This window comes from Diospyros lotus, chromosome 15 (genome assembly GCF_014633365.1).
Source record: "Diospyros lotus cultivar Yz01 chromosome 15, ASM1463336v1, whole genome shotgun sequence".
NCBI lineage: Eukaryota > Viridiplantae > Streptophyta > Magnoliopsida > Ericales > Ebenaceae > Diospyros > Diospyros lotus.
Genome location: NC_068352.1, coordinates 7,422,139 through 7,478,932, shown reverse-complemented (window position 1 = coordinate 7,478,932; position 56,794 = coordinate 7,422,139). Strand labels below are relative to the sequence as shown.

The window sequence follows — 56,794 nt, the reverse complement described above, 5'->3', positions numbered from 1 at the left end:
AAATAATTCAACTCAAAATGTGGTAAGCAAATAAGATTTGTATAATTTGAATTTTGGATTTAGGATTGTTCTTCATTAGTAGTTGCATATTTGATTTTCAAATAGTGATGATGATGGATGGGACCCATTATCCTTTGTAATACCCTAAGTCATTATAAATAAATAATATATTTAGTTTAAATAAATTATGTTTATACGATACATAATTAATTTATTTGGCTTAATTAAGGTAAGATGATACCAGAAATAATATAAGTATGTGACCCTAAAGAAATTATAGAATTTTAAGATAAATAATTATTTTATTTAGTGGTTAAATGGGATTTTTGTATGTATATATATATAATTTAGTATATGTATATAGCTTGTTGTGTATACAATTTAGTATATATGTATGGACGTATATAGCTATATATGTAAATATATAATTTAGTATGTATGTATATATAATATATATATGTGTATATATATAAAAAAAATCCAGAAAATTTAGATTTTGCATAGCAGCGCGCAGCCAGAGCATGGCCGCGCCTGCAATCGGTTCTTAGGCAGGGGGGCATTAATGGCCGAGGTGACCGGCGGAGTGGCTTCCCGACCACGTGGGTGTCTCGATGGGACACTCGCGGCAGGGTTTTCGACTATAAATAGCCAAACTTGGACAGCCCCCTTCATCCGAAAGTTTTCCTCTTAAAACAGTCGATTGGGGCAGTGTTGAGAGGTTTTGGGAGTAGGGTTTTGATCATCGTTTCGTGGGCAACGTTTCTGTTAAGTTTGGTGACCAACGGAATAGAGGAAGAGGCGAATCGAAGCTTCGCCGAAAATTGCGCAACTTGCCGGAGCCGCGCCCTTAATCGACGAATCAAGGTATTTTTAATGTTTTTTTGTTTTTTTAAGGTTGTATTTGGAATCAGGGGTCGGATATGAGGGGAGTAGGTGTTTTTTTTTAAGCTCGGGGTAGCTGAGGGGTCGCCGGCGGCGAAGTAGCTGCCGGAGAAGACGCCCATAGTCGGGCGCGTGGTGGCACGCGCCCGCGAGTAGGAAGAAGGCGCGTGCCTTCCACGCGCCCGCAAGAAAAAAATAAAAGAAAAAAAATAAAAGAAATAAAAGAAAAATAAAATTAAAAGAATAAAATTTTTGCAAAAATTTTATTTAAATCTGGAATGTTGTTTATGACTTATTTTGTGGAAAAAAAAATTGGAAAATGCTAATTTTATTAATTATTTAAGTAATTTTTCTATTATGGAAATAAAAGAAAATAGGATTTTAATTTGGAAAATTCCAAGAAAAATTTTAGAATGGTAGAAGTATTAATTAAGAAATATTAGTGAAGGGAAATTGAATAATATGAAATCCTAGATAATTATTATGTAATAGTTATTTATTTAAGGAATTTGGTTATTATGGAAATAAGGGAAAAATAGGAATTTAAGTTAGAAAATTTCAAGTGGAAATATTTGTTAAGGAATTTCAGTGAAGAGAAATTAGACTTTATGGAAGTCTAAATGATTTTTATGAAATTTGTGGAGAAATAAGGCTTAATATATATATATATATACTATGGAAAATAGTAAACTGATATTCAAAAAAATAAATTGATGTTTTAGGAGTTTGAGGGCAAGAAAATTCAGAAAATAGCCACTCGGCACGATTATCGAGACCGACACGTCTTTCGAGGCAACTTAGCTGTAAATGTACCGTTTCAAACTTAGTACGGTTATAAATGTTTACCTTTGAATGGCTACATCATATTGACATACTATGATATGTACCCCACACGTGAACTGCATCCATGACATGATTATGAAATGCATAAATACACGTCGATGCCATTGATCACTCGCATATGAGGCCGTAAGGAGTACGAACTGGCACCGCTGCCTTACCAAGGGTGCACCCATACACCCCGGCTTCGATAGAGGTGACCGCTAAAATGGTAGGTAGCTTGAGGGTGCAGTTGACACTTACGAGGTAAGACATTACATACACACATGACATGACATTATGTACCCTTACTTAGATGGTTCATCATCTAACTTGGGTTCGCCCCTGAAAACATTCAACGTTCCAGTCGGGACTTGCAGTGATGATATCGAGATTGGAGATATGTAGTGACGCGAGACGTCAAGAAACGAGTAAATGTACTATGTTATGTTGTAATATGAATAGTTTAAGAACTATGTACATTGTATTTATCTTCAGGCGCTTATGTATTAACTTTGTAATAAATGCCATATCCAATTATTATTATATGCATTGTCATGAGCAGGTTCGATTTAGCTTCCCCTTTGTATTTATTTTCTAGTGTAAACATCTCGTCTAGCACTAGATAAGGTTTTAGGGAATTTCGGATAAAAAAAAAAAAAAAGACCAAATTTCCTAAGACATAACACACCCTGAAAAGGTGGGCTGTTACATCCTTGATATAAGCACTTGCAACAAGAGGTGGGATTAAGTTTTCCAAAATAGTCACGCTCAATTTAGTAAGGAATAACAACTAGCATGTACGAGTGCTTATAAGTGAAATGGTTTACCTACAAGGGTATTGGCCATTATAGGGGCAGTTGTAGCCAAGATACTTAAAGAGTTATCTCTCAGTTTCTCAAGCTTGGTTATCTTATGTTAGCGAAGAATTTATTGGGATAGATTGAGATAACAACAAATCTCTTAGACAGGCGTTAGATCCTCCAAGATTGAGATCTAGAGTTGAATTTTTTTGATAAATCACTTAGATAAAAGAACACATGGTGATACTATATTAATTAGGATGGAGACACACGACAAGTTGTGGTTCATTACTCCTAGGGGTAGTTTGCTAGTTTCACCCTTTCAAGTGCTCCCTCATCACTTAACATTTTTTGATAATCCTGACCTATCCTCCAAGAGTTACATTTTTGCAACTCACACACTTTCTTAGTGTTTTTTATTTTTTTTTAAGTTCTAATAGTGCCTTCTTTAGGACAACCTAAAATAAGAATGGTCACCACCTATATAAGACCTTACTTTGTCAAAAGTGCTCAATTGCTTAATCACTACAAAAAAAATTAATTTTTTGCAACAATTTTTTTGCAGGGATTTTAAAAATCGCCGCAAAACACAATATTTTGCGACAGTTTACAAACTGCCGCAAAATACGTTTTTTGTGGCGATTTTTTTAACATTTTACGATAGTTTCCCAAAATCGTCGCTAAATTTATTAAAAATTTTAATTTTGCGACAGTTTTTTACAGTTTTTAAAAAATCGTCGCTAAATTTAAAAAATAATTTAATAATTAAAAATTAAAATTAAATAACATTTGCGGTGATTTTAAAAAATCGTCGTAAAATTCATTAAAAAATTTAATTTAGTGACGGTTTTTTTGAAAACTGTCGCTAAATTTAAAAAATAATTTGATAATTAAAAATTAAAATTAAATAATATTTGCGATAATTTTGAAAAAACATCGCAAAATTCATTTAATAATTAAAAAATAAATTTAGAAAATAATTTAATAATTAAAATTTTTAATTTTGCGACGATTTTAAAAAAATCGTCATTAAATTTAGAAAAAAATTAAATAATTTACAAATAAAATTAAATAACAATTACAGCGATTTTGAAAAATTGTCGAAAAATTTATTAAAACATTTAATTTTAAGAAAATAAAAAGAAATTTAACAAAATTTTAATATATAAAATTTAATAATTGTAAAAAATATATAAAATCTTCTTTTTATTTTTTAATCAATTAATTTATTTAATTTAATTCAATTAATTTATTTTTATTTTATTCCATTATTATTTTAAAAAATAATCAATTAATTTATTTTTTTCAATTTATAGTAAAAAAATATAAATTATAATTCTGAAAAATAGTGATTGTATATTAGTATATAATTTATATGCGTGAAGATTTAATAATAAGGCTTTGCAACTCAGTTGGTTTTGCTTGCGTATGCACACAAGGGAGGTTCTGGGATTGAGTTTGGGGAAGGCGAGCATCACCATATGGCGCGCAAATATGCGGCCACGTGGCACAGGGGCCAAGCGTGCTTGTGAGCACGCAAGCCTAGGCTAGTGGGCGGGATAGGCGCACGGACTGGCCCCGCGCGCGAGGTTGCATAAATTCAAATTTGTTTGAATTTCAAAATTTTCAAATTATTTGCAACAGTTTTGAAATCGCCGCTAAATCACTTATTTTGCGATAGTTTTGAAACAGTCGCAAAAAATATGACTTAGCGGCGGTTATTCCAGCGGTTTAACCGCCGCTAAATACAAAAAAAAAAAAAAAAACACTGCTAAATGTCATTTTTTTTGTAGTGAACATGCAACAACTTTCATGCAACTCGGGTTCATTTTCCCTAGTTGCTCAATCAGTATCTTCTTCCTATCTCTTGTTAGACCATTAGCTTTTCTCTTATTGGACTGGTATGTTTTCCTCCATTACCGATTCCTGAAACCCTTTCTCTAGATTAGAATGTGTACCAGCTTGAACACTTTGTCCAACTCTACTTCTAATTCTTTCATTTGTCCTTTAAAAAGGCCAAGGGTGGGCAACACAGTACATGAAATGTCTTCCCACTTGATCAAGTTGGGAGCCACTACCCCTAAGCTCGGTGGGTCAAACCTAGTACCATGTATTTAGTATCTAAATTGGCTATTTTATTAAAGGATATAACTAAGTAGGACATCATGGCTTTGGTGAAGAAATACCACCCTCCTTGGAAGGGTTACTAGTACTTAACTCTAGGGGAATTAAGGCTATGTTTGGTTAGGTTGAATGGAGGGTGACATAAAGGGAATTGGAAACAACATGGGAATAAAATGGTTATTTCACTACAAGAAAAATCGTATTTAGCGACAGAATTTAGAGACAGAATTATTCCGTCGCTAATTAGGGACGGATAGCAACGGAATTTTCGTTGCTAAGTTTTTTAATTTAGCGACGGAATTAACGATAGAATACTCGTCGCTAAATTTTATTTTTTTTATTTAACCTTTTTTTATTTTTTAGCGACGGGGATGACCCTGTCACTAAATTTTAATTTTTTTTATTTTTTAGCGACGGGAGTAACTCCGTTGCTAAATTTTAATTTTTTATTTATTTTTTTATTTTTTAACGAATTTAAATTTTTTTATTTAATTTTTTTTATTTTTTAGTGACGGGGTTAACCCCTCACTAAATTTAAATTTTTTATTTAATTTTTTTTATTTTTAGCTAAATTTTAATTTTTTTTTTATGTTTTAGCGATGGGTTGACCCGTCGCTAAATTTTAATTTAATTTTATTTTTTAGCAACGAGGATGACCCTGTTACTAAATTTTAATTTTTTATTTTTTAGCGACAAGAGTGACTCCCGTCGCTAAAAAAAAAATTAAATATAAAATTAAAATTTAGCGACGGGAGACTCCTGTCGCTAAAAATTAAAGAAAAATAAAAATAAAAAATTAAAATTTAGCGATGGGGCTAAAAAATAAAAAAATCTAAATAAAAAATTTAAATTTAGCCCCAAGGCTAAAAATTGAAAGAAAAATTAAATAAAAAAAATTTTAATTTCCCATCGTTAAAATATAAAAAAATTAAATAAAAAAATTAAAATTTAGCAAAGGATCAACCCGTAGCTAAAATAAAAAATAAAAATAAAAAATTAAAATTTAGCCTATCGCTAAAAAATAAAAAAAATTAAATAAATAATTAAAATTTAGCGACGGGTCAACCCGTCACTAAAAATTAAAAACAATTAAATAAAAAATTAAGAATTTTACATTTAAACATATCACAATAATGTTTACTAACATTAATGTTAGTAAAAATTAAACTAATAATTTTTTAAATATATTAAAATTAAAATCAAAATCAAAACATAATTTTTCACTGCTAATATAATAATTAATAAAATTTTATTTAAATTAATAATGAAATAAAATTAAAATTAATATTCATTTCCCTTTACTAACATTAAATATTAAAATTAATATCATTAAATAAGTTTAAAAAATTTTGGTATATAAATATAATTCTAAAATATTTGAAAAAGAATTGTATAAATATATTTTATATAAATCAATGAACAAGAAGGCTTCCAGATCGATTGGCTCGCACGCGAAATTTGGTTATAAGAGGTTGGGGATTCGAATCTTGTTGAGAGCATGAGATAATTATTGAGAGTATTATCCCAGCGCTGCCACGTAATGAGTAGAGGAGCGGTCACGTGGCGCACATGAGGGGGTGGCTGCGACCTAGCGCGCGTTGAATTTTTAATTTTGGGGTCGAATTTATCGACGGAATTAGTGATGGAGTCAATCTCATCGCTAAAAAATAAAAAATTAATTAATTAATTAATTAAAATTTAGCGACGGGTCAACCCCGTAGCTAAAAAATTAAAAAATGTAAATAAAAAATTCAAATTTAGTGACGGGGTCAACCCAATCTCTAAAAAATTAAAAAATAAATAAAAAAAATTCAAATTTAGCGACGGGGTCAACCCCATCGCTAAAAAATTAAAAAAATAAAATAAAAAAAAATTCAAATTTAGCGATGGGTCAAATCCGTCACTAAAAAATAAAAAAATTTAATTTAGCGACGGGGTCAACCACGTCGCTAATTCCGTCGCTGATTAGCGATAGGTATAACTCCCGTCGCTGATTCCGTCGCTAAAATACTCTCGTCGCTAACCCTGTCACTAAATTTTAGTGACACCATTTTTAGCGACGGAATTTTCAGTCGCTAAAATGTTGATTTTTTATAATGCCCCTTAGAAAGTTTGCATAGATCCATCAGAATAAGTTGTTCAGATCTTTTCTATCATAAAGATGCATCAACACACGACATGTAGCATAAAGATTCATTATACATATTCATACATGTTTTATGAGACATATTCACATAAAATATTCATAAGTCAAGCATCTTACTATTTCTTGACTAACATAACGCATATAAAACGTTTCAAATATGTTCCTCAACAAAGCACATCATTATGTTCCTCAGCAAAGCACATCATTAACACAAAGATACTCTAACTTGATCATTATGATAACTTATTTATATATCAAAACATAGCACACATAAGTTAAAACACAACATATCAAGATACTCTAATTCTAGCATCATGATTTATCAATTATTCTCAAGAACACATATACACAAAGCATGCATGATTTCTTAATCTATAAGCCCCGGCCATATATACATCTAATGCATAATTTGAGCGATATTTGAAATATGAAAATTTTAAAGATCTATTACTCAAATGCATTTATCATAAACATGAGCAATACTAGAAAATATTACTTGGAGCATTTAAATTCATTCAAGAAATGTTCTAACTATATCTAGATGTTTCAAGATAGCATCATTTAAATGCATCTTCATACTTATTCAAGTGATTAACCATCACTCGACTATCAACCTAAGAAGATGAACTTTCGATAGCTTTACCAAATGTTGCATGAAATTAACAGTCCTATGGATATTTGAATGATTTGCTTATCAAACAACATGCATTCAATATTATAAGTTCTTCTAATATTCTTTCATTAAATTTCATAACATTGAGAACCTTAAGAATTTGATACTAAATATCAAATAGACAACTTGACTTGATGTGTAACACTTAAACATTAGACAACATAACTAGAATACATTACTCTTATCCTTTGACTAATGCCGCCACACATCATGAGCTCCACAAGCTACTTATGCAATATCTTTATGATGATCCCAAAGAGAGGCATATACAAACATATCAATACATTACAAAAAAAAATTGATATTTTGCGACGATTTTTAAAATTGTCACAAAATATGGTATTTGAGCGGTTTATAAATTATGGCAAAATACGTTTTTTATTGTGGTTTCTTCAACATTTAGCAATAATTTTAAAAAATTGTCACAAAATTTAATAATTTTAAATTTTAAAATTAAATTTTAAGATAATTTTAAAAAAATCACAATTAAATTTAGAAAATAATTTGAAGCGCTATGCCCGTCGCTGGTGTTGTTGGCAGAATAAGCACCGCTGGGCGGTGCTGGAGAGGTCGTTGGGCGGCTTCCAATCGAAGGGCATGCCGCTGCCTAAGGCATGCGTGCGTGCAACGCGAGCTGAGCCCACATCCGTTGTGTGCGGTGTGCTCACGCACATTGCGGGCTGGGCCACGTGCGTGCGCACGCCACGGATCGGGCCGCGCTTCATGCGCGCCCGTTTTGGGTCGGGCTACGGCTTATCCGCGGGCCCTGCTTAGGAAGAATGAGTGGGCTTGGCCACTGTGTGAAGCCTCACCCACTCGCGCACGCGGCCCACACCCACGCGTGCGTGGCAGCCGCTATCTCCCTTCTTACTTGATTTGTCGATTTTTCCAACACTGTTTTCAATTTAAAACGAAAAAAATCTTTTGTTTTTCAAAACATCAAGGTTTGTTGATAGTTAATCTCCCATTTCTTTAAATCTTGCATTTTGTTGTTTCTTAGCCGGTGTGCCAGAAAACTCGCAAGATAGCTAACGATTCTATTAGATTGATATTTGCAATTTGAGTTTGGTTTAATGAATTTAAAAATAGTGAGGAGTTAAAATAGTGAATGTAGATGGCATAGCTGAACTACTTTAAAATTTTCTTGTTTATTACGTTTTTATATTTTCTCAAAATGTTTCATTATATTGCACCTCATTTACAAATATTTCAACATTCTTTTAATTATTGTTTAAAAAAAACTATTCAAAATAGTAGTATTTTTTAAAATACTCAATTCACTCTTGCTCTTGGTGTGTGACGCTATATAAGCAAATGTTATCTAACAATAATGATTCTTGACATGAATCCCACTAATCAGAATCAGTTACATAACTTCTAAGAAATATTACAAAGTTATGTTCACACATCTTTATTATAAGAAAGTACCTTGCATAAGGCCCTCTAGGAGACCTTTCGAGTTCTCTCCAAGGCCTTAGTGCTATGGCTTTCTAAGAGTCTCTCAAGGATCCTCTTCCCAAGAGGATCTCTTAAAGTTTTCTCTCGTGACCTACTATTTTCTTGACTCTCATGAGCTTCATTAATGGTGGGTTTATCTTTTGAGCTCGGCCTTTGTGGGCTTTGTTAATGAGCTTAGCCCCCTCTAAATATCAATGTACTACAATTTAATTGATTAAAATATTTAAGCTATAAATAATTACTATTGTCCAAATTGAATTTTCTTTTTGCAACTACAAGGTGAAAAATTTACCTCTAATGAATTATATATTACTTTTATTAATTATTCTTTTAAAAGTTAGAATACATGTTCTTGTTTTTGCTGGGAAAAAGTTAGAACACAGGTTTCATATATGATAAACATTTTTTCTCTTTTTATTATTTATTAATTTTTTATATAGTATTAAGAGAACTAGAATGCAATAACGTAAAGAAATAATTTGATGAGATTATATTGACTTCAATTTTAAAGTCAAATAACTTAAATAACTAAAACAAAAAACTTAAGATTGACATAAAAAATAAAGTTCAAGAGACAATTTGATCATTTACTTCACAAAATATATATTTGCACTGCGAGTACAACTTGGAGCTTGTAGTTTAGACTTTGCTTAACCATGCAATGTAGTTAGAATTGTCCAAATTCAATAAAGTATCCAAGTTGAATGAAGGTTCCGATAATCTTTAAAGGATAGATATTAAGTTGAATATCAAATCTAGTACAAGAACACAAAACAAGAACAAATAAAGATAGCTAAAAAGGTCGATTTTGTTGTGATAGAGCCTGGCATATTACCTTTATCCTTTCGGAGGAAAAGAACTTGGTATAGTGGCAAATTAATGACAACAAGAAGGCTACATAGTAGAATCTGCAAAACCATGGTCTTACAAAGCATAAGCCCATCCTTTGTGAGTAACACTTTGTTGACTACCCAGATCAACGAGAATAAGTTGAGTAGAGCTAGTGTTGCCAAAATGGTAAACATGGGAACAGAGGTTCCGAACTCCATCACCTCTTGCTCATATCTCTGGGACACATTTGGATCAAACACTTTATTTGTGACCACAAAAGATGTCGTTGAAAGACCAAGTAACCCTAAGATGACATCAATAGAGGCATATAGATAGGAGGTCATTCTCTTATAGAGCCACATTCTCTGTTCGTTCCACCATCCTAAGATTGTGCCTTGACACCATAGAAACTCAACCACGCTGTATATGTTTATGCAATTTATCACGTACGCAAATGGTAGTAACCATGGGCTTGAGACCTAAATTTTAAGCTTGTTAGTAAAAGCAAAGGGTAAACAAGTAAACCAACCAAACAAAATAAGCTAACATTGGTATGCATTGCAAATCAAAATCAATATGTATGTAACAAATAAAACGAATGAGAAATAAGAAAACCAAAAGGAATCTATACATATTGCGTATTGATGAGGAGTACGCCCTTGGTCCCATAATTATGCCAAGACGGATACCTAGTGGCGGTCAAAAGATACATAGCAGACAAGCATCGCCACGTCAATTGGATAAGCACTCAGTAAAGAAATCCCCGAGACCTCAGGAGTAGGCTAACCCACCGAAGATCACGGAGGCAACAGTTATCCCGAACTCCTCGGAGACGGATACTATCGCGAAATCCTTATCGGGAAAGTTCCGAAGAAGGCGGAAGGGAGATCCCGAAGCTCCCTCCATGATCCCTATCCCAAGAAAAGGTAAGAGAAAAAGGTGGGAGATTCTTCTTATCCTTTTCTGAGAAACATAGTTTAAAAGGGACAATGAATCCTAGATGAAAAACTAACTTAATCATCGGAGATCGACCGGGGGAACGAGCCCCGTCTCCATTGCAGGTACTTTTAGAGAGGCAAGAAGGGAACGTGCGGCTACCACCTCAGAATATCTATCATCAATTGGCGCCCACCGTGGGGCTGACATTCTTCTCTTCTGACTCTCCAGTGCAGCATACAATCTTGCCTTTTTCTCAACCGTGAATGGCAACCAGAAGATAGCCGTCTAGGGCCATGGGGAGCAACCCCGTTCCGGAACCGAGTCAGCAAAATCCTCCCCGAAGTCCGCCGGGGAGAGCTCGGAGTCCGGAGGGCCCTCCGCCTCCCCCCGATCAGATAGCACTCCTGGAGGGTCAAGTGCAACGATTGACGGAGTTACTCATGGGTTTTCTAGATGGCCAGCATCAGCAAGCCCAGCATTCTCGGGCGGAAGAAAGGCGCGAGCCCCCAAGAGAAGAGGAATCCTATCGACGGGATGAGAATCCGCAGAGGCCGGGACAAGATAATGGCGAGGCGGCCGAGTCTCTTGACTTGTCGTTTGTGCAGCAGCGGCAGGAAAGAAGATTGCAGCAGTTGGAGGAGGAGATGGCCGCCCTAAAGCCGAAGACCGGGGAGGCTTAGGGACCAAGGATAAATCAGCCCCTTAGCCCAGAGATCATGGCGGCCATACCACCTGAACGTCTCCGTATCCCAGCCATTAAGCCTTACGCAGGGACCTCTGACCCGATGGATCACCTTGATCTCTTTACCTCGCATATGATGGTACAGGACGCCTCAGACGCGATGTGGTGTAGAGTTTTCTTGGCCACCCTGGAGGGGCACGCACGGGCGTGGTATTCAAATTTGGCTCATCATTCCATCGTAAGTTTTGCGCAACTCCGGGACAGCTTTCTGGCGCACTTTGCACCTCTCCGAAGACACCGAAGGTCCACCATGGCCTTGGTGAGTATGAAGCAGAACCAAGGAGAGCCCTTGAAGGATTTCGTTTCACGATTTAATATGGAAGCCTTGAGCATTGAGAACTTTGACCACAATGTTGCTATGGTGGCATTCCAGAACGCCCTGAGGCCCGGCCCTTTCGCCCAATCATTAGCCAAAACGCCTCCGAGTGCGTTCACGGACATATTGGGCCGGGCCACGAAGTACATAAATGCCGAAGAGGTCATGCAGGCTAAGAGGGCGGAGCATGTGGAAAAGAAGGATAAAAAGAAGCATCCCGAGGAAAGGAGGAGTGACGACCGAAGGGAAAAACATCGCCCTCGGTGGGATTCGGGGGGTTTCACTCCTCTGAACGCCCCGAGGGCAGAAATCCTGGCTACTATTGAGGGAAAAGATTATTTGAAAAAGCCTCGACCGATGAAGGCACCATCTGACAAAAGGAATAGAAGTAAATATTGCCGATTCCATCGAGATCATGGTCATGACACTGAGGAGTGTCACCAATTAAAGGAGGAGATTCAGGAACTTATCAATCGGGGTTTCCTGAGGAGCTACGTGGCTGAAACAGGTGATTCTCAGGGGAGAAAGGATCGACGGTCGCGATCAAGAAGCCCCCTCAAGAGAGACCGCACGGAGGATCGAAACCGGGCCCAGCGAGAGAGATCACATCGAAGAGAAGATGATCATCCTCAGCCTCCGATATTCCACACACTCGCGGCAGGGGAAGTCCCAGTCATGAAGGACGAAAAAAGTAATGCGACTCGGCTGAAAAGATCGAGGAATGTGGATCCAATCTCTTTTTCAGATAGCGACCTCCCGGGATACCCGACTCGAAATGACCCACTGGTGATAACAACTGAGCTTGGGAAGTGGGAACTTCGGCGGATCCTTGTGGATCCAGGAAGCTCTTCAGAAATCTTGTATCGGCAAGCCTTCTTAGGCATGGGGTATGAAATGACACAGTTGAGGGCAGCGAGGGTCCCTTTGGTGGGATTTGATGGTGAAGCCGTATATTCAGAAGGGATTATTCAACTCCCATTGACGGTAGGGAGAGGTTCCCGAACTTCTCGTGTCATGCTAGACATCCTGGTAGCGGACGTGCCTTCGGCTTACAACATGATTCTGGGAAGATTGGGTCTCAATGCCCTTCGAGCCATCCCAAGCACATATCATATGATGATGAAGTTTCCCACGGATAGGGGGACGGGCGAAGTACGGGGAGATTTGTGCGTAGCCCGTGAATGTTACATGGCCTCTATAGGCATGGCGAAGAGTAAAGAAGCAGGGTTGCAGAAGGATGCTGACCCCCCGAAGGAGGTCAGTTTTCTACTAGAAGGACCCGAAGATCCCAAAACGGCAGAGCCGGTGGATGAATTGGAAGAAGTATCTTTGGAAGAAAATTGCCCAAGTCGATGCGTAAGAGTGAGTATGGAGTTAAAAGATCCGCTAAGGAGTCAAATAATATCACTCCTTAGACAGTATGCGGATATCTTCGCTTGGACAGCCCGGGATATGCCAAGAGTAAATCCAGAAGTAATGACACACAGGCTGGGGGTCCGATCAGGTTTTCGGCCTGTCAGGCAGAAGAAACGAAGCTTTGCCCCAGATAGGGCATGGGCAATCGAGGAGGAGATCGCAAAGTTAGCAGATGCGCGCCACATTCGGGAGGTGGATTATCCAGATTGGTTAGCAAATGTCGTGCTGGTTCCCAAGGGGCAGAGCAAGTAGAGACTTTGTATCGATTTCACCGATCTTAACAAAGCTTGCCCAAAGGATAGTTACCCACTCCCGAGGATTGACGCCCTAATTGATGGAACTGCTGGATGTTCGCTCATGAGTTTCCTAGATGCTTTTCAGGGATATCACCAGATTCCATTGCACCCGGAGGACCAGGAGAAGACAACATTCATCACTAACAAGGCAACCTACTACTACACCGTAATGCCTTTCGGTTTGAAGAACGCAGGAGCCACTTACCAACGCTTGGTAAATAAGCTTTTTCACCAACAGCTCGGGAGAAATATGGAGGCATATGTCGACGACATGCTGGTGAAAAGCATAGTAGCCGAATGTCATCCGGAGGATCTGGAGGAATGCTTCAAAACCCTTCGTAAGTTCCATATGAAACTTAATCCTGTCAAATGTGCTTTCGGCGTTTCTGCAGGAAAGTTCCTAGGCTACATAGTACACCATCGAGGGATCGAGGTAAACCCCGCGAAGGTCAAAGCTATCATGGATATGCCGGCCCCGAGGAATGTGAAGGAGGTACAGAGCCTTACGGGCAGGATGACAGCCCTTGGCAGATTCCTTTCTCGTTTGGCAGAAAAAGGTCTTCCTTTCTACAAGGTCTTATCGAAGGCAAATAACTTCGAATGGAATTCTGAATGCCAGCGAGCTTTCGAAAAGCTGAAGGAGCACCTAGCCACGCCTCCGGTTCTTACCAAGCCGAAGCCCGGAGAACCATTGTACATATATCTAGCGGTGGCCAATGAGGCCGTAAGCTCGGTATTGATACGAGAAGAAAATAAGATCCAGAGGCCCGTTTATTATGCGAGTAAACGATTATTGGGAGCCGAGGTTCGGTATCTTCCTATGGAGAAACTGGTGTTTGCCTTAATAACATCGGCGAGGAAACTCCGACCCTACTTTCAAGCTCATACGATTATATGCTCACTAATCAACCTTTGAAGCAGGTTCTCAGCAAGCCGGAGCTTTCAGGCCGGATGTTGAAGTGAGCAGTGGACCTCACCGCCTTCGACATTGAGTATAGGCCTGCGACTGGCCATTAAGGCGCAGTCGTTAGCGGACTTCATCGCCGAAGGGATAGGAGCTCCTGAAGGCCCTGAAGAAAATCAGAGACCATGGTTGGTTGCGGTAGACGGAAGCTCGACCTCGGGTGGTGGTGGAGCAGGATTAATGATAAAAAGTCCCGAAGGGCAAATATGGCCTTATACGCTACATTTTGAATTCCGAGCATCTAACAATGAAGCAGAATATGAGGCCTTATTGGCTGGACTGAGGTTGGCGGAGCAATTGGGAGCTTAAAACGTCGAGGTGAGTTCAGATTCTAACTTAGTGGTGCAGTAGGTGAATGGAGAATATGAAGCCCGAGAAAGTCACATGGCGCGATACTTGACCATAGTCAAAGAGCTGATGGCGCGTTTCCAACACGTAAAGGTGGAATACGTCCCTCGGGCTATGAATACAGAGGCGAACTTGCTGTCCCGAATCGCCTCTTCCTCTTTCCTTACGAGCTCTCGGGAAATTTGGATCGAATCTCTTCCACAAAAGAGTATCGAAGAAGTCGCGGACCAATTATGTATCGATGATGAGCCTAGCTGGACGGACCCCCTGTTGTCATATTTGAGAGAGGAAAAGCTCCCCGAAGACGACTCGGAGGCACGGGAGGTCAAACGAAAAGCCCGAAATTACGTGTTAGTCGGCGGAGAACTGTACAGAAGGTCTTTTTCACAACCACTGCTCAAATGCATACGACCGCGCGAAGCAGATTATATCCTACGGGAGATTCATGAAGGAATATGTGGAAACCACATCGGGGCTCAGGCGCTTAGTCAAAAGGCCCTGCGGCAGGGGTATTATTGGCCAACGATGGTACGAGATTCCGAGCAGCTAGTCAGGACTTGCGATCGGTGCCAGAGAACGTCTAATTTGGTCCATGTGCCGGCGGTCGCACTAACTCATCTCGCTACACCATGCCCCTTCACTCAATGGGGTATAGACATCCTGGGGCCTTTCCCCCCAGCAGCTGGACAAGTCAAGTATATCATGGCTGCTATCGATTACTTTACAAAGTGGGTAGAAGCTGAAGCAGTGGCCTCTATTACTTCTCGCCGGGTGAAACAATTTCTATGGAAGAATGTAGTCTGTCGCTTCGGAGTCCCTCGGGTGCTGATCTCAGACAACGGCACTCAATTTTCTGATCGGTCTGTTCGAGAATGGTGCCAGGAGTTGGGAATCAGGCAACAATTCACCTCTGTAGCTCACCCACAAGCTAATGGCCAAATTGAACTCGCTAACAGAACTCTGTTGCGCGGTTTAAAAACAAGAGTAGATAAGGCGAAGGGTAGCTGGGTGGAAGAACTATCGAGTATTCCGTGGTCCTACCGAACCACGGCGAAGGTCTCCACGGGAGAAACTTCTTTCAGTCTATGCTACGGCTCAGAAGCGTTAATCCCAGTTGAAATTGGAGTGCCTACGCTACGAGTAGAGCTGTTCGACCCTGAATCCAATGAGCAGAGTTTAAGGGACAACCTAGACCTCCTTGATGAATTTCGTGATCAGGCGAGGATTCGACAAGCTGCTTATAATCAGCGCATAGAGAGATACTACAATCGACGAGTAAGAGCACGAAATTTTCTACCAGAAGATTTAGTATTAAGGAGAGCAGACGTTCAGGGAGCTCGAGAAACAGATAAGTTAACACCAAATTGGGAAGGTCCTTACAAAGTAGCAGAGGTTCTCAGCCCGAGGGCATACAAACTACAGACCCTCGAGGGTGCAACGGTGAAAAACGCATGGAACGTGCAGAACTTGAGGAAGTTCTATCAGTGATAACTCTTTATTATCTTCGTATGATCTGTCAGTAATAATTTTACATTATATGTCTTGGCATTTTTTCTTTTTGCTGCTTTGCATATGCTATCTAGGAATAAATTCATTTTTTCTCCTATGCGTAAAAACTCATCATTTCCAAAGATCTGGGAAGGCACATCAGAGCAAAGGGAAAGAATTGACATACCCTCAACGGGGCTAGACCCCTCAGCAAAAACAAGGGATCAGATATGATCCCCGGGGGGCCCGAACCCTCGACAAAAACAAGGGATCAGATATGATCCTCGGGGGGCCCGAACCCCCGACAAAAACAAAGGATCAGATATGATCCCCGGGGGGCCCGAACCCCTGACAAAAACAAAGGATCAGACATGATCCCCGGGGGGCCCGAACCCCCGACAAAAAGCAAAGGATCAGATGTGATCCTCGGAGGGTCCGAACCCCCGAAAAAGGCAAGGAATCAGATATGGTCCTCGAAAGGCTTAAGATTACGAGGATCAGGTGTGATCCTTGGGGGGCCGGAGTCGAGCCCTTTTGAGCAAGCGACAGCAAGCGACGAAGAAAACAAGAAAACAAAAAGGCAGTAGCGAAAGAAAATTGTGTGAAATATCTAACACTTTTTATTACGACAAAAGGTTTTAATACAAAAATGTCTACTCTAAAGAGGACAAGGCGGCGACAACATCGAAGGGGATGGAGTCTACATCCAGGTTCGGGAAGCGTTCTTTGATGAGTTTTCTCATATGCTCAAACCCACCCCGAAGAACTCCTTCTAATTCCGCGGCATAAGCTTCGGAACTTCAGAAATCCTCGCGACCATTTTGAAAAGCCACTTGGGCATCCTTAAGGGCGGATTGGAGTTGGACATGAGCAGTACGAAGGTCTTCTTTACACCGGGAATAAGACTCCAACGCTTCGACCTGTCCCTTCTTGGCTTCCTTCAGCTCTAGAGTAAGTCTTTTTATATCCTCCTGAAGCTGGTGATTAGCAACCTTAGTGGAGTCCAGCTCCTCCCCAAGTCGGGAATTGGCCTGATTAGCCTCAAGCATGTTTTTCTGGACCAACTCCAAATCCTCGTGCACTTGAGCTTCGGCTTAGTTGGCAAGTCGAGCATCTTCTTGCGCCAGCTCCACAGACTTAGTTAAAATATGAACACGGTGCTCGAGACTCGATAGTTGGGAGGAAAGAGATTCAAACCCCCGAAGCCTTTCGACCTCAGACTCCAGGGAAATGATCCGGGCTCGAAGTTCGGATTCTCGTCGAGAGATCAGACCTTGGAACTCTGTAAGGTTCTGAGGAAGTAAAAGCAGAATATAGATTAAGACCTACTCGCATAGAAAAAGCACAAAGTCAAAAAAGGAAGGAGTACAGTCGCACCCTTAGAATTTCGGCGCAATAGTCGGTTTCGTTCGGAGTTCGTAGAGTCTCCGGTAAGACTAAAGCGGTTGAAGGAGCGTTGGTGGCTTCAGGAGCCGAAGGCTCGGAAGGAGTAGCAGCTGGGGAGGTGGCCTCCATCCTACGACGCTTCGTCCGGCGTGCTAAAATCTCCTTCATCGACAACGCCGAAGCCTCCTCCAGCGAAGCCTCTCCCGTCAGCTCCGAACGCCCCACTGGTGCTAATGGCGTTAAAATTCGTTTAAAAATCAAACTGATAGGGATGCTGGGAGGCGTAACACTGGACTCCGTACCTGCCATGGTTTGCCTTTTCTGGGCCTCTGCGCGAGCTACAACAAGCACCTGTGCGATGGTCGCTGAATCGTCTTCGTGAAAGATCGGCAAGGGCGCAGGCATGGTGGAGGCTTCTCGCCGCGCGGTCGGAGAGTCTCTGGTCTGAGAAGTAAGAAGCTGGGAAGATGGGTCCCCCGAACCCCCAGCAACGCCCCTCTTGGAAGCCTCTTGGAAGGTCCCAGGGTCTTCCTCCACCGCTCTTCACGACCTGGACAGTAATGAGTTTTTCTTATTATTCTTCTTGCTCTTTGGAACTCGCTCGGGAGGCGCAGCCCTCTCCGACGCTCTCTGGTTGTTGGAAGGCGCCGAAGGGCCCTTACTCCCAGGGAAGTCCAAAATCATTCCTCTGGTGATAGTAGAATAAGATATCTCCCAGACCTCTTCAACTAAGAAAGAGATAACAACGAAAATCAAACACAAACAAAGGAAGAAGAGAGAGTAGAAGAAAAAGATGAAAGAAAAAGAGCTCACAGTTCTCGCCGTCCAAACCCGCTTGGGTAAGGCTGGGATTAGAAAGCCATCCTTCTTCCCAGTTCCGACTGTTCTTCATAAGTCGGCAAGCGAAATCTTCAATGGTCTCGACACTCGGACGCTTGTGCTTAGTGTCTAGAGTCCACTCGTTGCTGACAGACCAGATCTCTTGAGAAGAGCCGGATGGCCTAGGGCGGACGAAGACGAAACGCTCCTTCCAATCATCGGAATCTTTCGACCCGCCAGATTGCATGAGAGTCGAGGCAGAAATCTCAAGTCCAGAGTATCCCTTGCAGGCGAGGAGACGGCCATCTTTCACGATCCGAGGGGAAATGGAGATCCACCCTCCGGGGTCGCGATTGGTCGTGAAGAAATAGTCGAAGAGGTCCCCAGTCGGCTCAATTTTTCCAGAATGACAAATAAGGAGGAACCCCATCAAGTATCGCCATCCGAAGGGAGATAGCTGGGCGGGAGCGATAGTGAGATGTTGAAGTAAGGTCATCACTCTTATTCGGGGAGGAAGCCGAAAGCCCCTGTCAAAAGCACACTTATAAATACAGAGGCGGCCGGCGACGGGATGACATGCTCGTAAATGGCTGTTGAACTCTACCTCCCACTCTTCGGGGACGTTGTATTTCTCTCTGAACTGTTGGCATTCCGCTTGGCTCATCCATTGACATGGAATCGAGGCAGCAGGGTGTTTTTCCTACTTAATAAGCTCTGCGCCGGCGGGATTAAACCTCCCAGAACCAATTATCGCCATGGCATAGAGCTAGAAGAAAGAGAGGTAGAAGAAGTGGAAAACGCTTGCCGGCACAAGAAAAGCTAAGACTGAAGGAAAGTCGTGCGGAAAGAGAAGTAGAGGGACTGTGGAGTTCCCATTTTAAAAGTTCAAACTGCGGGAATAAGAGACCAAAGGGCAAGCAATAATGAGCATCGATCATCCCGCACTGACAGAGCTCGAAAGACGAAAAGGCCTCAGACAGCGCCTAGGGAAGGGATACCGCCGTCAAAACCAATTGATTTTCGCGTCCGCCAGACATGCAAAAAAAAAAAAAAAAAAAAGGGGGGGAGGGGGAGAAAGAAGAAGGAAGAGAAGAAGTTAGAGGGAAGAGCCTCGGGAGCTTTACTACTCCTCGGGCCCTTCAAGCCGAAGAGCTCAAGGAGTAGGGGGCAAGTGATGAGGAGTACGCCCTTGGTCCCATAATTATGCCAAGACGGATACCTAGTGGCGGTCAAAAGATACATAGCAGACAAGCATCGCCACGTCAATTGGATAAGCACTCAGTAAAGAAATCCCCGAGACCTCAGGAGCAGGCTAACCCACCGAAGATCACGGAGGCAACAGTTATCCCGAACTCCTCGGAGACGGATACTATCGCAAAATCCTTATCGGGAAAGTTCCGAAGAAGGCGGAAGGGAGATCCCGAAGCTCCCTCCATGATCCCTATCCCAAGAAAAGGTAAGAGAAAAAGGTGAGAGATTCTTCTTATCCTTTTCTGAGAAACATAGTTTAAAAGGGACAATGAATCCTAGATGAAGAACTAACTTAGTCATCGGAGATCGACCGGGGGAACGAGCCCCGTCTCCATTGCAGGTACTTTCAGAGAGGCAAGAAGGGAATGTGCGGCTACCACCTCAGAATATCTATCATCATAGCTCTTTCTAGTTGTTTCTAGCTTTTCTAGTGGTAGAAGAAGAACACTAGTGGTTGACAATGAACTAACGGTGTTTTTTGATATGGAAAGTTGTTGTTTGGGCATTACTAGAGGTTGAATAAAGCATGCCAACAACGAAACGGTGTGCTAGAGAAGACAAAGGTAAGGGTAGGATTTCTAAAAAGTTGAAACTCTTGGCCAGGTGACACTTCTACCCAAACTTTTACTCATTACACTTAGACCCAATAATTTCTATAAATTATGCATATAATTATGACCATTATTATTACATAAGTTGCATTGATGACATGAAATTCATGCATCTTGTCGTGTGTTGTAAAAGTTATGGTTTATTACATGAAAACCTGTATGTCATGGCATACATATGCATTTATGGCTGTATCATTGCCCTTATGACAAATATGGATAATCAATAAATGTTGTCATCTCCTCATTCATCAAAATGGGTGCAAAAGGTATTTCATATCACAATTTTTCATGTGCATGAAATTAACATGTTTTGAAGGTGTCACTAGATGGTTCATCGCCTGATTGGCATATTCCCACATGTTCACAAGTAATCTAAAAGTGTCAAAAGGGAAAGAAAATATAGTAGGTAAAGGATATTCTTACTTTATTTTTTTTAGGGTATTGTACCACTTGTAATTTTTCTAAAATTTTCCTAAATGACATGGACTAGATTTGTGTTTGTTCAATGTAGACATGATATTTAAGCTTGATCTTGACTACATTCTATGTAAAACTTTGTTTACTCATCTTAATTATGATTAAATGACCAAAAGAGGAATCCATGAAAATTATTGGGCATAAAGGTAATTAAAGAAAAAAATAGATGAACTAGAAATTTTAAAAAATCTTTAATTTCCGAGGAAATGTACTAAAGTAGTGGGGCATTACACGAACTTCTCAAATTCATGTTTATACTCCCTAAGAGTTGTTGTGAATGCTTGATGGAAAAAGATAGACATTATGTCATCAAGGTTTCCTACAAAAGATTTAAGCCTTGTTTTGGTGGATCCCTTCAGCATCATTAATCTAAATAGGAAAAGCTTCAAAGGTAGATTGGAGCTTATCCCAAGGTCCAAGTTGAGATTTGAGATCCTTCTTCATCAAATAGAGAAAAAGAAAGGAGAAAAGAGAAATCAAAATTTGAGGATTGCCAAGTGCATTCCTTCAAGGAAAAAATTCCTCAAGTGGCAATTGAAAAGTCCAAGAGAAGGATTATTTGGCAGATTGCTTAAGGGTACATTCTCTTAAACTTTCTCTATTAGGTTTTCACTATCTTTGAGAATTCTGACATACTTTTCTTCTCTTTCCTTTATAATATTTCTACATTCCAAAAATCAAGTGACTTTTTGAGAGTACAAACCTGAGATAAAGGTTGGGCTAGGGAACTTGGAGGCTACCTCTTTTCATCATCATCTTTGAAGACTTGAAAGTTAGGTTACCCCAGTGCATCAAGGGAGAGAGAAAAAGAAAGAGAAAGAGAAAGAGAAAGAGAGAAAGTTCTTTAAGAACTTAGCCACAACAAGCAATATGATTGAAGATCTAACTCCAATCTAAGTTTAATAGGGTATATTCAAGGCTAATGAGGCTAACTTCAATCTTAGTTGAGATTATGATAATCGGAAGGCCTAACTTGACCATGTCAAGAAGAAGTCCAAGGATTGGAATGCCCATTTATTAAAAATGGTCTCCAAATTTAATAAGACAAGAATTGATTGAAAGGTGATCAAGGAGTTAATTGAAACCTTCAAGATCAACTCGATTTGGCTTGAGATGATGTTTCTTTAGTGAACCACAATGCCAAGGAGGGGTATCATCAGTTAATTGAATATTCCAAAGAGCTAGAGGAGAATGCTTTGAGAAGGGGGGGAGTACATGAAAACTAGTAAAAACCTAATTCCCCAAAGTGGATGTTAACTCCTTGGATTTTAACCTTGACAAAGCTTTTCATTCCTTGCCTTTTAAATTTTTTTGTAACAACCACTAGTAAAGATTTCTTAAGCATCAATGAAGATGCATTCTTTAAAGAATTCTCTTTGTTTTTGCTTTGTAACTTTTTTACTTTTATATGCTCGTGATCTTATATGGTTTCAATGATATGAGCCAGGTCTTCCAAGTACTAAGGTAATGTGTAAGGTCATGTTGTTAAAGAGTTATGATGTACCCTCAATGATACTTAGTTCCAAGAACTTCTTAGTTTACCTACTTTTCGATTCCTTTAGTTTGGGGATTTAGTGGTTGAACTGCCAGCCTTAGTACCTAGTCCTTGCGAATGGTGCTAAGTTAAGTTGCTAAGAAAATTTTTAATTTGATAGTTTTCCCTAACAAACTTTTTAAGGAGTGCATAACCTCCCCTTCTCTCTTTTTGGCAGTTTTATCTAATCTTCGATTACATGTCTTTCTTTTAGGGATTTGGTCTAGAATGCTAGGGTAGTGGCATGACACCCTGAGCATGAGTTATGCTTTAAATTTACTGGTGCAGTGATTAGAGTTTAATATGTTGTGAACGTTATCCCTTAAAAATACATTCTTGCTTAGGTTTAGTGCTAACCAGTCATCAAACCACCAAGGACTCCTAGAAAATCCATCTTCCAAGTCTCGCAGCCAATCTTTTGATCCCCAAACTCCGTACCTTAAGAAGGAGATTTGGTGTTGGTTTGCCAGGGAATAAGGTATTGCAAATGGTTTATCACTTTGTTCATCAACGCTTAGTTCATGGCACTTTTCACTTTCTACTAATTTATTTATTGATCTACTTGTTCACACTTTTGCCAATGGTCATCGACCTTGCCACTTCCATGATGTAGCTTGCAAACTGTAACGCCCCACTTTTCTTTTTCCAAGGTACACATACAAAGATGCATGATGACGCTAGCAACTGTATGGTAATCAAAGGGCGTTTATGGAAGCCTTTGCCAACAGAAGCAAGGATCGAACCTGAAAGCTTTATAAAACCATAAGCTAGATATTTAAGGCTTCCACTATATGCTTTTAACACAAATACCATTTGAAAAGCCATAATACAACTTGAAAATCTAGGGATCATTTAGGCTCCCTTTTACAACAAGTAAAACTCACACTAAAGTAATAGTACAACGCTTTGCAATTAAAACGTAAAGGAGCTAACTATCCAAGAACCACTTCCTTTCCTTTCCTCTGGCTTGATTCCGGGGCACCTGTCACGACTAACCCACCTGGAACGTTAAGTATTCCAGGGGTATGAGACACCCAAGTTAGATAGTTATATCTAAGTGAGTGCAACAAGAAGAGATAACATGCATGTGATGAGATATGTAGAATGATATGAAACCGCCTATGTGGTAGTGACGCCGAGGTGTTGCAATCACCCCCGCTGATCAATCATGTTCTCACATCTCCAAGACTTTTCACCAGTCTAACATGAGATCCTGACTTCAGCTAGCCACACACACCAAGTGATGCATGACAAAGAAAGAGAAAATGCTTGATTTAAAGGAAAATCATGCTTATGCAAGTAATCACCCTTACCCGTGTGAAGACAAAATGTTCGGTATGTAATATAAAGATGCAAGAAGCACTCACCTTGCTGATTCGGAAGCTCTAAAGTACTGTTCACAGGGTTCGGGAAAGTTTTTCTGCAAAAATAACATAACTTCGAAACTCAAACCTAAACTATTTTTATATGATGTCCTAGGGAAACATTTAAGGACCAACTGTACAAAATTTGGGCCCAAGAGGACATCTCACGCGCCCTAACGCGCTTGGGGAAGGAGCCCCACGCGCTTCACTCGCGGCAGTCAGGTGGCGCGTGAACTGCACGCGCCGCCCCTCCAGCTTTGCCGTCTTGAGGTTTTTTGGCCCGTTCTCCCTCATCCGAACTCCGATTTGACTTCCATTTGAAACCACACGACCCTTATTCAATTATCTATCGAACTACGGAAAGAAATTAGAATTACCTTGCTGTTTTGTCACTGTTTAGTGCCTTTTACGGTGGCGGTCCAACTTTTCCGACGAAGTGTTTTACCACTCTATTTTTGGGCAAAGCTTCTCCTCTCAACTCACCTCCCCTTTTCCTCTTGATTAATGGTGAGAATTTCTCTTCCATGGCCTTGGTATTTATAGGCATTTATGGCCAATCCAAGAGTGCCATGTGTCACTTGCCATGTGTCACTTAGATAAGGTTGTAATCATCACTTTCGTAGGATTGTGCCAAGTGTCCCTTGAGATTTGAACCATTTCTCCCCCTTGTGACATGTGTCCTTTTAAACATGTGCCACCACATGTTAATTTGATTTTTTCAAGATTCCTCATGATTATGTCTCCTAACTAAGTTAGCTTACTTGGTTCATTTAACTAACTAGTTACAAGATATTTTAACTTCTTACAAATAACTCTTTAACCCAAATACTTATTTGCACTTATATCCCTTGAGCCCCTATAACTCCTTAAACTTCTCCAAAATACCTTAGATGATGTCCCCTTGCGATAGTTTCTGTGATTTTTCGGAAAACCCTTCATTCGTTCCTCGGCGATTACCTCGGAACTTCACATGTATCCTTCGATTTCCAAGGAAATGTTTTATTTCTTAAACAACAATGCCTAGGAAAACTTTGGGTATTACACAAACTTAAGTTGTTATATCTCTCTTACAAACATAAGTTTCACGGGGAAGCTTGCATGATTTTAGGGGTTGATTAAATATTGATTATGTTTCATTATGTAACTTTATTATTTTCATTATACATTAATAATATGGGTGAAGGAAATCTCGTATGGAGGTATGGGTAAAATTAAAAATGTTACATGTATCAAATACACGGAATGAAATTAATCATACATAAACCATATGTAACTTAGGTATTTAAGTAACACGCATATTCATTTCATGAATATAAATAAACTCATACCTGTAGTCCGATGTAGGGATGGTGTATAGAACCAGTTTCTGTACTGAGACCGTATCCACCTTATGTTGTGATGGTTTTAGTTTGTTCACACCTAGTACGTTATCCGATATCGTTTCGACCACCTCTTCCTGTGCTAGACACAGAGGTTTCTCGTATCACCCGTACTCGCATCTCAATTTTTTGTGTGACTCTTATGCGTATTTAATTTCACAATGGTAGTAGAATTTATAAAGGAAACAGAAGGAAGAGATAGCAATGTGAAGTAGTAAAACCTGCTTCTCCAATTTAATCTCTACCTAGAAATCAGCCACCACCTCCAACAATGCTTGCCCAATTTCGTGCCACGTGGCGTTCAATTGGTTAGTTGAGTGGCGTCAAGAGTCGACTCTTACCTCGAAAGTCGACTCTCATGGGCAAGAGTCGACTCTCATGGCCTACTGGTCAACTTTTGACCAGCTATTCCTTGAGACGCTTTAGACACATGATATCGATACCAAACATGACACTATAGGATGTGTGATTTTTTAGGTTCACTATCTGCTAGCAATCAGATAGCATCAAAACTCATTTCGGTACCGGCCAACACCTTGACCCATCACCAGAATATCTCGATGATGAGCTGAGAGTTCTTGAGAAGTGCCTAGAAGTGGCTCAGGACAATATAGGTGGTAGTGAAGTCTTACTTCAAGTAAACCTATTATGATTAACGATTATTGTTTGCTATAATCCTTCCATCACCTAACGTCTTGACTGAGTGAGAGTCTTAGAGTGATAAACTTACAAACTCAGTAACTATGTGTTTGACCTCATCAATGTGACTAGATGACACTTCAGGAAACTCTTTTCCTGATACTCAATCTGCTCTAATTAGGGACTGTCCTGTCACACTAACAGTAGATCACATAGGACGTTCACCCCATCAAATACCAACGAGGGCGATGGATCCTATCCCCAATGCTTGTTTCCACATACTAACAATATGGAACCACATAGATGAACATTCCCAACTTCCAATTGGATGGTTCGACTCATTAGCAAATCCCGCACACCAATACACAAAACAACCTTGTTAGTTGAAGTGTAAGCAACACACTATTGCACCTGACAACTTGACCATTATACACCATGCCACGTGGTTAGTCATTGGCATCATATTTAACTAGTTGTTCTCTAACAGCCACCCACAGATCTACTAGCGACATTCCCATGTCATATGGCATGTGACACAACACCCTCCCATTAGTAATTTATACTAAACGAGGTAGTAACCCTCGTTCTAGTTCATACTCGATTAATCGAAATTTCCATCCAAAGAATCTAAGGACTATGAATAATTTAAGACATTCTGTTACTAGAGAATCTTGTCACTCAGTCTCAACCCCTTGAAAATAAGATTTTCAAATAGAACATCTTAGGACTCATTCATGTCGAAAACTGAAGAGCTCATAAATGAAGAAAAAATTGGCTTTTATTAAGATATACAAAGGCACAATAAATGTGCTAGACGTCATTCAAATCTAACGTTAGGGTACACAACAATAGGTCTCGGTATAGTTAAACATCATAGTACGTGATGATAGATATTCTGAGGTGGTAGCCGCACGTTCCCTTCTTGCCTCTCTGAAAGTACCTGCAATGGAGACGGGGCTCGTTCCCCCGGTCGATCTCCGATGATTAAGTTAGTTTTTCATCTAGGATTCATTGTCCCTTTTAAACTATGTTTCTCAGAAAAGGATAAGAAGAATCTCCCACCTTTTTCTCTTACCTTTTCTTGGGATAGGGATCATGGAGGGAGCTTTGGGATCTCCCTTCCGCTTTCTTCGGAACTTTCCCGATAAGGATTTTGCGATAGTATCCGTCTCCGAGGAGTTCGGGATAACTGTTGCCTCCGTGATCTTCGATGGGTTAGCCTGCTCCTGAGGTCTCGGGGATTTCTTTACTGAGTGCTTATCCAATTGACGTGGCGATGCTTGTCTGCTATGTATCTTTTGACCGCCACTAGGTATCCGTCTTGGCATAATTATGGGACCAAGGGCGTACTCCTCATCACTTGCCCCCCTACTCCTTGAGCTCTTCGGCTTGAAGGGCCCGAGGAGTAGTAAAGCTCCCGAGGCTCTTCCCTCTAACTTCTTCTCTTCCTTCTTCTTTCTCCCCCTTTTTTTTTTTTTTTTTTTTTTTGCGTGTCTGGCTGACGCGAAAATCAATCGATTTTGACGGCGGTATCCCTTCCCTATGCGCTGTCCGAGGCCTTTTCGTCTTTTGAGCTCTGTCAGTGCGGGATGATCAATGCTCATTATTGCTTGCCCTTTGGTCTCTTATTCCCGCAGTTTGAACTTTTAAAATGGGAACTCCACAGTCCCGCTACTTCTCTTTCCGCACGACTTTCCTTCAGTCTTAGCTTTTCTTGTGCCGGCAAGCGTTTTCCACTTCTTTCGCCTCTCTTTCTTCTAGCTCTTTGCCATGGCGATAATTGGTTCTGGGAGGTTTAATCCCGCCGGCGCAGAGCTTATTGAGTGGGAAAAACATCTTGCTGCCTCGATTCCATGTCAATGGATGAGCCAAGCGGAATGCCAACAGTTCAGAGAGAAGTACAACGTCCCCGAAGAGTGGGAGGTAGAGTTCAACAGCCATTTACGAGCATGTCATCCCGTCGCCGGCCGCCTCTGTATTTATAAGTGTGCTTTTGACAGGGGCTTTCGGCTTCCTCCCCGAAGAAGAGTGATGACCTTACTTCAACATCTCACTATCGCTCCCGCCCAGCTATCTCCCTTCGGATGGCGATACTTGATGGGGTTCCTCCTTATTTGCCATTCTGGAAAAATTGAGCCGACTGGGGACCTCTTCGACTATTTCTTCACGACCAATCGCGACCCCGGAGGGTGGATCTCCATTTCCCCTCGGATCGTGAAAGATGGCCGTCTCCTCGCCTGTAAGGGATACTCTGGACTTGAGATTTCTGCCTCGACTCTCATGCAATCTGGCGGGTCGAAAGATTTGGATGATTGGAAGGAGCGTTTCGTCTTCGTCCGCCCTAGGCCATCCGGCTCTTCTCAAGAGATCTGGTCTGTCAGCAACGAGTGGACTCTAGACACTAAGCACAAGCGTCCGAGTGTCGAGACCATTGAAGATTTCGCTTGCCGACTTATGAAGAATAGTCGGAACTGGGAAGAAGGATGGCTTTCTAATCCCAGCCTTACCCAAGCGGGTTTGGACGGCGAGAACTGTGAGCTCTTTTTCTTTCATCTTTTTCTTCTACTCTCTCTTCTTCCTCTGTTTGTGTTTGATTTTCGTTGTTATCTCTTTCTTAGTTGTAGAGGTCTGGGAGATATCTTATTCTACTATCACCAGAGGAATGATTTTGGACTTCCCTGGGAGTAAGGGCCCTTCGGCGCCTTCCAACAACCAGAGAGCGTCGGAGAGGGCTGCGCCTCCCGAGCGAGTTCCAAAGAGCAAGAAGAATAATAAGAAAAACTCATTTCTGTCCAGGTCGCGAAGAGCGGTGGAGGAAGACCCTGGGACCTTCCAAGAGGCTTCCAAGAGGGGTGTTGCTGGGGGTTCGGGGGACCCATCTTCCCAGCTTCTCACTTCTCAGACCAGAGACTCTCCGACCGCGCGGCGAGAAGCCTCCACCATGCCTGCGCCCTTGCCGATCTTTCACGAAGACGATTCAGCGACCATCGCACAGGTGCTTGCTGTAGCTCGCGCAGAGGCCCAGGAAAGGAAAACCATGGCAGGTACGGAGTCCAGTGTTACGCCTCCCAGCATCCCTATCAGTTCGATTTTTAAAGGAATTTTAACGCCATTAGCACCAGTGGGGTGTTCGGAGCTGACGGGAGAGGCTTCGCTGGAGGAGGCTTCGACGTTGTCGACGAAGGAGATTTTAGCACGCCGGACGAAGCGTCGTAGGATGGAGGCCACCTCCCCAGCTGCTACTCCTTCCGAGCCTTCGGCTCCTGAAGCCACCAACGCTCCTTCAACCGCTTTAGTCTTACCGGAGACTCTACGAACTCCGAACGAAATCGACTATTGCGCCGAAATTCTAAGGGTGCGACTGTACTCCTTCCTTTTTTGACTTTGTGCTTTTTCTATGCGAGTAGGTCTTAATCTATATTCTGCTTTTACTTCCTCAGAACCTTACAGAGTTCCAAGGTCTGATCTCTCGACGAGAATCCGAACTTCGAGCCCGGATCATTTCCCTGGAGTCTGAGGTCGAAACGCTTCGGGGGTTTGAATCTCTTTCCTCCCAACTGTCGAGTCTCGAGCACCATGTTCATATTTTAACTAAGTCTGTGGAGCTGGCGCAAGAAGATGCTCGACTTGCCAACGAAGCCGAAGCTCAGGTGCGCGAGGATTTGGAGTTGGTCCAGAAAAACATGCTTGAGGCTAATCAGGCCAATTCCCGACTTGGAGAGGAGCTGGACTCCACTAAGGTTGCTAATCACCAGCTTCAGGAGGATATAAAAAGACTTACTCTAGAGCTGAAGTAAGCCAAGAAGGGACAGGTCGAAGCGTTGGAGTCTTATTCCCGGTGTAAAGAAGACCTTCGTACTGCTCATGTCCAACTCCAATCCGCCCTTAAGGATGCCCAAGTGGCTTTTCAAAATGGTCGCGAGGATTTTCGAAGTTTCGAAGCTTATGCCGCGGAATTAGAAGGAGTTCTTCGGGGTGGGTTCGAGCATATGAGAAAACTCATCAAAGAACGCTTCCCGAACCTGGATGTAGACTCCATCCCCTTCGATGTTGTCGCCGCCTTGTCCTCTTTAGAGTAGACATTTTTGTATTAAAACCTTTTGTCGTAATAAAAAGTGTTAGATATTTCACACAATTTTCTTTCGCTACTGCCTTTTTGTTTTCTTGTTTTCTTCGTCGCTTGCTGTTGCTTGCTCAAAAGGGCTCGGCTCCGGCCCCCCAAGGATCACACCTGATCCTCGTAATCTTAAGCCTTTCGAGGACCATATCTGATTCCTTGCCTTTTCTGGGGGTTCGGACCCTCCGAGGATCACATCTGATCCTTTGCTTTTTGTCGGGGGTTCGGGCCCCCCGGGGATCATGTCTGATCCTTTATTTTTGTCGGGGGTTCGGGCCCCCCGAGGATCATATCTGATCCCTTATTTTTGTCGAGGGTTCGGGCCCCCCGGGGATCATATCTGATCCCTTGTTTTTGCTGAGGGGTCTAGCCCCGTTGAGGGTATGTCAATTCTTTCCCTTTGCTCTGATGTGCCTTCCCAGATCTTTGGAAATGATGAGTTTTTATGCATAGGAGAAAAAATGAATTTATTCCTGGATAGCATACGCAAAGCAGCAAAAAGAAAAAATGCCAAGACATATAATGTAAAATTATTACTGACAAATCATACGAAGATAATAAAGAGTTATCACTTATAGAACTTCCTCAAGTTCTGCACGTTCCATGCGTTTTTCACCGTTGCACCCTCGAGGGTCTGTAGTTTGTATGCCCCCGGGCTGAGAACCTCTGCTACTTTGTAAGGACCTTCCCAATTTGGTGTTAACTTATCTGTTTCTCGGGCTCCCTGAACGTCTGCTCTCCTTAATACTAAATCTCCTGGTAGAAAATTTCGTGCTCTTACTCGTCGATTGTAGTATCTCTCTATGCGCTGATTATAAGCAGCTTGTCGAATCCTCACCTGATCACGAAATTCATCAAGGAGGTCTAGGTTGTCCTTTAAACTCTGCTCATTGGATTCAGGGTCGAACAGCTCTACTCGTAGCGTAGGCACTCCAATTTCAACTGGGATTAAGGCTTCTGAGCCGTAGCATAGACTGAAAGGAGTTTCTCCCGTGGAGACCTTCGCCGTGGTTCGGTAGGACCACAGAATACTTGATAGTTCTTCCACCCAGCTACCCTTCGCCTTATCTACTCTTGTTTTTAAACCGCGCAACAGAGTTCTGTTAGCGAGTTCAATTTGGCCATTAGCTTGTGGGTGAGCTACAGAGGTGAATTGTTGCCTGATTCCCAACTCCTGGCACCATTCTCAAACAGACCGATCAAAAAATTGAGTGCCGTTGTCTGAGATTAGCACCCGAGGGACTCCGAAGCGACAGACTACATTCTTCCATAGAAATTGTTTCACCCGGCGAGAAGTAATAGAGGCCACTGCTTCAGCTTCTACCCACTTTGTAAAGTAATCGATAGCAGCCATGATATACTTGACTTGTCCAGCTGCTGGGGGGAAAGGCCCTAGGATGTCTATACCCCATTGAGCGAAGGGGCATGGTGTAGCGAGATGAGTTAGTGCGACCGCCTGCACATGGACCAAATTAGACGTTCTCTGGCACCGATCGCAAGTCCTGACTAGCTGCTTAGAATCTCGTACCATCGTTGGCCAATAATACCCCTGCCGTAGGGCCTTTTGACTAAGCGCCCGAGCCCCGATGTGGTTTCCACATATTCCTTCATGAATCTCCCGTAGGATATAATCTGCTTCGCGCGGTCGTATGCATTTGAGCAGTGGTTGTGAAAAAGACCTTCTGTACAGTTCTCCGCCGACTAACACGTAATTTTGGGCTTTTCGTTTGACCTACCGTGCCTCCGAGTCGTCTTCGGGGAGCTTTTCCTCTCTCAAATATGACAACAGGGGGTCCATCTAGCTAGGCTCATCATCGATACATAATTGGTCCGCGACTTCTTCGATACTCTTTTGTGGAAGAGATTCGATCCGAATTTCCCGAGAGCTCGTAGGGAAAGAGGAAGAGGCGATTCGGGATAGCAAGTCCGCCTCTGTATTCATAGCCCGAGGGACGTATTCCACCTTTACGTGTTGGAAACGCGCCATCAGCTCTTTGACTATGGTCAAGTATCGCGCCATGTGACTTTCTCGGGCTTCATATTCTCCATTCACCTGCTGCACCACTAAGTTAGAATCTGAACTCACCTCGACGTTTTGAGCTCCCAATTGCTCCGCCAACCTCAGTCCAGCCAATAAGGCCTCATATTCTGCTTCATTGTTAGATGCTCGGAATTCAAAATGTAGCGCATAAGGCCATATTTGCCCTTCGGGACTTTTTATCATTAATCCTGCTCCACCACCACCCGAGGTCGAGCTTCCGTCTACCGCAACCAACCATGGTCTCTGATTTTCTTCAGGGCCTTCAGGAGCTCCTATCCCTTCGGTGATGAAGTCCGCTAACGACTGCGCCTTAATGGCCGGTCGCGGCCTATACTCAATATCGAAGGCGGTGAGCTCCACTGCCCACTTCAACATCCGGCCTGAAAGCTCCGGCTTGCTGAGAACTTGCTTCAAAGGTTGATTAGTGAGCACTATAATCGTATGAGCTTGAAAGTAGGGTCGGAGTTTCCTCGCCGATGTTATTAAGGCAAACACCAGTTTCTCCATAGGAAGATACCGAACCTCGGCTCCCGATAATCGTTTACTCGCATAATAAACGGGCCTCTGGATCTTATTTTCTTCTCGTATCAATCCAAGCTTACGGCCTCATTGGCCACCGCCAGATATATGTACAATGGTTCTCCGGGCTTCAGCTTGGTAAGAACCGGAGGGGTGGTTAGGTGCTCCTTCAGCTTTTCGAAAGCTCGCTGGCATTCAGAATTCCATTCGAAGTTATTTGCCTTCGATAAGACCTTGTAGAAAGGAAGACCTTTTTCTGCCAAACGAAAAAGGAATCTGCCAAGGGCTGTCATCCTGCCCGTAAGGCTCTGTACCTCCTTCACATTCCTCGGGGCCGGCATATCCATGATAGCTTTGACCTTCGCGGGGTTTACCTCGATCCCTCGGTGGTGTACTATGTAGCCTAGGAACTTTCCTGCAGAAACGCCGAAAGCACATTTGACAGGATTAAGTTTCATATGGAACTTACGAAGGGTTTTGAAGCATTCCTCCAGATCCTCCGGATGACATTCGGCTACTATGCTTTTCACCAGCATGTCGTCGACATATGCCACCATATTTCTCCCGAGCTGTTGGTGAAAAAGCTTATTTACCAAGCGTTGGTAAGTGGCTCCTGCGTTCTTCAAACCGAAAGGCATTACGGTGTAGTAGTAGGTTGCCTTGTTAGTGATGAATGCCGTCTTCTCCTGGTCCTCCGGGTGCAATGGAATCTGGTGATATCCCTGAAAAGCATCTAGGAAACTCATGAGCGAACATCCAGCAGTTCCATCAATTAGGGCGTCAATACTCAAGAGTGGGTAACTATCCTTTGGGCAAGCTTTGTTAAGATCGATGAAATCGATACAAAGTCTCCACTTGCTCTGCCCCTTGGGAACCAGCACGACATTTGCTAACCAATCTGGATAATCCACCTCCCGAATGTGGCGCGCATCTGCTAACTTTGCGATCTCCTCCTCGATTGCCCGTGCCTTATCTGGGGCGAAGCTTCGTTTCTTCTACCTGACAGGCCGAAAACCTGATCGGACCCCCAGCCTGTGTGTCATTACTTCTGGATTTACTCCTGGCATATCCCGGGCTGTCCAAGCGAAGATATCCGCATACTGTCTAAGGAGTGATATTATTTGACTCCTTAGCGGATCTTTTAACTCCATACTCACTCTTACGCATCGACTTGGGCAATTTTCTTCCAGAGGTACTTCTTCCAATTCATCCACCGGCTCTGCCGTTTTGGGATCTTCGGGTCCTTCTAGTAGAAAACTGACCTCCTTCGGGGGGTCAGCATCCTTCTGCAACCCTGCTTCTTTACTCTTCGCCATGCCTATAGAGGCCATGTAACATTCACGGGCTACGCGCAAATCTCCCTGTACTTCGCCCGTCCCCCTATCCGTGGGAAACTTCATCATCATATGATATGTGCTTGGGATGGCTCGAAGGGCATTGAGACCCGATCTTCCCAGAATCATGTTGTAAGCCGAAGGCACGTCCGCTACCAGGATGTCTAGCATGACACGAGAAGTTTGGGAACCTCTCCCTACCGTCAATGGGAGTTGAATAATCCCTTCTGAATATACGGCTTCACCATCAAATCCCACCAAAGGGACCCTCGCTGCCCTCAACTGTGTCATTTCATACCCCATGCCTAAGAAGGCTTGCTGATACAAGATTTCTGAAGAGCTTCCTGGATCCACAAGGATCCGCCGAAGCTCCCACTTCCCAAGCTCAGCTGTTATCACCAGTGGGTCATTTCGAGTCGGGTATCCCGGGAGGTCGCTATCTGAAAAAGAGATTGGATCCACATTCCTCGATCTTTTCAGCCGAGTCGCATTACTTTTTTCGTCCTTCATGACTGGGACCTCCCCTGCCGCGAGTGTGTGGAATATTGGAGGCTGAGGATGATCATCTTCTCTTCGATGTGATCTCTCCCGCTGGGCCCGGTTTCGATCCTCCGTGCGGTCTCTCTTGGGGGGGCTTCTTGATCGCGACCGTCGATCCTTTCTCCCCTGAGAATCACCTGTTTTAGCCATGTAGCTCCTCAGGAAACCCCGATTGATAAGTTCCTGAATCTCATCCTTTAATTGGTGACACTCCTCAGTGTCATGACCATGATCTCGATGGAATCGGCAATATTTACTTCTGTTCCTTTTGTCAGATGGTGCCTTCATCGGTCGAGGCTTTTTCAAATAATCTTTTCCCTCAATAGTAGCCAGGATTTCTGCCCTCGGGGCGTTCAGAGGAGTGAAACCCCCCGAATCCCACCGAGGGCGATGTTTTTCCCTTCGGTCGTCACTCCTCCTTTCCTCGGGATGCTTCTTTTTATCCTTCTTTTCCACATGCTCCGCCCTCTTAGCCTGCATGACCTCTTCGGCATTTATGTACTTCGTGGCCCGGCCCAATATGTCCGTGAACGCACTCGAAGGCGTTTTGGCTAATGATTGGGCGAAAGGGCCGGGCCTCAGGGCGTTCTGGAATGCCACCATAGCAAAATTGTGGTCAAAGTTCTCAATGCTCAAGGCTTCCATATTAAATCGTGAAACGAAATCCTTCAAGGGCTCTCATTGGTTCTGCTTCATACTCACCAAGGCCATGGTGGACCTTCGGTGTCTTCGGAGAGGTGCAAAGTGCGCCAGAAAGCTGCCCCGGAGTTGCGCAAAACTTACGATGGAATGATGAGCCAAATTTGAATACCACGCCCATGCGTGCCCCTCTAGGGTGGCCAAGAAAACTCTACACCACATCGCGTCTGAGGCGTCCTGTACCATCATAATGCGAGGTAAAGAGATCAAGGTGATCCATCGGGTCAGAGGTCCCTGCGTAAGGCTTAATGGCTGGGATACGGAGACGTTCCGGTGGTATGGCCGCCATGATCTCTGGGCTAAGGGGCTGATTTATCCTTGGTCCCTGAGCCTCCCCGGTCTTCGGCTTTAGGGCGGCCATCTCCTCCTCCAACTGCTGCAATCTTCTTTCCTGCCGCTGCTGCACAAACGACAAGTCAAGAGACTCGGCCGCCTCGCCATTATCTTGTCCCGGCCTCTGCGGATTCTCATCCCGTCGATAGGATTCCTCTTCTCTTGGGGGCTCGCGCCTTTCTTCCGCCCGAGAATGCTAGGCTTGCTGATGCTGGCCATCTAGAAAACCCATGAGTAACTCCGTCAATCGTTGCACTTGACCCTCCAGGAGTGCTATCCGATCGGGGGGAGGCGGAGGGCCCTCCGGACTCCGAGCTCTCCCCGGCGGGCTTCGGGGAGGATTTTGCTGACTCGGTTCCGGAACGGGGTTGCTCCCCACGGCCCTAGACGGCTGTCTTCTGGTTGCCATTCATGGTTGAGAAAAAGGCAAGATTGTCTGCTGCACTGGAGAGTCAAAAGAGAAGAATGTCGGCCCCACGGTGGGCACCAATTGATGATAGATATTCTGAGGTGGTAGCCGCACGTTCCCTTCTTGCCTCTCTGAAAGTACCTGCAATGGAGACGGGGCTTGTTCCCCCGGTCGATCTCCGATGATTAAGTTAGTTCTTCATCTAGGATTCATTGTCCCTTTTAAACTATGTTTCTCAGAAAAGGATAAGAAGAATCTCCCACCTTTTTCTCTTACCTTTTCTTGGGATAGGGATCATGGAGGGAGCTTCGGGATCTCCCTTCCGCCTTCTTCGGAACTTTCCCGATAAGGATTTTGCGATAGTATCCGTCTCCGAGGAGTTCGGGATAACTGTTGCCTCCGTGATCTTCGGTGGGTTAGCCTGCTCCTGAGGTCTCGGGGATTTCTTTACTGAGTGCTTATCCAATTGACATGGCGATGCTTGTCTGCTATGTATCTTTTGACCGCCACTAGGTATCCGTCTTGGCATAATTATGGGACCAAGGGCGTACTCCTCATCAAGCTATATGTCACGATTGCTTAACCAAAAACCACCTCCAACCATCGAAACACCTCCAATCTCTTTCTTTCTCACTCATTTGCTCGTTTGGTCTTGTTTGTGGCCTAAAAAATTGGAAAAAAAAAAAAACACACGTTTTATAGTGTTAAACCTTTTCAATTCAATTTTATCTAACTTCGCATGTGTCATCGAATTTCTCATCGAAATTTTCCCAATCACCTAGTTATCCGACACCCTTTTTGGTTAAAAATTATCAATCTTTAACCCAAATTAAGATATTTCAACAAGTTTTGGAAACCCAACTCAATCAGGAGATTTCCTCACGAGTGATTTGTTTTATTTTTGTCAATTTTTTTTGGTGTCTTCCCCATTAGGGTTTGAAATACATACTAAAATTTCCATTTTGCCCTCCTGCATGCCCTTTGTAAGGGTTGTCAAGTTGTTTGGTCCATTTCATACTCATTTGTTCAATATACAAGTCTAAAGTCACTTTCCTAAAATGTTCGTCGTGTTTCGTAATTTATTTTTCATAATCTTTCGAGCATAGTTATTTTTTATTTGACTGTCGGTATCAAAATTTGAAATCACCACTGTGTTCTCAATTTTGTTTACTTTGATACTTATCTTTTGATTCCTCTCAACCTAACCTTAATAGAATTTTATGTAGGTCCAAAGTAAACTACTCGGTCAAGCTGTTGTGTATCTCAACCAATTTCGAGTTTGAATAATTTTTAATCCATCTAACAATTTCCAACAACAATTAATCATATGCTTTCTTCTTTATGTCATCGACGATGCCTAGTATTAGGCTTAGTGCAATTTGGTCAAATTTGCTCAAATTTTGTGACTAAAGTTAATGTAATACCCAAGATTTTTAAATTCAGATACTTGAGAAAATAGAACATTTCAAGGGATTGTCGAGGTCTTGAGACAAATGTTCAGTTTCTGAGTCAAGGGCAAAATCGCAATTATTAAAATTCAAATAAAAGTGTAATTTACCTAAACACTTGAGGTATTAGCATAATAAACCCTTTCTCCATAGGCATAAAAGAAATTTTAGGATGGCCTGGGGATCAAGTTGTAAGGCGTCTAAATGCAATTACCTGAAAAGTTTGGGTTAATGTGCAATTCTTGAAAACTCGTAACTAGACCATTGGAGTAACGAACTAAACCAACTAACCATTGGAAGTTATGATTGCATATTTCAAAACTTATTCCAATATAGCTCTGGATCACTTTGGATTTCAAAACCTATTTAAATACAAATTTGGATCATTTTGGATTCCAAATCCTATTTAAATCCAATTTAAGGACACATGACAAGCAACCATTGGCCGATTGGGGATAAGATTGAAGCCTCATAATGACCCCTCGAGGTGGCGACATGTGGTTAGACGGGAAAGTCTATAAATAGGGTTACGAGGTTATTCACAAAGCATTTCAAGTGATTTTGAGGTGAATTTATGCCAAATTGAGGGAATCAAATAGGAGGGTCTTGTTCTTGAGAGAGGGGAGAATTTTACAAAACGTAGGAGAAAAAACAATGGAGAAACGAGGGAGAACGGGCCTCGCTGAAGTTTTCGGGTCTTCACCTGAGTTCATGCCAAACAGTCAAAAAAACTGCGAATTAAGTCCGATTTCTTTCTATATTCCTGTAGAGTGGGAAAAAAGGGAGCCACAGGTTCAAACAGGAGTCGAATCGGAGCTAAAACGAAGGAGATATGGCAAAAAAACTAAAGTCGTGTCGTGCCGTGTCATCGCATAAGAAGACGGTGGCACGTGCAATACACACACTGGGGAAGGTTGAATGTGGCAACACGTGGGCCCTTTTCCCAAGGCGAGTGAGGGCGCATGAATACCCCTATTTCCTTGCAATTTCACACACAAGTATGTTAAAACATTTAGAACAATCCTATGTAAAAATATTTGATGTTTGGTTTACAGGAACTAGTTTTTTTTTAGAAACCGAGACCCGCTAACTGTGAATAGTACACCCGAAAGGTAAACAGTCAAGATGAGTGGTTCTTGCATACTTTTGTGACATATCAGACATTTTTTGAAACATTTGCTTGTGGTATGTGATAGGACCCTTGTTAGTCACATGTAGGAGGGAAGAATTAGGGGCAGAATATGATATTGGGAGAAGGGGAAAGTGACAAAAACAGTTGAAGGGAAAAAAGGGGAAGAGCAACCAAGGGAGCATGGCTGATAGCTGAGGCCGTTGGAGGGGAGTGTCGCTGGATAACAAACTATAAATAAGAGAGGCTAGGAGAATATTAGGGAGGAAGATCCTTGTGGGAATAGTGGGAGAGTGTGGACCTCTCGAAAGTCCATTTTTGCTTTTTCAACATAGGTTGTTTTCATGTTGTATTTCTCTTATTTAATTGAAGTAAAATAAACTTTCATCAGAAGCCTATCAATTGGTATCAAAGCGTAATCGATCCTAATGGTGAACTTAACGGACCAAGTAGGAAAATTGGAAGGGAGGATGGAAGGCATGCAACGGGAACTTGATGCCATGAGGGGAGTGGTTCAATCGATGGGGAAAAAGGCAGCGAGCTTGCTGGAACGGTTCGCTTGGATGAGAACGAGGTGGGAAGAGCAAGAACGTGAGAGGAAGAACGAGAAGAGATGGGTAGACCAAGAAAAAGAGGGGAAGGGGAAATAGTCTAGTGAGCACTTACTGATGGGGTCGTCCCTCACTGAGAAGGCCACGCCGAAGCTAGGAAATCGGCACAAGGAAGTAAGTGGTGAGAACGACGTCTATGGGAGGTCGAACGACGTCTATGGGAGGAAGAACAACGTCTACAGAAGGGGATGATGCCTGGAGATGCCAGTGTTTGAAGAAGACGAACCAAACGGTTGGGTGTTTCGGGCCGAGCAGAGTCTAGCTTCTCCACATCCAACAATTGATTCACGGATCAATTGTCAAGGGCTCAATTCTTTGAGAAATCAGCTAACGATCCCAATGGTGAATTTGTTGAACAGAGTTGGGGAGTTAAGAGGGGAAGATGGAGGGGATGCAGAAGGGAGTCAACGCCATAAGAGGGAGGTGCAATCGATGGAAAGGAATGTAGCAATCATGCTGGACCAGTTCGCATACTTGAGGACGAAGTGGGAGGATCAAGAACAGGAAAGGACGAGCAAAGCGAATGAGGGAGATAGACCTTCGAAATTTACCCAGAATTCTGAGGGATCACCTGGAATCGGGATGGGCAGGGAGTTCGAGGGTGGAATTGGAGGAAACTAGCGATCGGAAGTGCGGAAAAGAAGGCTGGAGATGTCGAATTTTGAAGGAGATGTCTTGGATAGTTGGGTTGTTCAGGTTGAACGATACCTCCCTATAATCCAGCTGATAAAGGCAGAGAAATTGGAGTCCATGACTCTAGCTTTCGAAGGAGGGGCCATTTTGTGGTCCTAGTGGGAGCGAAGGAGACAAAGAGAGATTCATGTAGGTAAGAAAGCAAACCTGAAAGATGAAGCCACAGGGTGCCGCCATCGCGTCTCCGCTCAAGTAATGGCGAAGAAGGGGAAGGCAAAGAAGAAAAAGCCGGTAACTAGACAACCACAAAGTGACTGCAAAAGTGTCAAGAAGAAACATAGGAAATAGAAGAAGCTTCAGAAATATCAAGCTTCGGTCCCAACCAAAGACATCGCGATGCCAATTTAGTCCGATTCGGACGCCGATGATGATTCCTCCTCCGGTGAGACTAAGCTCGAGAAGATCTAGAAACTTCTCGAGCCCTACACCAAGTATCAGCGGATTAACTTCCTTGTCGGCGCCGCCGTGCTTGACACTTTCCTCTTCACTCGCCTCCGCGATGCCGCAGATCGCGACATATCTCATCGCAAGCTCGTCGTCTACGGCCTCGCGTGGGACACAACTTGAGAAACCTTAGTCTCTACCTTCGAGTCATACAGTGAGATTGAGGGCTGCAATGTCATCGTCGACTGGGTCATGGGCAAGACCAAGGGCTACAGCTTCGTCGAGTTCAAAACGAAATGAGAAGCGGCCAAGGCATTAAAGCAGCCGAGGAAGAAGATCGGGAATCTGATGTCAAGGACGACAGATCTGGTAACGTCCAAGGAGGGCATCTTACCGATGATTGGGGTGCCATCAATGGTCCATCCATCTCCTACCACTTTTGATGAGGCGTTCCAGTGCATATTTGACTATATAGAACCTCAAGTTAAACCTGATTTTGTCGTCCCTATTGCTCGATATCATGGCTCTCGTCTTGCGTCAGGTCCTTCACCTTCACCATTTCAGCAAACTGGACTACATAATGGTCTAAGAGCAGAGAAAGTTGCACGCATGTCTTCTGGGTCCACTTTGGGTGCTGCTATTGTAGAAGCAGTGAATAATCTTGAAAGTGAGGCACATGAAAATTTCGAGGAAGACAAGGTCAAATTAGGGGAGCCAAGATGGAAAGAGAGATATTATGAAGAAAAGTTTTGTGTCAAAACTCCTGAGGAGCTTGAGATGATACAAAAAGATGTTGTTTTGAGTTACACAAAAGGCCTATGTTGGGTTATGCACTACTATTATGAAGAGGTTTGTTCTTGGCAATGGTTTTATCCTTATAACTATGCGCCATTTGCTTCTGATCTTAAAAATCTAGGCCAGCAAAAATATGGAAAAACTGGTAATTTGGTGGAGTCTCACCTTGAGGACAAGGTGAGTTTCATAGGCGGAAGTAATGATAGGACCCTTGTTAGTCACATGTACTAGCAAAGAAATATGAGGGAAGAAGCAGGGGCAAAATAGGATATTTGGAGAGGGGGAAAGTGACAAAAACAGTTGAAGGGCAAAAAGGGGAAGAGCAGCCAAGGGAGCATGGCTGATAGCTGAGGCCGTTGAGGGGATTGTCGCTGGATAAGAAACTATAAATAAGAGAGGCTAGGAGAATATTAGGGAGGAAGATCCTTGTGGGAATAGTGGGAGAGTGTGGACCTCTCGAAAGTTCATTTTTGCTTTTTCAACATAGGTTGTTTTCATGTTATATTTCTCTTGTTTAATTGAAGTAAAATAGACTCTCATCAGGAGTCTATCAGTATGTTGCTTGCATAACATGTGTTTCTTTGAAATTGCATTGTATCTTTATTTTCCATGCATCTCAACATTTGTGGCTAGTTGGTGGGTTATCATGTGTGATTTACCAGATGGGCTTGTGTAAAGGGGTTAACCATGTGGACATGTATAAGGGGGCTACCTTGTGCCTATATAAAGGGGCTGTGGAGTTCAAACATGACAACATCCTAGCATGGCTACCAAGGGAAGATTTCTTGACATGTTTACATATTGCATTTGCATGCACTGATTTCCTTTGCTGAACCATCTTAATTAGATGTAACAACTAACTTGAGTGTTTCATACCTCTGGAACATTCAACGTTCCAAATATGTCCAACATGCCAAGTATTCCAAAAACAAGCAAGGGAAAAGGCAAAGCAATGGCCAAAGTTTAGTTTAATTTTTTGTTAAACATGTACTACAGATTTTGTAAAAAGAAGAGCTATTGTAACCTTTGGACTTTCCTATCATTTTCATTAATTATAAATGGATATGGGTTCACTATGTGTATATCTCGAATAATGCACTACAATTGTTGTATAAGGAATTGCCATGATGATAAGGGATTATTACAATTGTACTTGTAATAAAGATTTTATAGCAAAAATCCTTATTATTTAGCTTTAACTAATTTTCAAGTTCGATCAAGGATTTTCATAACTTCCCGTGTGATATATTAGTTTGTATTTAGCATCATGTTGTATTTGAAAAGTGGGGTATTACATTTAGCATATGAACTTAGTGATATATGGTTCATTTATTATTTTCCATAAATTACACTTAGTTCCATCCCTTCATGAATTCACGTTTTACCTTTTCCAAATTCCTCCTGTGCACCATAAATTTTCAAACTACCTCTAAACCCCTCTTCATTTTGGGTCTAATTCCAATTAATTCAACCTTAATTCTTCGATATCCAAAACCTATAAAATTTTCAAATATTACGTCAAATACTTGTAACATCCCGAAAATTTAAATAATTAGCAATTGTTAATTTTGGCATTTAAAGTGATTATTGAATATTCAAGGATTTAAGAAAAATGTTTAATTCATGGGTTTTAGGGTGATTTATTGAATTATGTGAAGTGCATATTAAATTTGGTATGTTGTTGGAAGTAAAATAATGTATTTATAATTATTTGAGGTCATTAATTGAAAACTTCGGAGAAAATTAATTATTTATGGTATTTGAGATTACTATTGAATATTTGGAGATTTAGAGAGGATAGTATTTCTGATATTTTGAGAAAATGAGGAATTAAAGCAATAAATTAAATTAATTGAAAGCCATTGTGGAAGTAATGAAGTGAATTAAGCTAGTGGATGTTACGACAATTGCGACGTAAGTGAAATAATAGAACTTGGAGGGGAGAAAATTAGCTTAAGAATTAATTTGGTGATATAATAATCAAATGTGGCAGCAGGTCAAGTGGTCGCGTGCGAGGGCTTCCTGGCAGAGGACGCGCATTCGAATCCTTGGAAGAGGGATGGAAGGAAATTAAGCTGGGATTTTGCTCCCAGCAAGGCACCAAACGACGCCGTTTCAAGGCACCGATTGGTGTCCATGTGTGCGGCATGGCCGCGCGCACGCCATGTGCACGGCCATGCGACCCTCCTGGCCACACCAGGTGGCAGCCATTGGGCTGCCCCTTTGCCTTTGTCTACCACACCCCCTCAGTTCTCTAATTTTAATGCAATAAATTTAATGATAATGCTCTTTAATAAGGAGCATTGCAAGGAATAAATGGAGGGGCTTTGGAGATAATTTAATGATGAATGATGCAGAGAATAGTTCAGTGGAGTTGCATTGAATCGAGGGTATCAAATTGAAAGTATAAATAGGGAGTAGGGGTGTGTAATTGTAAGAGGAAGGGAATCAATGATCGTGAACTTGAGGAGGAGTTTTTGCAATAAGGTATGGTTAATATTAGTTTATCATTAATTAAGTTGTGAAGTTAATCAATTAGCGAATTGATTTGATAGATAGTGTTGAGAATTAGTGAAGGTAGTGTATTAGTTAAACTAATGACTTAACTTAGTAAAATAATCTAATGGAAATTCATTAGGAGATTTCAGTAGAATTGCTGCTATAGATCTATTTAATTAATTTGAAAATTGTGAGAGTATTAACGTTACTCTATTGAGTTATCGGCAGCTTGAGGTAGAAAATCTACTTAAACTAGTTATTTAATAGGTAAATTATTAGAAGTACGATATGTTTTATTATAAATTTTATGCAGTTAAGTCTAGTTATTTTAAAGTCATGATCTCATTATTTTTCAGCAAGAGTTTGATAAGGACGAGAATCCGTCATTTAAAGGCAAGTTTTTCTTCCTCTTTGTTTCAATTAAGAGGCAAAATCTCAGTTTTCTTATTAATATGCAAGTTCAGTTTCTCCCTTTTCTCAAGTTCACGCTTGCAAGTTCAGCTCCTATTTTACAAGTTCAGCCCCTCTTTGCTCAAGTTATGTTTAAATTTCAAGTGTTATTCTCTATTTCTTGCTATTGCACGATCCTACCTGTTAATTTCATAAATTGCAAGTTATTTTCCTATTTTAAAAGCTATTTCTTTTTTTTAGAAAATTATCTCATGTTCCTCATTTATACCTCTTGAGTCTCAAATAGGGTTTTGCATCACCCTATATTTTCTTGGGAATGATGTTTTATTGTGGATATGCAAGGGTTTGATGTTGTCTTGCATGAATGTTGTTTTACTGTGCATATTGCTTCGTTAATTGCATGTCGGTTATATATGAGAACAATATGCATGTTATGGTAATGCATGAATCATATACATGAAAATGTTTTTTTTTTAAATATGTAAAGGTCTCATGATACGCACAGGGACTAGTCCGCAAGATATATCCTCAGAGAAAGTGTGGAGCTCAAAGTTGGACTTCAGTCCCAAGTTTATGTTTTGAACTTCGGTCCCAAAGTTTCAGACTTCGGTCCCATGTTTATAGTTCTAACAAGTATTGCATATGAGCATGGATGCATGTATCATCATTTTATCATGTTAAAATACCTTAAATAGCATTCATGTCTCTTTTTCTTCTTGATACCCATGACTCTTATGCTTTTCTCTTCCAGTTATACTTGCTGGGTCTTATGGGTCATGATTGCTTGCATCATTCCAGGTAAGGGTTAGGTTACAGTAGAGGGCGAGCCTATTTACAGAAAAAAAGAAAAAGAAAAGTAGAGGGTGAGCCAGGTGAATCAGGATCCATGGGGTAGTAGTGTGTACAGAGCTGTCTCAACCAAAGGTCCTTAGAGGTATTTCGGGTTGCGTAAAAATTAAGTCATGCTTGTTTATGTTATAGGTTGGACCGCGATGGAATATGGTGGATTTATGAGCCCTGATGTGGTGTGTAATATTGAGTTACTTTTGTTTTTGTAAGCATGTGGGCACCATTATGTGGTATATGAGTAAGAATGTATGAGTGTGGCTTCCATTGTCAATAAGGGTGTGTAATGTTCTAATGGGTTTTAGCTTTTATGTCATTTTGTTGTGGGTCCCTAGCTAAGGGCTCCTACAATTGGTGATATCAAAGCAGAGTTTGGGACTAGTCTCTGTACACATAGAAATGTTGGGTAGGGTTAAGGGTATTTCTAGCAAATATATGTAAGACTATGTGTGAGTTTATCGAGCTAGTGCAAGGAAGTAAGTTAGTAACTCAATATGAAACTGAGTTCATTTCCTCAGCCAGATTTACTCTAAAATTAGTGTCGACTAAAGCAAATAAAGCTAAGAAAATCCAAATAGGTCTTTTATATAACTAATTGCTAATGGATTTTATGATAAAATGTTAAGATGGCTAGAAATTTTTCTGAGCAGGTTCTGGTAGATCATTGGGCCAACCGGATTAACTCAAGGGAGCCAAACCCCGAGGAAGGCAATTATGAAATACTGGCCAAGATGGAGGACATAATCGAAGATATACCACCTAGCTATCGCTAGTGGCCTGGCTTAGTGCAATTTCAAATAAATTGTCTAGTAGGTGTTATGGAAGGGAAATTGAGAACAGTTGTCGAGTGGGTTCAAGAAAATGAAGAGTTTATCTTATTTTTCTATTTTTGTGAGAGAATTTGTCACTGGTTAGACGAATTGAACGAGGAATTAGACGAAGAAGAACCCATGAAAGACTCAGAAGAAGAAGAAAACCCTAGTGAGGATGAGGAAGAAGAAAATGTGGTTGAAATCAAAATTGAGGATGATCCCCCTGAATTCGAGCATGACAACAGATGACGAGATGGATTTGGAGGAAGCATATACTGATTTTGAGTCTGAAGACGAGGCCGATGCATGGATCTGGAGGTCCGCTAGTCTTAAGGACACCTAATAGTTGTAAGAGTTTTGTAAAATGTGGTATCAGTAGTGTTGTATTTAAAATGTTTTCAGAATTTATGAGAAATTTGTTTTACTGCTTTGGATTAATGATAAGTTGAATTTGGGTGAATGAGAACATTTTTTTTAAGTTGAGGTGTGATTGAAGATAATATTGGAAAGTATCATAACAAGTGTTACACGATCGATAAAGACCATAGACTAAATATCCAAAACATGATATTTATTTCATAAATTCAATATAGTTACAGGAGATCAAGCTAAAAAAAAAAAAGCCAAGCTATAGAACTAATAATGTTACCGACTCTTAGTGATGATGCTGGTTGCCAAATACGACGAGTCCTAGCTCATTGATGTCGTCAGGAAGTGGCATCTGACTATTACTAGTGTTATCAGGGTGAGGTAGAAAAGTGGCCTCAGGAAAGCTAGGGAGCGAGGCATTCTCAGGGGTGATGGGAAGATTGAAACTCCAGTTTGGGTTTTAATCAGGTTGTAGGAGAGACCAATCTGGAACAGATTGAGGATGTGCATGATAGGGTGCAAAGAGTAAATCTTGCAAATAATCTCGATAAACTTGCAAATCACTAAGTTAAGTCGTTAGTTTAGGTAATACACTACATTCACTAATTCTCAACACTATCTATCAAATCAATTCGCTAATTGATTAACTTCACAACTTAATTAATGATAAACTGATATTAACCATACCTTATTACAAAAACTCCTCCTCAAGTTCACGATCACTGCTTCCCTTCCTCCTACAATTACACACCCTTACTCCCTATATTTAATAGTAACCTCAAATACCATGAATAGTAACCTCAAGCTTATCGAGATTATTTACAAGATTTACTCTTTGCACCATATCCTACACATTCCCAACTTGTCCCAGATTGGTCTCTCCTACAACCTGATCAAAACCCAAACTGGAGTTCCAATTTTCCCATCATCCTTGAGAATGCCTCGCTCCCTGCTTTCCCGAGGCCACTTTACTACCTCACCCTGATGACACTAGTAATAGCCAGATGCCACTTCCTGACGACATTAATGAGCTAGAACTCGTCGTATTTGGCAACCAGCATCATCACTAAGAGTCGGTAACATTATTAGCTCTATGGGTTGGCTTTTTTTTTTTTGTTTGATCTCCTGTAATTGTATTGAACTTATGGAATAAATATCATGTTTTGGATATGGATAATTTTATGGATAATTCTACATTTTTATGGATAATTTTCCATTTCACGTCTTGCCTTTTTATTTTTAGTGTAATCATTTGAGTTACACAAAATATGTATTGTTGACTTGCAATCATGTAACATCATATTTATCATGTGAAAGTATAAATGAAGACATGAATGGTGATAAAATAGATATTACACTAAAAAATCAATGGAAAGAGAAAATTTTGGGTTTGATTCTTTACCTTAACCACATAAGAATAGAATCATTAAGAACATTATGTTTATTTATTAAAGAGTTTTTTTTAAAGTACTCTTTCCCATTATGTGTTGTTTAAGAGAATCGCTTTCAACCTCAAAGTTCAAATCAATTTTTATTGTTTATGTAACAAAAAATAATTAAATAAATAACCTAAATTTGCAAAATTTTGGTTGACTTTACAAAAAAAATTAGCTCATACCTGCATCATGGTGATGATTCAATGACTTCTCAATTTAACAAACAAAAATAAGACCAAACCAATTCTTCTAAAAAGGAAAGGAATTGCATATATTAACATTATGGAAACAATCACACAATTAATATTATGGTAATAATGACACAATTAGAAATTGAAATGTGAACACACCTGTGGGAACAAAGAGACGCCTCTTAGAAGGTAAAGTGAAGGGACAATAGAGTAATATAACGTTCCGAAGCAGTTCAGAGCCCAGAGGCAGTGTGTGCAATATCCCAATTGAAGGCCAAGGCTAATTCTTCCAACTCCATACCTTAGAGGACTATACTTAGATAGCAAAATCTGTAGAACACCTTCGGACCATCTCTTGTGTTGCAAAAGTGTGTCATTCAATGAGGTTGGAACAACACCTAAGAAACCCTTCCTTGTTGGATTATAATACACGGATTTCCATCCTTGACATTGAATCAATAGCCCAGTTATCACATCTTCAACTGGACAACCATATTTCAAGCCCATCTGCATATGAAAACAAGCCCCAAGTCATAAACACTTGCCTTTGTACAATAGACACAAAACTAGAGAGAGAGAGAGAGAGAACCTGTTTTCCCCATTGAGTATTCTCTTCATATCCACAACTTGCAAGCCCTTTAAGTCTTTCCTCTAATTTACTTGCAGTTTCTTTTATATTCCTATCGTTCTCCATCTTCCACTCAATCCTAGTATCCTTGTTGAATTTTCTACTGCATAAGGTATCTCTTCGATGGAAACAACCAGTTCCAATATAAAGAGGACCTCCATAACCATCGAAACCATGGAATTCCATCTTCATTTTTGTCAAGTTCAAAAAATAAGAAAACATTTCAAAAAGATGATATATATATATATATATATTATAGTTCATCATTTTAAAAGAACACTTACCTCATATATAACTCTTAAAGAACTACCATATAATTCATTCTTTGTAACATTTTCGAAACCCTGTGGGAACTGGACGAAGGCAATTTCATGTCCTTTTTCTTCATCCAAGAAGAAACAAAGTGCATCTCTCACAGAACATGAATGATTCGAGTACATATCACAATCCACATTTAATATTACTTGCCCATTGCTAATTTCTGATGACACCCTTATCTGCAAAATGAACATAATTTTTTAGAAGCAAGCTTTTCAACATATAAAGTATTAGTTAATTTTCATAGTTCATTTTCATTACCAATGCATTCATAGCTCCTGCTTTGAAATTATGAGGATGCTTTGGTCTCTTCTTCCTGGCTAAGTATACAAGAGTTGGCAATGAACAACCTTTAATATCCTTGGTATTTGAGTCTCTCCCATCAATTAGTGTCTAAAAATATAGCCAAGAAAGAAATTCTCAAAGGTAAATAATTACTACAACTTGGTTAGTTTTAGCATTTTCATATATCAGAGGAGAACAAGAAGATTAAATGCTAAATGAAGAAAATAAGGTGTGAAATACTTGAAGTATGGTGTGATGGTCATATTTAGATGAAAATTTGTTCCATTGAAGATATCCTTCATGTTCTGAGCGCGTGTTTTCTGGGACTCTTCCAAGTTTAGTTGTAAATGTGCTACGATTCTCCATGTCTTCGTATAACTTCTGCATAAAACATAAGGGCAAAAAAATATGAGCAGTAGATATCAAGGAATTTTTTAATATGTTACATCAAAATTAGGAAGCATAAGGAATTCTTAAAAGATGATCCCATTAATTAGTGGAATTGCATCACAACATGCAAAATTAGAAGCCTTCATAACTAGGAATAATGCTACAATTGAAACACAAAAATCCATTATGATATCTACACTTTTTTTTTTTTTTATTATTGGAGATAATTTAGTAATTATATTGTTTGTAACAAGGACTAGTAGGAGAAGAGGAAATGAAAATAAAATGAAATGTTTTTTAGTTCAAGTAAAAATACACACCTACACACACATAGGAAATTGTCTCATTTTTGTTTTCTTTTTTTTTTTCCACAAAAAAAAAAAAAAATTATTCCAAACATAACATCAACGGTCACTTTTCTAAACTTGTTACTGAAGTGAACAATTTAAAGAAAGGGTATAGGATATTGGGTCTCACATTTTTAATTTTCCTACTTAAGATGTCTAGCATAAATGTTATGTGAGAAATTGAATGTTATTCAAAATTTGAACAGGATAAACATACTTTTTGTTTGTGGTTTGTCCTTAGAAAAACATAACAATCTTATTTTTTAAAGTTGATAGATAACATTCATCTCATCTAGACTCTTGAAACCAAACATTAGCTATTTAAAGGTATTAATATGATCATGCTAATATGCCCTGCAAACAACAAACATAAACAACTGAAGACTTCCCATCGATCCTCCAAATGAAGCATGAAAGTACAACTTGTTGAGCAAGTGCATAATTGAACAAGGCAATGACCGAGGGGCCACCACTTGGTCATGAAGATCAAGATCCATGAAGATGGTCCATTTGTGAGCAAAAAACAAAGATAAAAATAGCCCAGTTGAAGAAAAAGGACCAAATAGTGGTGGCCGAGTGGCCACCACTCGATTGTGAAAAGCAAGGCACAAGAAAGTACGGATCCAACTTCAACGAGTGTCCAAATGCATCAAGTGGCCAAAGATTGAAGCAACAGCTACATGGGCACTCGACCACAACCAAGTGGCCCAAGAAAACCCAGTGGGCACTCAGTTGTAGCCAAGTGGCCTCAAAGAACTGAGTGCCCACTCGATTGTGGCCAAATGGCCTAAAAGAATTATCAGAAAAAAACACAAGGATGCGGGTCAAATACACCTAAAAAAGACAAACCCAAAGAGACAAAATGAAAAAACCAAGTGAGAAGGAGCAAAAGGTGGCCGAGAGGCCACTACTCAGTAGCAACCAAGAGACTTCTAGGTTCTAAGTGGCCTCTCGGCCCTTAGTGTTCTTCAAACCACCGAGAGCCTCCCTCGAAGCCAACGGACCCTCCCGAGGCAAAATACAAAAGCGTGTGGAAGGAGCCAAGTGATGAACTAAGTGGCCACTCGGTTATGGCTGAAAGGCCTCTCAGTTCTAAGTGGCCTCACGGCCATGAATGTTGTTCAACCCCCAAAAGCCTTTCTCGACGCCAACAAACCCTCCTGGGGCATTCCTCAATCCAAATATTCTGAGAAGATAAGCGACAGACCATTCAGAGTCCTAATTCCACAAGGACTTTAAAACAATTGAGATAAACACCCTCCATGAGAAATTTCGTGATAAGCATCATCCATAAGAGATAAACACCATTCATAGCAATCCTAGTCCTAGCCAAAATAGGGATGATCAAGATAAGCATTATCTACAAAGAATCCTAATACTAGGTTAATAAGGATTACTCCATTCTCCCCTCATTCAAGTACACTCACTCTGAACTCAAACCCTATTTTTGAGCTCAAGTACTCAAAGATTGACTTAAGAATCAGAGGGTTTGCACGGGAATAGTCTCCCACACCTCTCACAGTTTGTTTGTTTTGGTAGATCTCTCGATTCTCCAAGGTTACTCAATTCTCCAAGATCACTCGATTCTTGAAGATCACTCGGTTCTGGGAGATCACTCAGTTTTTTGAGGTCTCTCAATTATTTGAGACCTCTCGGTTATTTTAGGCCTCTCGTTCATCAACAAGCAACTACTCACCAGCATCAGCAATATATCATCTCTCAGGGCCTCCTATTTATTTTTGGCCTCTTGATTATTTGACATAAGGCCTCTTGATTATTTGCCACAAGGATCATTTGCCTCAAGGTCCCCTCATCATCCTTGCCGAAGAATGTCAAGATTACTTTTTCCCACCTTACAAATCTATTGTTGTATCTTGGCAACAACACATGCAAATTACCTTATCCCTCCATTTTGAGTGGATACAAATCCATTGAAAATATAAATTCTCTCCAACTTTTCTTATAGTGTCTTTTATGTTGTTTCTTGTAAAGCAATGCATGTAACCTAATTAGGTGTAAATGCTAACAGAATTGAGATTCAATTAAGTAGGTAAGCCCTATGAACTATCACTTTTAGGTAATACTTAACTGGAAGAGAGTCCATGGAATCCTTATTTTGTAACTTCAATCCCCATTCCAAATTGGTGTGTAATAGCCTAAAGAAAATTTAATTCATAAAAAACGGAAATGGGGAACATGTACAACATGAGAGGAGCTCATTGAGATTGTGGGCCCACTAAACTACCATTTCCAGGCAAAGGAACCCATTGAATCCTTATAGGCTAATTTAAATCCATGACTTTAAACCAATGTGACATGGCCTTTAGTTAACTTCTTTTCTGATAAGTAAGATGGGAAAGAGGCAACATACATCATAAATTAAGCTAAGTGGAGACTCAAATATGTGAGCCCACCAACTTTGAATTTTAGGCAATTGTTGTTTGGAAACAAGCCAGTAAAATATGCTAACTTGAGTTCCCACTCTGGATTGATGTGGGGTAGTCTTAAACTAACTTCTTTTTTCAATAAGTAAGATGGTAAAGGGAACACATACTATGCAAGTGGAGATAAATAAAGATTTAAGTAAGCTAATAAGATTTATGTTATTAGGATGCACGAGGCTTAATTCCAATCAACAAATTTCATTAACATACATTTATGTCATTATTGTTATTTATTTATTTATTTTTTGCTCATCTAAAACCACATCAAGGCCTTGATACACAACATTCTATCATAAAATAAAAATGTTTCTTTTCATCTGATAAAGATATTTTCATACCTTAGTGAAGTGGAGGTCATTGTACAAGGTCAGATCAAGAGGTAGGTTGTTGATCCTAGTTGGGTTAAACTAATTTAAAAGAAGTTAAAGAGAGGTGTAACACTTGGTTCAAGTAAGGAATAATCAAATTGAGTTGGGTTGCTTCTTAGAAAATGAGGCAACTGCAAAATATCCTCATTATCTTTTTCCAAATATGGCAAAGGAAATCCTGGCAATACTAGGTGGAAAGAACCTTTTTTGGACAATGATAGCAAAGTAGGAGATGAGGAAGGCTTGACAGTGATTTGTCTTATTTAGTTGAGGTTCCTCTCTATTTTCCTTTTTCTCTTAAACCCGGTATAAACCAAAAGTCTTGGAAAATGAAAAAGAGAAGAAAGTCTTCTAGATAGTGTTGGGAAGGTTGTGAAAAACTTGGATAGATGTTCTTCAATAATTAGTAGGGATAGTACAAAAAAATTCTCACAAGGGAGGCTTAAGTTAAGACAATTGAGATATCCACTAAGGGTGTCCATGACCCATACTTAACCCATTAATATTAATTAATATATGTTTTTATTATTATTTTATTTTTATATAATGGGTAAAATTCCCAAAAAGATATAGAACTTTTGCCTTTGTTTCAATATTATAACAAACTCTTGAAATTTCAAACAATATAATGAACTTTATGTTTAATTTCAATAATATAATGAGCTTTCAATTTTTTCAATAATATACCTAATTTTATGTTCAGTGTAAATTAATATAGGTTAAATTACCCCAAGGCCCTTGTGTTTTGGGTCACTTACACTAACACCTTTAGTGGTTTATTTTGGTTTGTAAAGGCCCTTATAAGTCACTCTTTTTTTTCCTCAAAAAAAAGGGACCTATAGAGAACAAAATAAACTACAAGGACTGATTGTGTAAAAACCTAAACTATAAGGGTTTGAAGGCAATTTACCCTATTTTAGGCTAGTTTTATTAGCTAATTTTATTTTTGTTTCTCCTCCCTAATTACCCCTTGTTTACATGTAATTAGGCAAAATGGGAGGCAACCGCTTGTATATAACCAATACCCTAAGGAATGAATTTGTGTGTCTTGATTACCAAGTTTTTGCTACAACTACCCGAAAACTACATGGAAGTCTAGAATTCATGTAGCCGACCCCACGTAGTGGGATAAAGGGCCTGTTTGTTGCAGCTTAAAAGCTACAACTTTTAGCTTCTAGTTTCAAAAAAGTTAGGATGTAGTGCTTGTTTTAACTTATAGAATTCTAACTTATAACTTCTACTAGCTTTTAGAAGGGGTAGAAGCTGGCTTTTTCAAAGCTGGGGTACCCCAACTTTTACAACTTCTGCTTAAATGATTACATTTTTGTGACAATTTTGCCCTTATTTTTTATAAAGAATTACCCTCTTATCTACACAGTCATGGTTTTTCTTCTCCAATGCCATCTCCATTTTCAGATCTCTTCCTCTCTCTCGCCATCTTCCTCTCTCTCTCTCTATACTCTAATTAATTTTTTTATAACACTTGAAACTTATACATATACACTAATTAATTTTTAAATTATCATTCTATAACTACTAAGGGTATTATGGATAATTATACAAAAATAAGTTATTTTACAGCTTATGATATCAAACACCACAACTACTTAACTACAACTTCTAAGAAGCTGCAACAAACAGGTTCACAACTTATTCTAAGTTTTAGAAGCTATAATCTAAGAAGCTAGAAGCTATAATTTCTTTAATTAAGCTGCAACAAACGGGGCCAAAGGCTGGATATGTTGTTGTTGTTGTACCTGAAAACTTCATGGTTGATTAAGACGCCTGTTCTCATATCAAATTTTCAATGATAAAGGGGATCTTAAACTAGGAAAATCAATAATCCAAAGTCACCTTACTACCCTCGCCCAAGTGATGATCTACGAAGGGTGTTAGTGGACAGATCCTTGAGTGGGGATAACTATCATACATAGAATAGACTGATGCAAAACACTCTCTATGCAAAAAACAAAATGGGTTTTGTATGACTTTTTTTTTTTTCTCAATTCGGTAACTAACACACCTAATATTCTGGCTTGAGCTAAGTGTAACTCGATGATAATTTATTGGATCTTAAATTCTCCAGTTAAGGAACTAGATGAAAGCGTGGCATATGTTGATGACACATGAGAAATTTACCAAGAACGTTTGTCACAAGGGAATGCATCCAGAGTACGAGTTGAAACTTAAATTAGCTAATCTCACACCATAAACTAGGTTAGAAGTCATGTATTATACTAAATGTGAACCTATTTGGGATCCCATACCAATGTGTATTTGCAACTACGCTTGCGAGACTGTTAAAGCTTTCATAACGAACAAAGAAACAAAGAAGGTCCATGAATTGTTAAGGGGATTAAATGTAGATTTTACAATCGTTCATACATAAATTTCAAGCATAGAACTATTGTCATATATTGGTAAAGTTTATGCTATGGTATCAAAAAAGGGAAAACAACAAAGTGTGGCTTCATCTAGAGCACCAATGATTGAAGCAACTACCCTGGCTTCATCTAGAGCAACAATGATTGAATCAACTACCCTAGTTCATAAAACCAATGTTGGACTTCGCTCCAACCCCTCATAAAATCAAAGGAGTGTTGTGACCATTGCAAGAAAATTAGTCATACAAATGAAAAATGTTTTGAGATTGCGGGATATCCAGGAAATTGAAAATTTGGAGGCAACAAATCTATTGAGTTTATCTTATGAATGTTTTGATGATGACAGCATTATGCCAAAAACTTTAATGTTCTATTATGATTGTTTTGTACATATAGAAATTATTTAGAATATTACTTAGGAATATGGTAAGCCTATTTATGTGTGCTTTTGTTTTGAGAGATCATGAAGCTCGAGCTAGACTATCTTTGTGTTATATGTTGTGGTTTGTGCTCAATTCATTTGCAAGGTTCTATATGTTTCATTTCAGTCAAGTAAAAGTGAGTTACTTGACTTATGCATGTTCTATGAGAGTATGTTTCTTAAAGATTATTATGCATATGTATTTTGCATCTTTATGTTACATGTTGTGCTTTGATGAATGAGTCATTGTAGAATAATTCTTATCTTGTATCTAGAAAAGAGAAAGTTCTTAGCTGAGTATCTATAGTGTTCTCAAAGCTATGTGCTTACTGCAAGGTATGGGATGTCATGACCCTAGGGTTTCCTGGGGTTCAGTGTTCAAAAAGGAGGCCTAGGGGGCAGCCGCGAATTCATGCCAATCGGCATCACCGGGCCCGATTAATCGAGCCCAATAGATGCCTAGTCTCCCAAGTGTGACCAAGGCAACGACTGATCAAAGCAGAGGTGGCCAAGAGGATGACAATGATGGTGTGTGTGAAGATCGATGGCTAGCGATCGCGACGACAAGGCAAATATGAGTTGTTTTGGGTCAGCTGCAAACGTGCTATAGAGGCAATTGACGAAGAGAATAGGCGGTTGGCTGAAGATCGATTGGACGAAGGCAGTGGCCGCGCAATAACGGTGGTCGCATCTCAAATGACAGACAAATGCAACCAGGGACGAAAGCCGATAGCGGCGTCAAAGGGCGACAGCAACAGCGGCAACGACTTGGATCTAGGGTTAGGGTTTGCCTAACTACTCTGATATCATGTGAAGAAAATAATGTGTATATATTCTATCAAAAGTGTATAATACAAGAAAATATATATACAAATATTTTTAAGTTAATTATACTAATACCCTTGTACTTATTTTATTTAACAATATGTATATGAGCCATTGTTTTGTGATATGTATATATGCTTAGTATCAATATTTATGAAGAATGTTATTAAAAAAAATAGTAGTTTTCTTAGGTCTCGCCTAGGTGCTAGCCTGATGCCCGACTAACAACTAGCGCGTTTTAGAACACTACTAAGGTTTGAATAGGAATTTAGAAAAAGAAGAACAGAATTTGAGGGAGAAACATAACAGATAAAGGGAGAAAGAGGGAACAAGAGAGAGAATGAGAAAGATGAGAGAGAGGATCCAAAGAAAATGACTTGTCATTATTCTCCAATCCCTATGACGTCGATGCCTAGCTCCAGTCATGCACCTTCAAGATCGCCCCAAGGTTTAAATTATTGTTTAAAAATTATACTTGTATTTTTGGGTAAATTTTATAATCATTATATCAATTTAATCCAATGTTATTAGTGGTTATAACACTTAATCATGTATTGGTTGAGTTTTATTATCATTCCATTGTTGTTTATTGTGAATTATAAATCCAATTAAGCCAAAAAATGTAAAAATACATAATTTTTTATTGGGTAACTATGAAAAATCCCATGGACAAAAAAAAAAAAAAAGATCAAAAAATCAATTTTCATTAAAAAATCAGGTTTTGTAACCCTACAAAACTCGGGCCAGGCTTTGTGGGCTCACAAAGCCTGATTTCTTTTATTAAAATAATTTTTTTTTATCTATTTTTTTCTTTTCTTAGCCATGAGATTTTTTCAAGTTATGCAACAGTCCTAAAAATAAATTAATATTTAAAAATTATACTTATATTTTTGGATAAATTTTATAATCATCACATCAATTTAATCCAATGTTGTTAGTAGTTAGAACACTTAAACATGTATTGGTTGTGTGTGTTTTATTATCATTTCATTATTATTTATTGTGAATTATAAATTCAATCAAGCCCAAAAATGTAAAAAGACATCATTTTTTATTGGGTAAC

The 56,794-nt window shown here is 40.3% G+C and overlaps 1 protein-coding gene across 1 annotated transcript; it reads right to left on the bottom strand.

Annotated features, from left to right (window-relative positions):
* Positions 1-9,660: 9,660 nt before the first annotated feature.
* LOC127791553 (cellulose synthase-like protein E1) lies at positions 9,661-48,939 on the bottom strand. Its single transcript, XM_052321537.1, has 6 exons — positions 48,793-48,939; positions 48,529-48,660; positions 48,234-48,446; positions 47,911-48,135; positions 47,481-47,828; positions 9,661-10,215 (listed from the first exon to the last, which is right to left on the bottom strand). Exons 1-6 carry the CDS (start codon positions 48,937-48,939, stop codon positions 9,661-9,663), a joined length of 1,620 nt encoding a protein of 539 aa, XP_052177497.1.
* Between the last annotated feature and the right edge of the window lie 7,855 nt (positions 48,940-56,794).

Coding starts and splice junctions, on each gene's coding strand:
- LOC127791553 (XM_052321537.1), bottom strand. CDS start 48,939: ATGCAGAAGTTATACGAAGACATGGAGAATCGTAGCACATTTACAACT. Junction 48,661..48,792: donor ACCATCACACCATACTTCAA/GTATTTCACACC, acceptor CTATATTTTTAG/ACACTAATTGATGGGAGAGA. Junction 10,216..47,480: donor GCGTCTCTTTGTTCCCACAG/GTGTGTTCACAT, acceptor CTTAAAATTTAG/GTCTCAAGCCCATGGTTACT.